This window comes from Cherax quadricarinatus, chromosome 61 (genome assembly GCF_038502225.1).
Source record: "Cherax quadricarinatus isolate ZL_2023a chromosome 61, ASM3850222v1, whole genome shotgun sequence".
NCBI classification, from domain to species: Eukaryota; Metazoa; Arthropoda; class Malacostraca; order Decapoda; family Parastacidae; genus Cherax; species Cherax quadricarinatus.
Genome location: NC_091352.1, coordinates 1,381,501 through 1,453,589, shown reverse-complemented (window position 1 = coordinate 1,453,589; position 72,089 = coordinate 1,381,501). Strand labels below are relative to the sequence as shown.

At 39.0% G+C, this 72,089-nt stretch overlaps 3 protein-coding genes across 9 annotated transcripts; 2 read left to right on the top strand and 1 right to left on the bottom strand.

Annotated features, from left to right (window-relative positions):
* Window positions 1-2,393: 2,393 nt before the first annotated feature.
* LOC128699473 (uncharacterized) lies at window positions 2,394-7,163 on the top strand (the record flags this gene model as incomplete). Its single annotated transcript, XM_053792237.2, is given in 6 exon segments — window positions 2,394-2,588; window positions 3,945-4,008; window positions 4,591-4,656; window positions 5,114-5,182; window positions 5,743-5,893; window positions 6,247-7,163. Coding segments are annotated over 6 exon segments (593 nt in total), but the record flags the coding sequence as incomplete, so codon positions are not given.
* Window positions 7,164-9,231: 2,068 nt separating this feature from the next.
* Coq5 (ubiquinone biosynthesis protein COQ3, mitochondrial) lies at window positions 9,232-17,916 on the bottom strand. 2 transcript variants are annotated; one of them, XM_070098110.1, is made up of 6 exons: window positions 17,595-17,916; window positions 16,502-16,651; window positions 15,720-15,886; window positions 12,872-13,051; window positions 11,290-11,378; window positions 9,232-9,475 (listed from the first exon to the last, which is right to left on the bottom strand). In XM_070098110.1, the coding sequence occupies exons 1-6, from the start codon at window positions 17,767-17,769 to the stop codon at window positions 9,457-9,459; spliced, it is 780 nt and encodes a 259-aa protein (XP_069954211.1). In that variant the 5' UTR covers window positions 17,770-17,916; the 3' UTR covers window positions 9,232-9,456. The 2 variants fall into 2 exon arrangements, with proteins under 2 accessions (XP_069954211.1, XP_069954210.1); XM_070098109.1 differs by lacking the exon at window positions 9,232-9,475 and having other exon boundaries at window positions 10,872-11,378.
* Window positions 17,917-29,311: 11,395 nt separating this feature from the next.
* Window positions 29,312-66,599, top strand: LOC128699474 (beta-glucuronidase). 6 transcript variants are annotated; one of them, XM_070098105.1, is made up of 14 exons: window positions 29,312-29,451; window positions 31,788-32,009; window positions 34,668-34,756; window positions 35,496-35,589; window positions 35,816-35,991; window positions 36,739-36,881; window positions 37,688-37,905; window positions 40,337-40,480; window positions 42,105-42,277; window positions 42,556-42,699; window positions 54,609-54,693; window positions 56,674-56,850; window positions 58,618-58,756; window positions 64,263-66,599. In XM_070098105.1, the coding sequence occupies exons 1-14, from the start codon at window positions 29,395-29,397 to the stop codon at window positions 64,427-64,429; spliced, it is 2,028 nt and encodes a 675-aa protein (XP_069954206.1). In that variant the 5' UTR covers window positions 29,312-29,394; the 3' UTR covers window positions 64,430-66,599. The 6 variants fall into 6 exon arrangements, with proteins under 6 accessions (XP_069954206.1, XP_069954204.1, XP_069954205.1 ...); XM_070098103.1 differs by lacking the exon at window positions 54,609-54,693 and adding an exon at window positions 52,072-52,156; XM_070098104.1 differs by lacking the exon at window positions 54,609-54,693 and adding an exon at window positions 48,311-48,395.
* The last annotated feature ends 5,490 nt before the right edge of the window (window positions 66,600-72,089 follow it).

The following is a 72,089-nucleotide window of genomic DNA, read 5'->3' as shown; positions in this document are numbered from 1 at the left end:
ACATGACAAGTACATAACAAGTACATAACAAGTACATAACATGACAAGTACATAACAAGTACATAACATGACAAGTAAATAACAAGTACATAGCATGACAAGTACATTACAAGTACATAACATGGCAAGTACATTACAAGTACATAACATGACAAGTACATTACAAGTACATAACATAACAAGTACATAACAAGTACATAACATGACAAGTACATTACAAGTACATAACATAACATGACAAGTACATTACAAGTACATAACATGACAAGTACATTACAAGTACATTACAAGTACATAACATGACAAGTACATAACATGACAAGTACATTACAAGTACATAACATGACAAGTACATAACATGACAAGTACATAACAAGTACATAACATGACAATTACATAACATGACAAGTACATTACAAGTGCATAACATGACAAGTACATAACATGACAAGTACATAACATGACAAGTACATTACAAGTACATAACATGACAAGTACATTACAAGTACATAACATGACAAGTACATAACATGACAAGTACATAACAAGTACATAACATTACAAGTGCATAACATGACAAGTACATTACAAGTACATAACATGACAAGTACATAACATGACAAGTACATAACATGACAAGTATATAACATGACAAGTACATTACAAGTGTATAATATGACAAGTACATAACATGACAAGTACATAACATGACAAGTACATAACAAGTACATAACATTACAAGTGCATAACATGACAAGTACATTACAAGTACATAACATGACAAGTACATAACATGACAAGTACATAACAAGTACATAACATTACAAGTGCATAACATGACAAGTACATTACAAGTACATAACATGACAAGTACATAACATGACAAGTACATAACATGACAAGTATATAACATGACAAGTACATTACAAGTGTATAACATGACAAGTACATAACATAACAAGTACATAACATTACAAGTGCATAACATGACAAGTACATTACAAGTACATAACATGACAAGTACATAACATGACAAGCACATAACATGACAAGTATATAACATGACAAGTACATTACAAGTACATAACATGACAAGTACATTACAAGTACATAACATGACAAGTACATAACAAGTACATAACATGACAAGTACATAACATGACAAGTACATTACAAGTACATAACATGACAAGTACATTACAAGTACATAACATGACAAGTACATTACAAGTACATAACATGACAAGTACATTACAAGTACATAACATGACAAGTACATAACATGACAAGTACATTACAAGTACATAACTTGACAAGTACATAACATGACAAGTACATTACAAGTACATAACATGACAAGTACATAACATGACAAGTACATAGCAAGTACATAACATAACAAGTACATAACATGACAAGTACATAACATGACAAGTACATTACAAGTACATAACATGACAAGTACATAACAAGTACATAACATGACAAGTACATAACATGACAAGTACATAACATGACAAGTACATAACATGACAAGTACATAACAAGTACATAACATGACAAGTACATTACAAGTACATAACATGACAAGTACATAACATGACAAGTACATTACAAGTACATAACATGACAAGTACATAACAAGTACATAACATGACAAGTACATAACAAGTACATAACATGACAAGTACATTACAAGTACATAACATGACAAGTACATAACAAGTACATAACATGACAAGTACATTACAAGTACATAACATGACAAGTACATAACAAGTACATAACATGACAAGTACATTACAAGTACATAACATGACAAGTACATAACAAGTACATAACATTACAAGTACATAACATGACAAGTACATAACAAGTACATAACATGACAAGTACATTACAAGTACATAACATTACAAGTACATAACATGACAAGTACATTACAAGTACATAACATGACAAGTACATAACATGACAAGTGCATAACATGACAAGTACATAACATGACAAGTACATTACAAGTGCATAACATGACAAGTACATAACATGACAAGTACATTACAAAAACATAACATGACAAGTACATAACATGACAAGTACATAACATGACAAGTACATAACATGACAAGTACATAACAAGTACATAACATGACAAGTACATGACAAGTACATAACATGACAACTACATAACAAGTACATAACATGACAAGTACATTACAAGTACATAACATGACAAGTACATAACATGACAAGTACATAACATGACAAGTACATAACATAACAAGTACATAACATGACAACTACATAACAAGTACATAACGTGACAAGTATATAACAAGTACATAACATGACAAGTACAAAACATGTACATAACATGAATATCATCTCGGCAGGAATGCGTGTGGCTGTGCTGGTGGTGATGATGGTAGTTGTGGTAGCACCAGACAACCCACCAGACAACCCACCAGACAACCCACCAGACAACCCACCAGACAACCCACCAGACAACCCACCAGACAACCCACCAGACAACCCACCAGACAACCCACCAGACAACCATACAACCCAACTACACAACAACTTAAATGGTAAGACAAGCAGTTATTATTATTATTATTATTATTATTATTATCGTTATTATTGGTTATTATAATTCTTATATTCATTGAGAAACGCTAAACCCACAGCACCTGGCAAAAGGAATGTAATCAGTTTTGATCCCAGGCAGGAGAGAAGTGCTCTACTGCCATGGATCAGAAGCTCTTGAAGGTTCACTCAAGGTTCAACCTTGAGGCTGGCTAAGTAGGGCTCTTGATCCCAAGAATTAGAACCCACTGTCTCCATTTCCTCAGATCAAGACTGCCTCTCCAAGCTGCTCTATGACTCCCCTTGCGAGTTTAGCGGTCCCTCATAAACCAAATCACATTAAATTTAACAATTGTCTCTCTGAGATCAATTAATTTTTTTTACTGTACCCCAGCTGTATACTCCGCCACTGTATCTTCCATGTATATTCTCAAGCAGGGATATACAGTAGGACCCCTGTATCTTCCATGTATATTCTCAAGCAGGGATATACAGTAGGACCCCTGTATCCACTGTATCTTCCACGTATATTCTCAAGCAGGGATATACAGTAGGACCCCTGTATCCACTGTATCTTCCATGTATATTCTCAAGCAGGGATATACAGTAGAACCCCTGTATCCACTGTATCTTCCACGTATATTCTCAAGCAGGGATATACAGTAGAACCCTTGTATCCAATGACTCGGTATCCACGGTTTCAGTTATCCACATTTTACCATGGCCCAAAAATACCTCTTAATTTTGCATAATAATGACCCTGAAGTGCAAAAATAGAGACGCTGACAGACCTTCCAAACCTGAAAAAAAAGCTGTGGAATGCTTCCCATCAGTGAAAATTGATAATTCTCCATTTATTGTGCATAATTTATCAATTAAACTTCATAATAGGTATGTATAGGTCTTGTATACAGGGTTTGTTACTATCCAAGGATTCAGTATCCACGGCAGGTCCTTGGAAGGTATCCCCTGAGGATACAGGGGTGTATACCTCTCAGTGTATATACACTGAGAGAGCTTGTCTTAGTCTCTATTTTAGGAATTAAAGTATTTTTGACTGGTGTTGAACATGTTACATGCAGCTTTAATGATTATCATGTAGCAGATAGATTTGAAACCCCCCATTAACCAAGTACTGTAAAAACATTTGAACATTAATTTAAGAACGGTAATAATAATAAGATATTACAAGGACCACAATGAACTAAGTCACTTGGTCTGGCCTTTTTTTTTAGGTGGGGGTTATCCTGGTGGGTAATTTATGCACATGTCACTATGTATAATAATTGTAAATCACCTAAATTTGTGTAACTGTACTTATGTGTACCCGTACCTAAATAAACTTAATTATTCTGCAGGAGGTAGCATCAGGTCATTCCTCGCCCACCTCCTCCGCACCCTGGAGGACAACATTCTTCAGAGGTAAATTATCTTCCTCCACATTATAAACTGGAGGTTAAGACCAGCAGTTACTTTAAAGAATAGCCTTATTAGTACATGTACTATTACATTGACAAGAAAGTGCCAAATCCAAATGGGTCATAAATCAGCAAAGAATAAGATCCTTGCTTTGGAAATGTAATAAGGTGGGTTTAATGTAAATTTAAGTTGGTTAATATAGCACTGATGGGAAGATGGGGACTTCAAATAACTTGAACAAATCTATAACTTAATAATACATTAAACTTAACCCAAAAGAATTAAGAATTTAATAAAAGTGATTCCTAAATAAAACAAAATAAAGATAGGACACTCTGTCCTGATATATTATATATATAAGAGGGGAAAAATAAAACCTATTAAGGCAATATTACACCTGGGGAATGATTCTTCAGGCTTGACTGACACTTTTCTTGGCCTAACATAAATTAACTTCACTGACCCTCAGAACTTGTATTCTGTACTAATTACTAAAATTTATATGTACTGCATTACTGCCACCTTGACTATAATCTGCCGGATGATAGCAACTAACATGTGAATTTCTGGTGTTGCTTAATACAGGGAACGGAACTTCGACGTTGTAAAACTTTTGCGTCTTCTGGGCTCCTCGGAGGAACACATTCTTAGGTGAGCTGTCTACCAGAGGAGTGTTGCAGTGTGAGCAAGGTAACGTTTATGAAGGGATTCAGGGAAACCTGTTAGCCAGACTTGAGTCCTGGAGGTGAGAAATATAGTGTCTGTACTCTGAAGGCTAGGTGAGGATGGTGAAGTTCTGACGGCCATCTGAACTGTGATGTCAGCACATTTTTGGCAAGAGGTATTGAATGAATGATGGTGACTGAGTTTCTTCTTTTTTCATGTCATCCTACCTCAGTGGGAGACAGCTGGTGTGTTAAAAAAATAATTATGAAGAATTACCAAGCTGTTTTACTTTAGAGTGATTTTGGCTTTACAGCCGTAGCCCGGAACCTAACCTGCTGCATAAGCGAGACCCGCCTGTATACACAAGATATTTAACTAACTGCAAGAGCCTTCACATACAACAGGAATGGTTTTGTAAAAATAATTGAATTTCTTGATGCAGGGATTTTGAGCAGTTGAAGACGAGTGTACAAGACGTGGCCGGAGGACTCACTGAGGAAGAGAAGTTAAGGTGAGAGATACTACATTCATGAGGGGATGGGGTGCTAAACCCTAGGGGGTCATACAACACCTAGGGAAATGGGAGGCAATCTGGATTGATCCAAGGAAAGGATCAAACCAGCTTCACAGAACCTCCCTTGAAGGGGATACAGTGCCTGAGGAATGGGAACTAGAGTTTGATCCAAGAAAACAGTTGAAGAGCTCCTCAGATGGAAGCCTAAGGAAGTTTCCCTAGGCTTCCATCTCAGGAAACTGTTAATATATTCTCTCTCTCTCTTCCATTCAGTAATCAATAAATTTCTTGATATTTTCTACATTTTTATACCTGTAGTATTAAAATCAAGGGAAAGCACCACACCCATAGGGGTCATGCAGCACCTGAATTCTTATAAGCTATCATTAAACTTTCATGTATTTTGCTATCACCATATTTATTTATTTTGCTATCATCATATTTATTCAATTTCCTTACATTAATTTATATATTACTTTTGTTACCTCATCTTTTAGCATACTGGAAATCTGACTTAGTGTACCAGATAACAGCTTATGTACATTTTATTCCACCAGGTTTGAGAATGCATTCATGGAAATTTTGCGTATGACACATGATGGTAACGTTCACCTGGACACATACCTGAGGGACTTGCACATTATGAAGACACTTGTCTACCCACACCTTGGTGAAACATACCAGCAGTGTCTCGACTACCTCGAGAAGGTTGGCACCTTTTAAGTATATCCATAGGAAGTGTGATGCCTTTAGAGCCATACAGTACATGAAGAATGGGAGGTGATCAGAGCTGATCCAGTTACTTGGATTAAGAGAGCTTCAGAGGACAGCTCCGAAAGTTTTATACAGGAGGGGGATAGGGGATGGCAGTCTGGTTGGAAGAGAGGTCTAGGGGACTTGTCTTGAAGCAGTGCTGATGGAATTTTGCAGACCTCAGTGACCCTTAGTGCTACCCCTGGCTTTCCATCAGCATCAAGGCATCCCATTTTATGAGAAAGAATAGTACACTCTAGCCTCGATGTTTCAAAACACTGATATCTAATTTCTCTTTTTGTTTTCAGGTAATTACAATGATTATGAAGCCTTGGCTGTGGTTCAAGAGATGGTAGACACCTCAACGTCCTTTAAAACATGGCATAATGGCATAACAGACTGTCACTAACTGTATATACATATACTTTCGTCAGCAGTATCCTGTCTTTCTAACACCTGTATAGAAAATTATTAAGACTATGAGACTGAGAATTTAATGATTATTTTGCCGTATGTCTATATCAATATACAGTGATACCCCGAGTTTCGGCCATAATTCGCTCCAGAAGACTGTTCGGGTGCCATTACCAAACGAATTTGTTCCCATTAGGAATAATGTAAATTAGATTAGTCCATTTCAGACCCCCAAAAATACACTTATAAAAGCACTTACAATAATACACTTACATAATTGTTCGAGTTGGGAGCTGTACGAAACTCGGGGTACCACTGTATGTGTATGTATGTATTCTAATTATCATGCATACACTAAACTTGTATGGGTCATACATCATTATTATTATTACATTCATGGAGCAGCACTAAGCCCACAATGCCTGAACGATCAATTGAGGGCATTCTGCCTTGATTCAAGAAATTGGAGCATGTGTTCCATTCCTTAGATCAAGAGCCTCTTACCATACAGTAATGCAAGGTGGGGGTGTTCCAAGTTAGGGGATAGTGGAAGCAAAGGTTGACCAGAGTCCAAACTTAAAGTCAAAGTTAATGCAGTAGATAAGTTACCATCAAGAATTCAAAGAGCCAGTCTATGTTAAAGGTGTGAGTTACATCGAAGAGAAATAAATCTCAAATCTCTCAAACCATGGCATGGACGGGGGGATATTTTGAATCCATGGCAAGTGTGTCCTAAAACTACAAAAAATTAACATATTAATGAGTTGTACTGTCATTAAGGCATCCACATTAAAGGAATTATAAACAAAAATACATCAGCCAAAGCCTCTGTAGTTCACTATCTTGATATTTTCAAAATATTCCTAAAATTCAATCATTTTTACTAAACATATATCATTAATTTTCCTTATGCTAAAATAAGCTTTTGGTAAAATGAAAGGGGGTAAAGCAGCTGGTACTGATGGGATCATGACAGAAATGTTAAAAGCAGGGGGGGGATATAGTGTTGGAGTGGTTGGTACTTTTGTTCAATAAATGTATGAAAGAGGGGAAGGTGCCTAGGGATTGGCGGAGAGCATGTATAGTCCCTTTATATAAAGGGAAAGGGGACAAAAGAGACTGTAAAAAATTATAGAGGAATAAGCTTACTGAGTATACCAGGAAAAGTGTACGGTAGGGTTATAATTGAAAGAATTAGAGGTAAGACAGAATGTAGGATTGCGGATGAGCAAGGAGGTTTCAGAGTGGGTAGGGGATGTGTAGATCAAGTGTTTACATTGAAGCATATATGTGAACAGTATTTAGATAAAGGTAGGGAAGTTTTTATTGCATTTATGGATTTAGAAAAGGCATATGATAGAGTGGATAGAGGAGCAATGTGGCAGATGTTGCAAGTATATGGAATAGGTGGTAAGTTATTAAATGCTGTAAAGAGTTTTTATGAAGATAGTGAGGCTCAGGTTAGGGTGTGTAGAAGAGAGGGAGACTATTTCCCGGTAAAAGTAGGTCTTAGACAGGGATGTGTAATGTCACCATGGTTGTTTAATATATTTATAGATGGGGTTGTTAAGGAAGTAAATGCTAGGGTGTTTGGGAGAGGGGTGGGATTAAATTATGGGGAATCAAATTCAAAATGGGAATTGACACAGTTACTTTTTGCTGATGATACTGTGCTTATGGGAGATTCTAAAGAAAAATTGCAAAGGTTAGTGGATGAGTTTGGGAATGTGTGTAAAGGTAGAAAGTTGAAAGTGAACATAGAAAAGAGTAAGGTGATGAGGGTGTCAAATAATTTAGATAAAGAAAAATTGGATATCAAATTGGGGAGGAGGAGTATGGAAGAAGTGAATGTTTTCAGATACTTGGGAGTTGACGTGTCGGCGGATGGATTTATGAAGGATGAGGTTAATCATAGAATTGATGAGGGAAAAAAGGTGAGTGGTGCGTTGAGGTATATGTGGAGTCAAAAAACGTTATCTATGGAGGCAAAGAAGGGAATGTATGAAAGTATAGTAGTACCAACACTCTTATATGGGTGTGAAGCTTGGGTGGTAAATGCAGCAGCGAGGAGACGGTTGGAGGCAGTGGAGATGTCCTGTTTAAGGGCAATGTGTGGTGTAAATATTATGCAGAAAATTCGGAGTGTGGAAATTAGGAGAAGGTGTGGAGTTAATAAAAGTATTAGTCAGAGGGCAGAAGAGGGGTTGTTGAGGTGGTTTGGTCATTTAGAGAGAATGGATCAAAGTAGAATGACATGGAAAGCATATAAATCTATAGGGGAAGGAAGGCGGGGGAGGGGTCGTCCTCGAAAGGGTTGGAGAGAGGGGGTAAAGGAGGTTTTGTGGGTAAGGGGCTTGGACTTCCAGCAAGCGTGCGTGAGCGTGTTAGATAGGAGTGAATGGAGACGAATGGTACTTGGGACCTGACGATCTGTTGGAGTGTGAGCAGGGTAATATTTAGTGAAGGGATTCAGGGAAACCGGTTATTTTCATATAGTCGGACTTGAGTCCTGGAAATGGGAAGTACAATGCCTGCACTTTAAAGGAGGGGTTTGGGATATTGGCAGTTTGGAGGGATATGTTGTGTATCTTTATATGTGTATGCTTCTAGACTGTTGTATTCTGAGCACCTCTGCAAAAACAGTGATAATGTGCGAGTGTGGTGAAAGTGTTGAATGATGATGAAAGTATTTTCTTTTTGGGGATTTTCTTTCTTTTTTGGGTCACCCTGCCTCGGTGGGAGACGGCCGACTTGTTGAAAAAAAAAAAAAAAAAAAAATTATACATATCATAAGTGTGCCATTATTTTATTACAACTTTCAATATATTATTATCCCTGGAAATAATAGGAGACAATCGAATAAATAAAAGTACATACAATCACTATTTTAATTAATTTACTTTACAATCATTTATACACAAGATATCAAAACCACCAATTGATATTTAAAAAATTCTCAACATATTTGCATCATGCAATAAAAAATTAGATAACATAATTAAATGCTGAAAACATGAATTATCATATCTTGAAGCCACTGTGAATGGCACTAACACCGAATGTGAGGTTCTGGTACGAAGTGTGTCGGAAGCCCACGTCTTCAATCATTTCTTTGAAGCTTTCCTGAAAGACAGAAATTAATAATAAAATTCACAACTGCCTCACAGTCTGGAAACTTTAAAGAACATTTCAGTTTATCCTGAATCATTATCAAGTCATGAGCTGATAAAAATCCAAAAAAGACCAAACTGTCGTCTTCTGTTTCTTTTGAAACTTACGAGTTATTTGAGAATATACGAGTAATGAAATTGCTACATTGTACACAATTTTAAGTTAAAACATTTTTTCATGACTCTTGAACTTCAAGGCCTTACTTTTTTTTTTTTTTTTTTTTAACAAGTCGGCCATCTCCCACCGAGGCAGGGTGACCCAAAAATGAAAGAAAATCCCCAAAAAGAAAATACTTTCATCATTATTCAACACTTTCACCACACTCACACATTATCACTGTTTTTGCAGAGGTGCTCAGAATACAACAGTTTAGAAGCATATACATATAAAGATACACAACATATCTCTCCCAACTGCCAATATCCCAAACCCCTCCTTTAAAGTGCAGGCATTGTACTTCCCAAGGCTTTACACAAGACTATAAACAAAATAACTAAAAATTACTTGATCAGGAAAGCTGGTCCAAGTGGCATTAAAAGAAGAAGGGAAGTAACCCCGGAAAAGGACTTGATACCTCAAGTCCTAATGAAGGGGATTCCCCTTCTAAACATTAACAACTTCCACACTCTCCCCTCCTCCCATCCCATCAATTGTCACCAGATCTTCAATAAAGGTAAGTGTCAGTTTGTGTGTATTAAAATTAATATTTCATACCAAACCATACCCCCGGCCGGGATTGAACCCGCGGTCATAGAGTCTCAAAACTCCAGCCCGTCGCGACGGGCTGGAGTTTTGAGACTCTATGACCGCGGGTTCAATCCCGGCCGGGGGTATGGTTTGTTTGCAATCGTGTCATTACGATTTCTTGAGTAATATTTCATGTGGTAAAAAATTTTTTTTTTTCATACTTTGGGGTGTCTTGCACAGATTAATTTGATTTCCATTATTTCTTATGGGGAAAATTAATTCAGTTAACGATAATTTCAGCTAACAATGAGCTTTCAGGAACGGATTAATATCGTTAGCTGAGGGTCCACTGTATTCTCTCTCTTAATTTATAAACAAAGAACCACATCTCACTTTTTACCAGGACACCAGAAGCATTCCTCCATATATGCATTACTCTCAAGTAAGTTCTAATGTACTCTGACCTTTAGTCCATTTTTATAGTCATCTATTTACAAGCAATGTACTATCTTGTGCTGTCTCCTCAGTCACCTCTAAGTCATTCAATACATTCACATTTCCAATGTTTTTCTTCCCCACACCAGCAAGAACTGGTGTTTATTACGTCTTCAGATTACAGAGTGAGCAGTGCTTACAATTACATTATTGCCTCCCCCATCCACTACTTTGATCTGAATGGAACATAACAGGTGCACCATACTTAACAGTAGTTATTTTAATTTCCCCTTGTTTTTGTGATGAAATAACAATTAACAGAGATGGACAATCAGGCTCAATATGTCCCCTGCAGCCACCTCTCATGGACGAGCGCTGACACTGTTAGATCTTATCAGGAAGTTCTGGGATTCAATTCCCACAAGTAAAAGGAACAGAGATACTATACATACATTTTTCTATCCCTCCTGCATACTGTTTGAAGCAAATAGTAAAGTGGTACTGGGCTAAGGATTTTCTCAATTTCAAATACTGAAGAAATTCTTAGTGTGAAAAAATCACTCGAGGAACTGGCAGATCATGATCCTGAGCAATTAGCTGTGGATACTAATTATGTTAAGACTTATTTATTGAGGCCAACATACCATCTCACAGCTGGGTTTGCAACATGACTGAATTCCAAACACATAAAGCGTCCTCCAGGCTTGAGCACCCTATATGCTTCTACCAAGGCCTGAAATATATGACATTCTTGATAATATATATGTCAACTGAACATTTCATGAAGGGAAAAAAATTCTGCTTTCTTCAATATATTACCAGAATGACACATAAAAAATTAGTAACACACCAAATGTCTCCTGAAATAGGGTGACCATAAAAAGAAGAAATACTTTCAAAAATCACTCCATCACTCTTGCCAGAAGCATGCCAATACAGCCTCTCCTCACTTAGCGAAGTACTCGTTTACTGACGACTCGATCTTACAATGGGCTCTCTGACAAGCATGCATACCTAAATAATGTATAATAGAGCAGGCATGCGTGAGCGTGTTTGATAGGAGTGAATGGAGACAAATGGTTTTTAATACTTGACGTGCTGTTGGAGTGTGAGCAGGGTAACATTTATGAAGGGGTTCAGGTAAACCGGCAGGCCGGACTTGAGTCCTGGAGATGGGAAGTACAGTGCCTGCACTCTGAAGGAGGGGTGTTAATGTTGCAGTTTAAAAACTGTAGTGTAAAGCACCCTTCTGGCAAGACAGTGATGGAGTGAATGATGGTGAAAGTTTTTCTTTTTCGGGCCACCCTGCCTTGGTGGGAATCGGCCAGTGTGTTAATAAAAAATAATAATAAATAGAGCCGATTTCCTCTATTATGTTTATTACAATATACAGTACACTACTGCATAAACATTTAAAAATATACTAGAAATGTTATAAATAGTGCAAAGGTGACATTAAAACAATATCAAAGATGGTTGACACAAACTCACTACCATTATAGCATGCTCCTCACTTAGTGACGAATTCATTTACTGACGTGATCTTAGGAACAGAACTCTGTCATTCAGTGAGGAGAGGCTGTACTCCAGTTTAGATGCCTTTCCAAGCTGCAAATATCCCTAAGACAGCATTCCTTGGATCAAGAGCCCTTCACTGGAAGTGATGTAGAAGGAAACAAGTGGGCAAAAGAGACAGAGGTTATAATGTCCTTAAGTGTCTCAGAAATCAAGAGCTGTGTGTTAACATGAAGGAAACAGGAGATTGCTACATGTTTCTGAGAGGGAACCAGGACACCTTGAGGAATGTGGTTATACTTTCCAATGTCTTCACCTCCAAGAAATCATGGACTGCATTTTGAATGGTATGATGAAGTGTGAAAAGCAGCAGAGGAAGATGTGGCAGAGAGACACAGCAGCAGCAATGAGAAACAAGAAGAAAAACTGTTTACAAAGTTCGGTAGGCTTTCAACATACAACAATTGGAGGTGGAGGCTAGATGCTCACAACTATATTGGGTAATGACTGAGGATGACATGCAAACCATCACCTTCACCATGGTATTGAGGCAGAGTTCTAAGGATGAGTACATGAAGATATGGAGGATGACAAAGCAGGCATGTTTAATAATGCAAAATATGGCAACAGCTAAAAACAAATGATTGCTGTTAAATGTAATTATAAATGTTTAAAACTCACTGATAGTAACATTACTGAGGAAACATTTACCTTCTCAACATCGACAACATTCCTGATGCCAAAAGCAATAGTGTAGCAGTCAAACTCGTCATCAGAAAATGGAAGCCTCTGGGCATCTCCGCAGACCCACTGTATACCTTTGTAACCCAACTCCTTGGCTCGTTTCTGGCCTACATCCAGCATACTCTGACTTATATCACATATGGTAACCTGAAATATACACATAATCTCAGCAGCTTTGCATAAGCAGTTTGGAAATTAATAAAAAAATATTCATAGAGCATGCAGAGTGCAAAGACCATGTTTATTTCAAAAAGGCTAGGTGAATACAATGCAAAAAAGAAATTAATAAAAAGCCAATTATTAACACTTCAATCAGTGATACTGAATTGTTGTGACTTCCTGCATGTAGCTGACTGAAAGCTGTCTCACTATTAATAATGCTGGGATAAATGACCAGTCCTGCTGAAAATTTCTTAATCATGAGAAGTTACAGCAATCAGAGATATATTTGGAAATTTAAATAGTGTATTCCATATCAATGGTTTTCTGCCATAAAAAAAGGAATTACATTATTAAGTGTTTAACATAATATGTCAGCCTTATTGCAATTCGTTATAAATGAAATGGAACACATTCAAAGTTACAGCATGAAACTGCTGTGATAATACTCATAAATTAAGACTACAATTTTTTTCATTTTTTTTTTTAACAAGTCGGCCGTCTCCCACCGAGGCAGGCTGACCCAAAAAGAAAGAAAATCCCTAAAAAGAAAATACTTTCATCATCATTCAACACTTTCACCTCACTCACACATAATCACTGTTTTTGCAGAGGTGCTCAGAAGCATATACGTATAAAGAGACACAATATATCCCTCCAAACTGCTAATATCCCAAAACCCCTCCTTTAGAGTGCAGGTATTGTACTTCCCATTTCCAGGACTCAAGTCCGGCTATATAAAAATAACCAGTTTCCCTGAATCCCTTCACTAAATATTACCCTGCTCACACTCCAACAGATCGTCAGGTTCCAAATACCATTCGTCTCCATTCACTCCTATCGAACACGCTCGTGCACACCTGCTTGGAAGTCCAAGCCCCTCGCCCACAAAACCTCCCTTACCCCTTCCTTCCAGCCTTTTCGAGGACGACCCATACCCCGCCTTCCTTCCCCTACAGATTTAAATGCTCTCCATGTCATTCTACTTTGATCCATTCTCTCTAACTGACCAAATCACCTCAACAACCCCTCTTCAGCCCTCTGACTAATACTTTTATTAACTCCACACCTTCTCCTGATTTCCACACTCCGAATTTTCTGCATAATATTTACACCACACATTGCCCTTAGACAGGACATCTCCACTGCCTTCAACCGCCTCCTCGCTGCTGCATTCACAACCCAAGCTTCACACCCATATAAGAGTGTTGGTACTACTATACTTTCATACATTCCCTTCTTTGCCTCCATAAATAACGTTTTTTGTCTCCACATATACCTCCACGCACCACTCGCCTTTTTTCCCTCATCAATTCTATGATTAACCTCATCCTTCATAAATCCATCCGCCGACACGTCACAAAACTCTCTTAGAGTCAGTTGAGTTTCTGAGGTCACTACAAAGCACCTTTCAAACAGAGCTTTTGTGTACAATTTTTTTGAAGTTTGCAATAACCTGCTGGTCCATGGGCTGCAGGAGAGGAGTGGTATTAGGAGGCAAAAACTTCACCTTAATGAAGCTCATGTCCCCATAAAGTCACTCTGCCACGTCTGTAGGATGACCAGGGGCATTGTCTAACACCAGGAGGCACTTAAGTTCTAATTTCTTTTCAGTTAGGTAATCTTTGACATTGGGGGCAAATGCATGGTGTAACCAGTTATAGAAAAAGTCCCTAGTGACCCATGCCTTACTGTTTGCCCTCCACAGCACACACAAATTATCCTTGAGGACATTCTTTTGCCTGAACACTCTGGGAGTTTCAGAGTGATACACTAATAAAGGCTTAACTTTGCAATCACCACTAGCATTGGCACACATCAACAAAGTAAGCCTGTCTTTCATAGGCTTATGTCCTGGGAGACTCCCAAGTATCTGAAAACATTCACTTCTTCCATACTCCTCCTCCTCCCCAATTTGGTATCCAATTTTTCTTTATCTAAATCATTTGATACTCTCATCATCTTACTCTTTTCTATGTTCACTTTCAACTTTCTACCTTTACACACAGTCCCAAATTCGTCTGCTAACCTTTGCAATTTTTCTTTAGAATCTCCCATAAGCACAGTATCATCAGCAAAAAGCAACTGTGTCAATTCCCATTTTGTATTTAATTCCCCATAATTTAATCCCACCCCTCTGCCGAACACCCTAGCATTTACTTCTTTTACATCCCCATCTATAAATACAGTGGACCCCCGCCTTACAATATAATTTCATTCCAGAAGTATGTTCAGGTGCTGTTACCGAACGAATTTGTTCCCATAAGGAATACTGTAAATTAGATTAGTCCGTTTCAGACCCCCAAAAATACACGTACAAAAGCACTTGCATAAATACACTTACATAACTGGTCGCATTGGAAGGTGATCATAAGGCAGGGGTCCACTGTATATTAAACAACCATGGTGACATTACACATCCCTGTCTAAGACCTACTTTTACCGGGAAGTAGTCTCCCTCTCTTCTACACACCCTAACCTGAGCCTCACTATCCTCATAAAAACTCTTTACAGTATTTAGTAACCAACCACCTATTCCATATACTACTTGCAACATCTGCCATATTGCTCCCCTATCTGCAAAATCTGTTATAAATTCCCATGGTTTGCCTTAGACTGAATGATTTGATAAATTACAAAAGTATTACAAACCAACCTCATATGGAGGATGGTTACCATAGGAATCCTTATCTTCTTCAAACGGAACTTCAGTGTCACCTCCTCCACTTTCTGTTCTGAAGGTACCTGAAGATCTGTCCAATAATGGGCCTGCCTGTTTCTGGCTGTGAAGTATATGTTGAATGTAGCGGAAAGCAATATCACCTGCAGGAAAAGTGAAGGTCAATATAGAGCGTATACAAAAATGCTCGTTTTCCTTAAAAGCAGGTAAATAGTGTGTGTATCTGGATGTATGTAGATATGCATATGGCTAAGAATACAATGTGTGTGTTTATGTACGTACATATGAATGTGAAGGCATACATGCCAGTGCATACAAGCACGTCCACTTGAATGTGTGTGTGTGCGTGCACTCAAATAAAGAAGTCAGTAATACAGTGGAACCTCAAATATCGAACTTTCTTCGGTCCAGAAGGCTGTTCAAGTGCCTTTACCGAATGAATTTATTCCCATCAGGAATAATGTAAATTATATTAGTCCATTTCAGACCCTCAAAAATACACTTATAAAAGCACTTACAAAAATACACTTACATAATTGGTCGTGTTGGGAGCAGTTCAATTTTTGAGGTTCCACTGTATAATGAATAATACAGTATTATACTATATTTAGTATTATATGCACCAAGGGAAAAATTAGTACATAATAATGAATCTATTTATCCTCATGATGAAATCATTTATCCTCATAAAGTAATACAGTATTTACAAAAAAGTAAAAAAAAAAAAAGTAAAGAGAGAATCAATTAACAAACTTAACCAGTTCCTCCAGCAACATCCAGCAGTTTAGTATTGGGCTGAGGATGTATGCAGGATATAAAGTAATCCTTCCACAGACGGTGAATACCTCCGGACATCAAGTCATTCATCAAGTCATAATTGCTGGCCACGTTCTCGAACACTCCGTGAACTGTTAAAACAATATTTTTTCACAGTAAGATAGATGTCTTCCAATTATTAAAAGAGTTTACAATACTACCTTACAATAAGGGGGTAAAGGTGGTTTTGTGGGCGAGGGGCATAGACTTTCAGCAAGCATGTGTGAGCGTGCTAGATAGGAGTGAATGGAGATGAATGGTTTTTGGGACCTGATGAGCTGTTGGAGTGTGAGAAGGGTAATATTTTGGGAAGGATTCAGGGAAACTGGTTAGCCGGACTTGAGTCCTGGAAATGGGAGGTACAATGCCTGCACTTTAAAGGAGGGGTTTAGGATATAGGCAGTCTGGAGGGACTTCTAAACTGTTGTATCTGAGCGCCTCTGCAAAGACACTGATTATGTACGAGTGACAGTGAAAGTGTTGAATGATGAAGTTTTATTTTCTTTTTGGGTTTTACTTTCTTTTTGGGTCACCTGCCTCGGGAAACAGCCGACGTGTTCAAAAAAAAAATCAAGTACTTACAGAATAAAAAATCAATAGCATGGATGGAAAGATTAAAAAAAAAAAAAAAGCAAATTTAAGATGGGAACCTTATAAAATCTCCTGTACAACTGCACTACTGTTCACGTAGCTACCTCACTTTCTGTACATTTAAAAAAAAATCTCCTATTTAGTAGCCTATGTCTAGTTCTTAAGTAGTCTTCAAGCATAAGGATTAGTCTGCCTGAAATGCACATACATGCCAGTGACTTTCTTTGATGCTTAACAATATTTTATGACATGTAAACGACATTCTGTATATCTGCAGGAAAGAAATAAAACTGTATTATATGGTCCAAGATGGACTAAAATATCCTCGTAATGTTCGTCTCCTCATTACGTAAGTTTATTAGCATACATAGTAACATATGTGTAAATTAACTACGAAAAACCCAAAATAGTCCAAGTGATGTATTTCCATTGTGGTCCAGTTACCTTTCTCAGCTTTCTGGTGTTCTGATACATCCTCAAAACCAAAATGTGTCTGTTTCTCTGCTGAATATTCTTCCTTGGCATACCCTGATGTTGTAGATTTATACCTGGGAATCAGTGAAACAATTCTTGAAGCCAATTTAAGAGAGTTCTGGTGAACCCAGGCCATGACCACCATCACTCAGCTGTCACAATATAAACATTGTCTCCGAAACTTACTGGCTTTGACCTCGTCTTTGTCTCGAGAGTTTTAATGCAGCAGAACAAGTAAGAAAAAAGACCATTACTTCATTATTTAATAGTATGTTAAATGGATTGATAAGCGAATTGAAAATGTAAATGATAGTTTGAGTTAAATATACATTTCTATCAAAATTAGTGTAACATCACATTAGAACAAAATTTGGTTGCTAGGCAACAGCATCCTTGTCAGACGCTCAAGCAATCTGCAGGATAAGAACATAAGAACGAGAGAACACTGTGGTAGGCCTACTGGCCTATGCTAGGCAGGTTCAATTCACACCCACTCATGTACCCATCTTATCTTATCTTATCCAACCTATATTTACAGCTACCCAGAGTTCCTGCCTCAATAACACTACTTTGGTGTTTGTTCCACTCATTTACAACTCTATTGCCAAAGCAGTAGTTCTTCTATATATATGTATTATGTCTGTATAAGATATGCTCTCAATAAAATATAAAAAAAAGTTCTTCTATTGCGAACACTTAAGCACTGATGTCTTGACTTCAAATTTCTGCTAACCAGAACTCATAAATATTCAGTCACCTCAACAAAAATCTACATTATTTAGCTTGTAATTGACAAAGCTATTTTCTTTCCAGAGAATTAGAAGCTTACACTTGTGTATATTAATATTCATCTGCCACACCTGTGACAACATCAACCTATTGGTGTCTCATCTTATACCTACCGTTCCTGCTCACCTAGTAGTAAGTAGGTACCCGGGTGTTAGTAGACTGGTGTGGGTCGCATCCTGGGGGACGAGATTGATGACCACAATAGAACAGGGACACCAGCTGTAAGGAAACACGCCAATTGTTTCCACCTGTGCCGGGAACTGAACCACGGCCACTCACTGTGTGAGGCGAGACTGCTGTCTACCAGGCCACATCTCTTAGGCTGTAAATTATCTGAGGTAGGATATCAGCCCTTAACCTAGAAATTCAACAGCTGCACCCAGCTGTTCACCACCTGGCTGCACTCTCTGACCCAGCTTAACTCTAGTGACTTGTAGAAGTTCAGTGGTTAGACAGTTCTGCTCACAAGCAACGAACCCGAGTTCAATCTCCGGGCGAGTTTAGCCTCATGACCAATGTTCATTACAACTGTTAGTCATGTTCACCTACCAATATATTGGTAAGTTAGTTCAACCTGACTGTCGTGGGTAGCATCCTGGTGGAGAGGGTCAAAATAAACCTATTGCATCACCTTCAAGTCTCCTGACTAATTAATATAATGAAAGTTGTGTAATAATAATAATAATAATAATAATAATAATAATAATAATAATGATCCATTTAAGACTTTCCACTTATTTTTACGACCCTCATAGCAAAGTCTCTTCTAATAGAGCCGGGCTCTAGCTCTGGTGCCTCCGTGGCCAGGATGCCTGCCTATGTGCACTTCATGGACGCCCCGTAGTATCGTTCACGTCGTGGTAATATCTCCCCTGATTCTTCTCCCCCGTGGTTATGCTAGATGCAGTTCCTTGACAGTCACCTGCCAGGTTATTTATGCCTATGTATCTACCTGGTACATGCGTGGGAACAAGCCTGGGTATATTGTTGATATGTTTGTGAGAACACAGCTGACACTCTTATCTTCAACTCCCAGGGTTGATATGAAGTTTGACTTTCATTAAAGGCAATCAGTGCCACTGAGCATTTTATGTAAATTAGAGAAGGACCCTGGCTCAATCTTGGGCGAGGAGAGACGTTGGCACAAGTCTCCTAACACCAGAGGGGACCAGGAGCTGTGAATCGACCCTTGCAACCTCAAGCAGTGACCCCAGTATCACACAAGCCCCAGCTCCTAGTACTTAAGTGCACGCGAAACATATACTGCCTCATCCTGCAAGACTTAGAGGTCCAGGAGCTGTAACTCAACCCTCTCAGGGAAGGATAGGAACTCCATTACCAATATAAAAAAATATCTTAGGAAAAGTTTAATTTCTATAATATGGATCAAAGCAAAGTCTAAATGTATATAGACTGACACACCTCTCAGTGTATATACACTGACACACCTCTCAGTGTATATACACTGACACACCTCTCAGTGTATATACACAGACACACCTCTCAGTGTATATAGACTGACACACCTCTCAGTGTATATACACTGACACACCTCTCAGTGTATATACACTGACACACCTCTCAGTGTATATACACACACCTCTCAGTGTATATACACAGACACACCTCTCAGTGTATATACACAGACACACCTCTCAGTGTATATACACTGACACACCTCTCAGTGTATATACACAGACACACCTCTCAGTGTATATACACAGACACACCTCTCAGTGTATATACACAGACACACCTCTCAGTGTATATACACAGACACACCTCTCAGTGTATATACACAGACACACCTCTCAGTGTATATACACAGACACGCCTCTCAGTGTATATACACAGACACACCTCTCAGTGTATATACACAGACACACCTCTCAGTGTATATACACTGACACACCTCTCAGTGTATATACACAGACATCTCTCAGTGTATATACACAGACACACCTCTCAGTGTATATCTCTCACTGTATATACACATACTCACGTCTCAGTGTATATACAGTTATACACCTCTCAGTGTATATACACAGACACATCTCTCAGTGTATATACACAGACACATCTCTCAGTGTATATACACAGACACACCTCTTAGTGTATATATACATACAAACCTCTCAGTGTATATACACAGACACATCTATCAGTGTATATACACAGACGCACCTCTTGGTGTATATATACAGACACACCTCTCAGTGTATACACACACACACATCTCTCAGTGTATATACACAGACACATCTCTCAGTGTATATACACAGACATCTCTCTCAGTGTATATACACAGACATCTCTCCCAGTATATATACACAGACATCTCTCTCAGTGTATATACACAGACATCTCAGTGTATATACACAGACATCTCTCTCAGTGTATATACACAGACATCTCAGTGTATATACACAGACATCTCTCTCAGTGTATATACACAGACATCTCTCCCAGTATATATACACAGACATCTCTCTCAGTGTATATACACAGACATCTCAGTGTATATACACAGACATCTCAGTGTATATACACAGACATCTCTCTCAGTGTATATACACAGACACGCCTCTCAGTGTATATACACAGACACACCTCTCAGTGTATATACACAGACACACCTCTCAGTGTATATACACAGACACACCTCTCAGTGTATATACACTGACACACCTCTCAGTGTATATACACTGACACACCTCTCAGTGTATATACACAGACACACCTCTCAGTGTATATACACTGACACACCTCTCAGTGTATATACACTGACACACCTCTCAGTGTATATACACAGACACACCTCTCAGTGTATATACACTGACACACCTCTCAGTGTATATACACAGATCATTAATAATATTATACAACAAAATTATTCTTGCTGCTCCCATCTTATTCTAGCAATAATAATAATAATAATAATAATAATAATAATAATAATAATAATAATAATAATAATAATAATAATAATAATAATAATAGTAATAATAATAATAATAATAATAATAATAATAATAATAATAATAATAATAATAATAATAATAATAATAATAATAATAACAAGCCTTTATTTTGTCCCCAGGATGCGACCCACACCAGTCCACTAACACCCAGGTACCTATTTTACTGCTAGGTGAACATGGACAGCAGGTGTCTTAAGGAAACACGTCCCAATGTTTCCAGCCGTACCGGGGATCGAACCTCGAACCTCAGTGTGTGAGCTGAGTGCGCTACCAACCGAGTAAGAGACATTCATAAGCCAGCAGGTACCCTTCCCTCCTTGAAGGAGGGTTACCTGTTAGCAGGTACCAGTCAGAAGGTGCCAGCCAGCTGGCACTAGCCAGCAGGTACGAGCCAGCAGGTACGAGCCAGCAGGTACCAGCCAGCAGGCACCAGCCAGCAGGTACCAGCCAGCAGGCACCAACCAGCAGGCACCAACCAGCAGGTACCAGCCAGCAGGTACCAGCCAGCAGGTACGAGCCAGCAGGCACCAGCCAGAAGGCACCAGCCAGCAGGCACCAGCCAGCAACCAGCACCAGCCAGCACCAGCCAGCAGGTTCCAACCAGCAGGTACCAACCAGCAGGTACCAGCCAGCAGGTACCAGCCAGCAGGCACCAGCCAGCAGGTACGAGCCAGCAGGTACGAGCCAGCAGGTACCAGCCAGCAGGCACCAGCCAGCAGGTTCCAACCAGAAGGCACCAACCAGAAGGCACCAACCAGAAGGCACCAACCAGCAGGTACCAGCCAGCAGGCACCAGCCAGCAGGTACCAGCCAGCAGGCACCAGCCAGCAGGTACCAGCCAGCAGGTACGAGCCAGCAGGTACCAGCCAGCAGGCACCAGCCAGCAGGTACCAGCCAGCAGGCACCAGCCAGCAGGTACCAGCCAGCAGGCACCAGCCAGCAGGCACCAGCCAGCAGGTACCAACCAGCAGGTACCAGCCAGCAGGCACCAGCCAGCAGGTACCAACCAGCAGGTACCAACCAGCAGGTACGAGCCAGCAGGTACGAGCCAGCATGTACCAGCCACCAGGTTCCAACCAGCAAGCACCAACCAGCAGGTACCAACCAGAAGGCACCAACCAGAAGGCACCAACCAGCAGGCACCAGCCAGCAGGTACCAGCCAGCAGGTACCAGCCAGCAGGTACCAGCCAGCAGGTTCCAACCAGAAGGCACCAACCAGAAGGCACCAACCAGAAGGCACCAACCAGCAGGTACCAACCAGCAGGCACCAACCAGCAAGCACCAACCAGCAGGTACCAACCAGCAAGCACCAACCAGCAGGTACCAACCAGCAGGCACCAACCAGCAAGCACCAACCAGCAGGTACCAACCAGAAGGCACCAACCAGCAGGTACCAACCAGCAGGCACCAGCCAGCAGGTACCAACCAGCAGGTACCAACCAGCAGGTACGAGCCAGCAGGTACGAGCCAGCATGTACCAGCCACCAGGTTCCAACCAGCAAGCACCAACCAGCAGGTACCAACTAGAAGGCACCAACCAGCAGGTACCAACCAGCAGGTACCAGCCAGCAGGTTCCAACCAGCAAGCACCAACCAGCAGGTACCACCCAGCAGGTACCAGCAGGTACGAGCCAGCAGGTACAGCCAGCATGTACCAGCCACCAGGTTCCAACCAGCAAGCACCAACCAGCAGGTACCAACCAGAAGGAACCAACCAGCAGGTACCAACCAGCAGGAACCAACCAGCAGGTACCAACCAGCAGGTACCAACCAGCAGGTACGAGCCAGCAGGTACGAGCCAGCATGTACCAGCCACCAGGTTCCAACCAGCAAGCACCAACCAGCAGGTACCAACTAGAAGGCACCAACCAGCAGGTACCAACCAGCAGGTACCAGCCAGCAGGTTCCAACCAGCAAGCACCAACCAGCAGGTACCAACCAGCAGGTACCAACCAGCAGGTACGAGCCAGCAGGTACGAGCCAGCATGTACCAGCCACCAGGTTCCAACCAGCAAGCACCAACCAGCAGGTACCAACCAGAAGGCACCAACCAGCAGGTACCAACCAGCAGGCACCAGCCAGCAGGTACCAACCAGCAGGTACCAACCACAGGTACAGCCAGCAGGTACGAGCCAGCATGTACCAGCCACCAGGTTCCAACCAGCAAGCACCAACCAGCAGGTACCAACTAGAAGGCACCAACCAGCAGGTACCAACCAGCAGGTACCAGCCAGCAGGTTCCAACCAGCAAGCACCAACCAGCAGGTACGAACCAGCAGGTACCAACCAGCAGGTACGAGCCAGAAGGTACGAGCCAGCATGTACCAGCCACCAGGTTCCAACCAGCAAGCACCAACCAGCAGGTACCAACCAGAAGGCACCAACCAGCAGGTACCAACCAGCAGGCACCAGCCAGCAGGTACCAACCAGCAGGTACCAACCAGCAGGTACGAGCCAGCAGGTACGAGCCAGCATGTACCAGCCACCAGGTTCCAACCAGCAAGCACCAACCAGCAGGTACCAACTAGAAGGCACCAACCAGCAGGTACCAACCAGCAGGTACCAACCAGCAGGTACCAACCAGAAGGCACCAACCAGCAGGTACCAACCAGCAGGCACCAGCCAGCAGGTACCAACCAGCAGGTACCAACCAGCAGGTACGAGCCAGCAGGTACGAGCCAGCATGTACCAGCCACCAGGTTCCAACCAGCAAGCACCAACCAGCAGGTACCAACTAGAAGGCACCAACCAGCAGGTACCAACCAGCAGGTACCAGCCAGCAGGTTCCAACCAGCAAGCACCAACCAGCAGGTACCAACCAGCAGGTACCAGCCAGCAGGTTCCAACCAGCAAGCACCAACCAGCAGGTACCAACCAGAAGGCACCAACCAGCAGGTACCAACCAGCAGGTACCAGCCAGCAGGTACCAGTCACTGACGTACAGAAAAATACATGAATGCTATCTCACACACGATACAATGATAGTGTATCAGTAACACATATCCACTTGCATTATCTGAGCCGCCAAAGGTAGTAACCACAGCTATACTCCCTTTGTGTATGCATATACACTCCCTGTGTATACACATACACCCTCTATGTATACAATATACTTAGTTAATTATATAATTTCCATCATTCCCATCCCGTGGGTAGTGATAGACTGGTGGTAAAATATATAGCTTGTAAAGAGTAATTTATTATTAATATTATTTAAAAACCAGTGTTAATCCCCTCAGGGTTGTTATGCTCTGTTACTTATGCTTTCTTGTAGTTTCTCCCACTAAATCCTGCCATCGGTACTTGTATTTTAGCTTCAGGTTACCCTTCGACTGCTGGGTGTAACTCTGCCCCTCAGAGTATAATGACTGTACCGGCCACTTCCAGGACTCGAGTCCGGCTAACCGGTTTTAATAAGTGGTGAAAGTTACAGTGGTCACACTCCAACAGCAAGTTCACACTGACTCGTACCTAGTATGCTTATACCAGCCTGCTGGATGCTCAAGCCACTAAAACCCAAGTGTCTTCTATACCCTTCCTCCAGTAACATATGCAACGAAGAGGCGGGGCCAGGAGCTGTGACTCGACCCCTGCAACCACAAACAGCACTCATTTATAACAGATTTAATATATATTACAAGGGTTACAATGGAAATAAATTAATTGTACGTTATCAGTATTTATTCTAGATAATTTACACATTTTGTGAGTAAGAGAAGTGTAACTATACAAAGACTGTGTAACAATGATTCTCTAAATACATTTTTTGGTTAAATAAGTCACTTTTGACTTATTTGGGTTATGTTGTCGCTCACAGGATGTTTACCTGGAGTTTACCTGGGGTTTACCTGGAGTTTATCTGGAGTTTACCTGGAGTTTACCTGGAGTTTACCTGGGGTTTACCTGGAGTTTACCTGGAGTTTACCAGGAGTTTCACCTGAGTTTACCTGGAGTTTACCTGGAGTTTAACTGGAGCCATCAGTTTTACCTGGAGTTTACCTAAATACCTGAGTTTAATTGGAGTTTACCTGAGTTTACTAGTTTACCTGGAGTTTACCTGGAGTTTACCTGAGCTTACCTAGTTTACCTGAGTTTACCTGGAGTTTAACTGGAGTTTACCTAGTTTTACCTTGAGTTTACCTGGAGTTTACCTGAGTTTACCTGAGCTTAACTGAGCTTCACCTAGTTTACCTGGAGTTTACCAACACCTGGGGTTTACCTGAGTTTACCTGGAGTTTGACCTGAGTTTACCTAGTTTACCTGAGTTTACCTGGAGTTTACCCGAGCTTACCTAGTTTACCTGGAGTTTAATTGGAGTTTACCTATTTACCTTGGAGTTTAACTGAGTTTACCTAGTTTACCTGGGAGTTTACCTGAGCTACCTAGTTTACCTGGAGTTTACCTGGAGTTTACCTAGTTTACCTGGAGTTTACCTGGAGTTTACCTGGAGTTTACCTGGAGTTTACCTAGTTTACCTGGAGTTTACCTGGAGTTTACCTGGAGTTTACCTAGTTTACCTGGAGTTTACCTGGAGTTTACCTAGTTTACCTGGACTTTACCTGGAGTTTACCTAGTTTACCTGGAGTTTACCTGGAGTTTACCTGGAGTTTACCTGGAGTTTACCTGTAGTTTACCTGGAGTTTACCTGGAGTTTACCAAGTTTACCTGGAGTTTACCTGGAGTTTACCTAGAGTTTACGTGGAGTTTACCTGTAGCTCCGGGGGTCAACGCCCCCCACGGCCCGGTCTGTGACCAGGCCTCATGGTGGAAAGGGTCTGATCAATCAGGCTGTTTTGGATGCATAATGAAGTTATTAAACTGAGTGGGTCATCCTGGTAGGTAATTTACACTGTTTAACAATTGTAGTTATGTTTACGTGTGGCTAAATATACTTACTAGAAATATTGACATGTTGTTTAGTAAGAGTTGAGGTGGTGTAGGAAGGTAATGAGGGAGGGAGAAGGAGGGAGGGAGAGAGAGAGGGAAGGAGAGAAGGAGGGAAGGAGAGAGGGAGGGAAGGGAGAGAGGAGGGAAGGAGAGAGGAGGAGGGGGAAAAGAGAAGGAAGGAGGAAGGAGAGAGAGAGAGGAGAGAGAGAGAGAGAGAGAGAGAGAGAGAGTGAGAGAGAGAGAGAGAGAGAGAGAGAGAGAGTGAGAGAGAAAGAGAGAGAGAGAGAGAGAGAGAGAGAGAGAGAGAGAGAGAGAGAGAGAGAGAGAGAGAGAGAGAGAGAGAGAGAGAAAGAGAGAGAGAGAGAGAGAGAGAGAGAGAGAGAGAGAGAGAGAGAGAGAGAGAGAGAGAGAGAGAGAGAGAGAGGAAGGAGAGAGAGAGAGAGAGAGAGAGAGAGAGAGAGAGAGAGAGAGAGAGAGAGAGAGAGAGAGAGACATCCCACCACCTATAGCAGGAACTTGCACATGCAAGCCTGTAGGCATGTGGGTGACGTTCAAAAGTGAGCCATTGCTAAATGGGAGGTGGACACTAAAAGAAAGTTAGCATCAGGTAGGGTAGGCTCCAAAACCTGGCAGGTCCCTGGTCAAGACAGGCCAAGTTATCTGCCCATGAACTTATTCCACTCCCAATCGACAGGATGGGGACCACCTCTACTAGTAGTCAAGAGAAGGCGGACCTCTTTGCTGAACATTTTGTTACTCAGTAAATGCAAGTTCCCTGATCCAGCAAGGGACCCTCCTTGACTAGCTGCAAGAACTGTGTCAAAACTGTCAGTGGTGACACAAGGCAGGAGGAGGTGCATTTCTCAAATCACTTGACCAAGAAAAGGCTGTGGGCCCAGACAGTTGAGCCTCAAGATTATTGAGAAGATGTGCAGACCAGCTAGCAGCACTCTAACTGCATCTTTCAGCACTGCCTAGTACAGTGTAAATGACCCTCCTATGGAAAGAGGCAAAATGTAGTCCTGTTCACAAAAGAAGAGCAGAGCAGAAATCAGCAACTACAGACCATGTCACTCCTGTCAATCACTGGTAAGATCCTTGAGACAATAATCTCAAGACAAATGACAGAGTTTTTTGACTACCACTCACTACTTTGTGATCGTCAATATGGCTTCAGGAAAGGTTACTCTGCTGCTGATCTGTTGTTAAACCTCTCCACTAAGTGGCACCAGTCACTGGATGAATCCAAAGTCAGCTGTGTGGTAGCACTGGACATTGCTGGCGCTTTCGACCGGGTGTGGCACCAGGGGCCTCTTAGCAAAACTTCAAGCACTGGGAATTGCAGGCTCTACGTTATGTCTCCTCAGTGATTACCTTCATGGTAGATCTCTAAGTGTAGTTCTTAATGGAACGGAATCAGCAAGACATCCTATTGGGGCAAGTGTTCCACAAGGAAGCGTGCTGGGTCCACTGTTATGGAATGTCTACTTCAACGACCTTCTTCATCTCATCCCAGAATCACATGCATATGCAGACGACTGTACACTGACATTCACTTATCCAAGAGAAGAAATGCCAGCTGCTCTAAGCTACATCAATCACCAGCTGAGAGCTATGTCAGCTTGGGGAAATAGATGGCAAGTAACATTTGCACCTGAGAAAACGCAAATGATGATCGTCTCTAGGCACCATGATGGTAATGCAGGTGCAGTAGTAAGGATGAATGGGAGGGTGTTGGCACCTGGAGAAGTTGATATCCTTGGGGTGAAATTTGACTCTAAACTGACCATGAAGAACCATGTAAATTTTACAAACAAGGCAGCCAGGAAGCTTACAGCACTTCGCCGTATCTCGCATCTGCTTGACAGCAGGAGTTGCAAGATTTTGTACGAGGCACAAGTACGCTCACACCTTGAGTATGCTCCACTTTCTTGGTTTGCCTGCCCCCCCCCCTTCTCATCTGCGACTGCTTGACAGAGTAGAGAACAGAGAAAGACGTCTCATCTCTTGCCTGGACCAATCCTGGATAGATCTGTCATTTCAGCTGAGTCTTCAACCAGGAGGTATGTGGGTGGCCTTACTGTTATGTACAAGGCCAATATTGTCAAAGTACCACACTTGGATCCACTTCGAGGACAGCGTGAAACAAACTTCTATACCACAAGACGGGCAGAAAGCCCGTCTTGTGCCCTTCTCCAGAACATCACTCCATCTGAGATCATACATACCCAGGATGACTCGAGTATGGAACACATTCGTACAGCATAATGATGTCAACGAGATAAAGTCAGTTGATCAGATGAAAATGCTGGCCCACAGATGGCTCCAACTTCACCCTGTTCCCTACTTGTATGTCTCATAACAATAAAAATGCTTTCAAATGAGCTGATGTAGGTAACAGCTCTTAGTTTGCCAATAAAGCTAGGGATCCTTAACCTGTAAATAGATTGTCAATAAAGCTAGGGATCCTTAACCTGTAAATAGCTTGTCAATAAAGCTAGGGATCCTTAACCTGTAAATAGCTTGTCAATAAAGCTAGGGATCCTTAACCTGTAAATAGCTTGTCAATAAAGCTAGGGATCCTTAACCTGTAAATAGCTTGTCAATAAAGCTAGGGATCCTTAACCTGTAAATAGCTTGTCAATAAAGCTAGGGATCCTTAACCTGTAAATAGCTTGTCAATAAAGCTAGGGATCCTTAACCTGTAAATAGCTTGTCAATAAAGCTAGGGATCCTTAACCTGTAAATAGCTTGTCAATAAAGCTAGGGATCCTTAACCTGTAAATAGCTTGTCAATAAAGCTAGGGATCCTTAACCTGTAAATAGCTTGTCAATAAAGCTAGGGATCCTTAACCTGTAAATAGCTTGTCAATAAAGCTAGGGATCCTTAACCTGTAAATAGCTTGTCAATAAAGCTAGGGATCCTTAACCTGTAAATAGCTTGTCAATAAAGCTAGGGATCCTTAACCTGTAAATAGCTTGTCAATAAAGCTAGGGATCCTTAACCTTGTCAAACCGTGTGTAAAGAGAGAGAGAGAGAGAGAGAGAGAGAGAGAGAGAGAGAGAGAGAGAGAGAGAGAGAGAGAGAGTATAAAACAGTGTTACCACAGTTATGGACACACTAGACTCACCACCAACACCAACAACACTGTTGCTCTCCTTCTCTCAGGTATTTATTACTCTTCTATATATTTCACAGTTAATATTAAATAATCACAGTAGTAGGTTAGTGCAGCACCTTAATAACTTGACCCCAAGTTCAACTTAAACTTAAATAAGTTTATTATGACCCACCAACATTAGGAAACAATTGTCATCACATATAAGTAAATAAGTTTATCTAGATACATATACACATAAGTACAATTATCATACGTAATAATATATATGCAAATTACCCCAGGATAACCCAAAAAAAATTACTAATTTCCACTGGTGGTTTAATCTGGTTATTCCATAACCTGTGCCCCAGGCACTGTGACCCCTGTGTGTTTAGCGCTCCCTGTGAATAATAAATAATTGTACTTATGTCTACCTGTACTTCAATAAATTTACTGAGTAGAGGGCAGCTCCAGTTTCTTGGATTAAGAGCCCATTACACTGAAGATAGACACTTTTGACTTGTTTTAGGGTTATCCTGGGTAATTTACATATATATTATTGGGTAGGATAATTGTACTTACATCTTCCTGTATCTAAATAAACTTATATGGAAGAAAACTATTCATATCCCGACGAAAAAAGTCATTTTGACCTTTTTTTTGGGTTATTTTGGTGGGATAATTATCTTGTAAGATAATTCTACATATGTCTACTTGTGTCTAAATAAACTTAATTATTTTGGATGGCCAAAAAGATGGTAATGTGTACATATGCTGCTGTGTATGATAATTTATGTAAATGTTTTTATGTGTACCTAGATAAACTTAATCTTTATTATGGGTGGAATGTGTGGCGTGAGAGCCAATCATCTGCTAGTATTGTGACCTGCCTGGCCAATCACGGCAGCCCTAACAAACACGTATGGAATGTAAATAAAGATGTGTGGAATGTAAATAAAGATGTGTGGAATGTAAATAAAGATGTGTGGAATGTAAATAAAGATGTGTGGAATGTATATAAAGATGTGTGGAATGTAAATAAAGGTGTGTGGAATGTAAATAAAGACGTGTGGAATGTAAATAAAGATGTGTGGAATGTAAATAAAGGTGTGTGGAATGTAAATAAAGATGTGTGGAATGTATATAAAGATGTGTGGAATGTAAATAAAGGTGTGTGGAATGTAAATAAAGATGTGTGGAATGTAAATAAAGATGTGTGGAATGTAAATAAAGATGTGTGGAATGTATATAAAGATGTGTGGAATGTAAATAAAGGTGTGTGGAATGTAAATAAAGATGTGTGGAATGTATATAAAGATGTGTGGAATGTAAATAAAGATGTGTGGAATGTAAATAAAGATGTGTGGAATGTAAATAAATACATGTGGAATGTAAATAAAGATGTGTGGAATGTAAATAAAGATGTGTGGAATATAAATCAAGACATGTGGAATGTAAATAAAAATGTATGGAATATCTTTCATACAAAGACGTATGGAATGTTAACGTAGATGCATGAAATGCAAATAAAGACATATGGAATTTAAACAGACATGTGGAATGTAAATAAGGACATATGGAGTGTACACAGAGATGTGTGGAATGTAAAAAGAGAATCTGCCAGAATTTCCTACTCTATTTCTGCAACACACAAAGCTTCTTATGTGTCATTTGCAACACAGAAGACCTAGAGCTTTCATTCATCTCCCCCTGTGGTTATTTTACATGTTTTATTGCTCATTTGCAATTTTGTCAACATATTACTATACAGTGCTCGTCACGGCATTATGCCGGGTGAGTGCCCCAGCATAATGCCGTGATGAAAAATCAAAGGCCTACCATACAGGGGAGACTTTTTTCATCAGTGCATTCTGCTGGGTAGCAGCCATTAGCATGATGTCACGGCCTGCCACCACACTTCACCTATAGCTTCGGGTGTTAAAGACTTCCTTTTACCCATAATCAAACATGTATAGCCCCAAAACCAAAGGGAACGCTGGACAAAAGATGGGGCGGATGAGAGACGACAGTGCAACACTTCCTCTCACCACGGTAGCCATGTGAGCAATGAGAAGTCACTGTGAAGTGTGGCAGCAGACTGAGACGTCATGGTTACAGCATGATGCCGTAACAAGCACTGTATATCATAATTGCACTTATGTAAACCTGTACCTAAAAAACTTACTTGTCCTCTGAATGGGAAATAACCATCACTTTTATTTTTTTTACCCATTAGTGGATCAGTACTATGTGTAAATTCACTTATTATTTTTCTTGTATGTAATGTACATTAATTATATCAAACTGCATGGAAAGAATGCATGAGTTAAGCATTGTCCATCACCTGAAAATGATATTAGAAAGCAAATTTTCTTGACAAAATAATTTGTTTTGTGTGTTTCAGATTGTCATTGCAATGGAGACTTGGACTGTTTTAAGTATATGTTTGGTGTCCTTGGTGGGGGGAGCCTACACTAAGGACAACACCTGGGGAGGCCTCTACCCACGTGAATCTGTGAGTCGGGAAGTTCGTTCCCTTGATGGATTGTGGAACTTCCGCCTCTCCCCGCTGCAGGACCCAGATAAAGGCTTTAGAGAGGAATGGTATTCCCAACCCCTTAGCAAGGTCTGTCTATATCCAGTTATGTTTGAGGTTTATGCTGTGTAATTTCATTCCTGACTTATAATCATACAATGTGATTAATGTATTAATTCATGACACAGTTCATCTTGCTTACCTTCCACAATTCATCTTACTTTCCTTGCATGGTTCATCCCATTCACCTTACAAAATTCATCTCAGTCACCTCACACAGTTCACCTTGTTCAGCATACAGTTGACTCCCGCTTAACGATCATCTCCCAATGCGACCAATTATGTAAGTGCGTTTGTACGTGTATGTTTGGGGGTCTGAAATGGACTAATCTACTTCACAATATTCCTTATGGAAACAAATTCGGTCAGTATTGGCACCTGAACATACTTCTGGAATGAAAAAATATCGTTAACCGGGGGTCCACTGTACTTTGCATGTCACCCCTCCACAGGCACTACTCAGACACTTCCATCCCATCCTGGAATCTCACACCTCCACACTTTTTTTTAAAGAACATAAAATTATGTAGCAGACTTTGTATACCATTTATGATTTGATGATTTATGATTAGTAAATAAGTCATTCATCTGTATAAATGTATTCTCAGTAAATTTCATGCCCAATTGATGCCTCACTGATAGGAAGTGAAAAATTCTCCCTGTTAGTATTTCCAGAATCTTAAATGTTGAGGAAGTTGATCCATTATTCAGATTTGTATTGAGCATAATTGCAGAAGTCATTATAGATTTTTTGCATTTGTCATATGAGCCATGATTTTTTTTCTCTCATTTATTGTGGATAGTTTTATCACAACTGGAGCTAAATTAATGATTTCTTTCATTGGCAATTACTGGAAGTCTGACTGATCAGTAGCCAGGCCTTGACTAGGAGGTGGGGATCTGGCCTTCACCAATCATTACACTGAATGACCCACACTGGTTTAACACTTTATGAAATACAATCAATCAGTCTTGTTTCTTTTATGACTTATACCAACCTAGGCCATGTGACATGGCGTGATGATACTGGATCTTGGTTTAGGTTTATATATACCGGTTTTCTATTTACAAATAACTCTCATTAGAGAGTGGAAACTCTACATGAGAATTCAGTTCATCCTAGAGCGTTATCAAGTGACTTATAATGTTTCAGGATGGACTGAAATGTCATGTTGTTTACTCTGGAAAGTCTGGGTTATTTGTGAATTGCTCCAGCCACAGTATTGTGACTTTTATTCTTAGATATTTTCTTTTATTTTACTGTATTTATTTATTTTTTATTTATTTATTTATTAATTTGAACATGATACAGAGAAATACAAAGGAATATAGTTATTACAGTGCAACATGCCAAAGCCCCTTGTATGCAGAGCATTATGAGCAGGCTTAAAATTAACTTAAGATTAACTAAGCAATGATATATTCAGTGGTAAAAATATTATTGTAAACAGATAACAATTTAGCACAAATGAGTATTACAAAGACAGGTCATATGGTCATTTACTGTGTTGCTGAGCATTCAGTAGAATGAAGTATTCTGTTAGGTAATGTAATTAAAAAATAACAAAGTTTGATTGGGTCACAGGTTAGACATTTATGAGATACAATAATGAGAAACATTTATGAGATACAATTTATGAGATACAGTTATTCAGTATTTATTTAGTTGTGGGTGAGTAAGTGATTTTTGAGAAGAGACTTGAATTTATAAACAGACAGTGTTTCTTTTATATTCACAGGTAATGAATTCCAGATTTTAGGGCCTTTTATGTGCATTGAGTTTTTGCATAGCGTGAGATGGACACGAGGAACATCAAAGAGTGATCTGTGCCTTGTGTTATGGTCGTGTGTTCTGTTGAGGTTGGTAAGAAGATGTTTGAGGGGAGGGTTTATGTCAGAGTTAAGTGTTCTATGTATGTAGTAGGTGCAGTAATAAGTATGGATGTTTTGTATGGTGAGGGGTCTGTTGGTAATCCCCCTTATGTGTGCTGGGAGGCAGTTGAACAGTCTCGGGCCCCTGAGACTTATTGTATGGTCTCTTAACGTGCTAGTGACACCCCTGCTTTTCATTGGGGGGATGGTGCATCGTCTGGTGCATCGCTTTAGAGTTTTGAATATTGGTGGAGTGTGCTGCCTGTTGTGGGAATTTGTTATCATTCTGACTACAGCTTTTTGTTGAGTAATTAATGGTCTGAGATGGTTTATTGTTGTTGAGCCCCATGCACAAATTCCGTATTATTGTGTAGTTATCAAGATACAGCAGGTCCCGGTCTTTTGAATTCCCAAGGTTACACACATTTGGCCAGTACGTAGAGAACACTTGGGAATCAATTAGCATTTTACACCTACCAAGCTGCAGTGTGATTATGTCAAACATAATCAACCTTTGTATTATTGGCTTCCTGTACTAACAACTTGCTTGTAAACAGAGGATTTATAAAAAAAACGGAAAGAGAAGTCAGACATACTGTACAACAAAGCCAGCAAGACTAAGAAAATCGAAGATGTTTGTATTGCAGCAAGATTAGTAACAGATAGTAATGGATAGGTCATTATAGTTGTATTTCATAATCTTGTGTTTTTACACGCACAAACGCACTTACATAAATACACTTACATAATTGGTCGCATTCGGAGGTAATCGTTATGCGGGGGTCCACTGTATTATGATTATCTTGTGTATTACAGACAGGTTCAGTGATATCCATGGCCGTCCCCAGCAGCTACAACGATGTGACTCAGGACAAGGCACTTCGCGACCATATTGGCTGGGCATGGTAAGCTGATGTAATTTGCTCATCATAGTAATATTTTTGTTTTGTCAAGTATTTAGTGAATCAAGATAAAAGTACATGTAAAGGCATTAATAGGAAAATTAAAATAAATGTACTGTACTATTATCAAAAATTATTTTTGTGAAGTATGGTTGTTTTCAAAATGTAAATAAATTGGTTCATTATTTTTCAAATTATCTTGGTTAATTAAACATTTTCTTGAAGATACCTGCAAAGTGTAATCTTTTAAAAAAATATTCTTGCTATGGCCCTCATTATGTAGGGTAAAACACTGTAGACATGAAGAATGTTACTACAGTTTTTTGTTTACAAGTGCATAGGTTTATTTTCTTTTCCTTTACTGCAGTTTTAGTACTATGCTTTTCCTGCTCAGATACAGTGGTACCCTGAGTTTTGAACTTTCTTTTTTCCAGAAGGCTGTTCGAGTGCCGTTACCAAACTAACTTTTTCCCATAAGGAATAATGTAAATTAGATTAGTCCATTTCAGACCCCCAAAAATACACTTACTTAAGCACTTATAATAATACACTTGCATAATTGGTCGAGTTGGGAGCAGTTCAAAACTCGGGATACCACTGTAATGTGTTTTATTGTAATTGGTTATGACTTTACCTTGTGCATTATATACAGCATCTTTTTGACAATCTTCCATTTTTAAACATTAATATATATTAAAAATATGCCTGATGACACACAATACAATTTTCTCTCTTGTTTTAGGTATGATCGTACATTCTTTGTTCCTACAAGATGGCAGACAGACAAACTAAGAGTAGTGTTACGTCTTGGGTCTGCTCACTATAATTCAATTGTTGTGAGTATACTACCACCATAGAAAATTATGTTGCCTGATCAGATGAATGAGAGTGGCCTGAATTTCTCAGTCTGATAAATAAGTGGTCAGATAAGTGGGTGTAGGAAGGCATTATGTTCTTATTACCATCAGTAAAGTTCAGTTTGTCTTCTCACTTAAAGTTAATTAAACCAAAAAAATATTAATGTTTACATATAAAACACTAATAGCCTGCATTATTTTTCAGTACCTCAATGGTCTCTCTCTGACCTCGCATGAGGGAGGTCACCTTCCAATTATGGCAGAGATAACCTCAGGTTTGGTGTATGGGAGAGAGAATCTTATCACAGTGGCTATCAACAACACACTCACACCTGAAACGATACCCCAGGGTAGTATTACTTACCATGATAACCCTACAAGGTAAGAGCTCTAAAGTTAAAAACCCAAGCACTGTATAGAAAATGCCATTGTGTGTATATATAGCTTGAGAATGCAAAATGCGGACTGTGGCACATTTAACTGTCGTATCCGCATGCCTCTGGCAAGACAGTGATAGTGTGAATGATGGTTAAAGTGTTTCTTTTTCGGGTCACCCTGCCTTGGTGGGAGATGGCCAGCGTGTTAAAGAAATTGTTTCTGTTCAGTGGATGATTTGAAATGTAATGTTTGTGCTGCAAAGACAGCAAGGGAATGAGTGATGGTGAATGTTTTTTTCTCTGCATTAATCTGCCTTGGTGGGATAAAGTCAGTTTGAAAAATTATAATTTTTGCAGGTTTATTATACTGCATTTTGCTTATTACCTGTGATTACTATAACCAAGCAGCTTATTACCTGTGTGAAGGAAGGCTTGGCAGCTTATTACCTGTGATGAAGGAAGGCTACTATGCTTATTACCTTGATGAAGGAAGGCTACTGTAACAAAGCACTTAACCTGTTTTTTAATTCTTGTCATAATTTGTGAACATCAGAAATATTTACATTGTTTGCTCCTGTGGTGAAGGAAGGCTACTATAACCAAGCAGCTTATTAGCTGTGCATATCTCAGCTTCAGGAATAAAATGTAGTCAAGTGTGTATGCACAGAGAAGCTTTGCCATGTTTTTATAATTTACTTTAAAATTAAGATTGCACAGTGAGATAAGTCTTGAATAATTCTCTGTTCCTCAGATATCCACCAGGCTACTTTACACAGTCGTACAACTTTGACTTCACAAACTATGCTGGTCTGCACCGTACTGTCTCCATTTACACAACGCCTGTGACGTACATTGATGACATCTTGGTGACCACCGACATTAATGGATCTGATGGTGAAGACATTGCCAAGAGCATGATGAATTTGTTAAATTATCACATTTTTTAACTTGCAGAGTTGTCATATAGAAGAAAATATGTTCCTTGTGTGTTGTAAAAGTATTGTACCGTAAGGGCTCTGTCACTAATAAATAGAATTTCTTTCATAGTTCAAAATTCAGTACAAGTAATTTTATTTCATATTAGGAGCGTCAAAAGCCTCATTGCACGTAAGATCATTTTACTTTCAAAGAGGAGTACCTTAATGATAGTGTAGGGCTTTTGTTACTAAGGATTTGGAGCTTTCATCCTCTTCCTTGGATCAAACCTGATTACTTCCTGTTCTCTGGGTGCTTTCCAAAGAATCTAGCAATAAACTCACGAAATCGTAGACACGATTGCAAACAAACCATACCCCGGGTGGGGTTAGAACCCGCGATCAGAGAGTCATAAAACTCCAGACCGACGCGCTAACCACTGGACCAGCTGGCGACAATAAGATTCACCAACTAAATATATTTATGCACCATAGGAATGTTAGCATAGTACCACTGTGACTAGAAATGAATTTCATTGTAGCCAGCTGGCCCAGTGGCTAACGCGTCGGTCTGAAGTTTTGTGATTTTCTGATCACGGGTTCTAACCCCGCCCGTGGTATGGTTTAATCTAGCAGTAATGATAATATAAGTAAATACAGTCAACTTAGTAGTGTACTTGTTCTTCCATTGTAGCATAGAGATCAAATATATTAACTAAAGACTAAGTTGTAAACAGTAGATTTTCAGCATTTGTAATTAATGTATATTTATTTCCTATATCTTAGGCATCATTAGCTACAATATTACAACTGCTACAAGCCAGATGGGACCCAAGAAGAAGAAGCAGTCTGATAGTGTTGGTTGTTCCATTAAGCTACTCAATAATGATGGTGACCACGTTACAAGTGCCATGGGTTGTCAAGGTTCTATTATGGTTGTGAATGCTAGTTTCTGGTGGCCCTACCTCATGTCTGACAACCCAGGATATTTGTACACTCTAGAGGTGAACCATTTATATTTTTATTGGTAATGTTTTAAGTGTTAATGCTGCTTATTACATGGCTGCAAAGGGTCAGCTATCTAGTTCACTGTCTTAGTGGCTTACCTGATTTTGGACAGTTTTGTCATTCTTGAACTTTTCCTACTACCATTATCTCCATCTTCTTATTCTCCATCTTCACCTTAATTACAGTATATATCCTTTTTCTATTCCATTCATTTATTTTCTTGTGCAGGGTGGCCCGAAAAAGAAAAACTTTAACCACCATTCACTCCATCACTGTCTTGCCAGAAGGGTGCTTTACACTACAGTTTTTAAACTGCAACATTAACACCCCTCCTTCAGAGTGCAGGCACTGTACTTCCCATCTCCAGGACTCAAGTCCGGCCTGCCGGTTTCCCTGAACCCCTTCATAAATGTTACTTTGCTCACACTCCAACAGCACCTCAAGTATTAAAAACCATTCGTCTCCATTCACTCCTATCAAACACGCTCACGCACGCCTGCTGGAAGTCCAAGCCCCTCGCACACAAAACCTCCTTTACCCCCTCCCTCCAACCTTTCCTAGGCTGACCCCTACCCTGCCTTCCTTCCACTACAGACTGATACACTCTTGAAGTCATTCTGTTTCGCTCCATTCTCTCTACATGTCCGAACCACCTCAACAACCCTTCCTCAGCCCTCTGGACAACAGTTTTGGTAATCCCGCACCTCCTCCTAACTTCCAAACTACGAATTCTCTGCATTATATTCACACCACACATTGCCCTCAGACATGACATCTCCACTGCCTCCAGCCTTCTCCTCGCTGCAACATTCATCACCCATGCTTCACACCCATATAAGAGTGTTGGTAAAACTATACTCTCATACATTCCCCTCTTTGCCTCCAAGGACAAAGTTCTTTGTCTCCACAGACTCCTAAGTGCACCACTCACCCTTTTCCCCTCATCAATTCTATGATTCACCTCATCCTTCATAGACCCATCCGCTTACACATCCACTCCCAAATATCTGAATACATTCACCTCCTCCATACTCTTTCCCTCCAATCTGATATCCAATCTCTCATCACCTAATATTTTTGTTATCTTCATAACCTTACTTTTTCCTGTATTCACTTTTAATTTTCTTCTTTTGCACACCCTACCAAATTCATCCACCAATCTCTGCAACTTCTTTTCAGAATCTCCCAAGAGCACAGTGTCATCAGCAAAGAGCAACTGTGACAACTCCCACTTTATGTGTGATTCTTTATCTTTTAACTCCACGCCTCTTGTCAAGACCCTCGCATTTACTTCTCTTACAACCCCATCTATAAATATATTAAACAACCACCGTGACATCACACATCCTTGTCTAAGGCCTACTTTTACTGGGAAATAATTTCCCTCTTTCCTATGTACTCTAACTTGAGCCTCACTATCCTCTTAAAAACTCTTCACTGCTTTCAGTAACCTACCTCCTACACCATACACCTGCAACATCTGCCACATTGCCCCCCCTATCCACCCTGTCATACGCCTTTTCCAAATCCATAAATGCCACAAAGACCTCTTTAGCCTTATCTAAATACTGTTCACTTATATGTTTCACTGTAAACACCTGGTCCACACACCCCCTACCTTTCCTAAAGCCTCCTTGTTCATCTGCTATCCTATTCTCAGTCTTACTTTTAATTCTTTCAATAACTACCATACACTTTACCAGGTATACTCAACAGACTTATCCCCCCTATAATTTTTGCACTCTCTTTTGTCCCCTTTGCCTTTATACAAAGGAACTATGCATGCTCTCTGCCAATCCCTAGGTACCTTACCCTCTTCCATACATTTATTAAATAATTGCACCAACCACTCCAAAACTATATCCCCACCTGCTTTTAAAATTTCTATCTTTATCCCATCAATCCCAGCTGCCTTACCCCCTTTCATTTTACCTACTGCCTCACGAACTTCCCCCACACTCACAACTGGCTCTTCCTCACTCCTACAAGATGTTATTCCTCCTTGCCCTATACACAAAATCACAGCTTCCCTATCTTCATCACCATTTAACAATTCCTCAATTTATCCTCCTCATATATGTGAGTTTATACATTCCAGTCTCTAATAACGTGAGAATTGTATTCCATGTTTAAAGTTTCTTTAATACCATTATTAGCTTTAAACTTTTATCATAGTTACCAGTGTCGCATGCTGTAAGGAAGCAGTGTGTTTTTCTGGAGCTTTAAATTGTGCATTGTAGTGAGAGGCTGCAGTAATCTCACCAGTACTGATGATCTCATCATGAGGGGGTGAGGGTGGATACCCATTGATCCACCAGTGATGAACAAGTATTGTTGGAAAAGAGGGTCTTTGGTATACTGTTCCATCATTAGAAACACAGCAACAAACTTGGTAATAATTTGTTTATAGAAAATTCTTTGTCACAGGTGGCAGTATCAGATGATGCTGGAAATATTGATCAGTACCCCCAAAAAATAGGCATTCGTACTGTTAGCTGGAACTCAACTTCTCTTATGATTAACAACGAACCGGTGTACCTTCGAGGCTGTGGCAAACATGAAGATTCTGATGTAAGTCTTTGGATAAGCATTTGTAAACTTCTTTTCTAATATTGTATTAAACTTTTTAAATAGATGTCACCATTGATATTTGTTTTCAGATTAGGCTTTTGATGGGCTTGTGATTAGGTAGTTACATGATGGTTCTTGGAGAGTAGTAACCAGAGTAAGCAATGAATTCTGATGAGATATTCTAAGATGCCAAGGAGACCCCCAAGTTCATACCATTAGGCCTGAGAATGCAAGTCACTGCTTGTATTGCTGTACATAATTTCATTTAAGCAGTAATTGGTAGATAATAGTATATAGCAGTGGGACTGCAGCTTTGGTTGTAGACGGAAATCTTATTGGGCATGTAAGTGCAGGTCCTGTATTAGTATTTGTCTACAAAATTTAATATGTAATAGGTTTTTCAGTTTTGTAATGTATATACATCAAACAAGGGAGAAGGTGGCGATTCTTGTGCAGTAGAAAACAGTGTATACATGCAACGTAAGTGGCAGTTTTTTATAAAACCACAATAATGGCATCCCAATTTATGATAACTTGTTTTTAACACGGTGATTGTCTCCCACCAAGGTAGGGTAACTCCCTCAAAAAAAAGTCTCCACTCAGATTTAAAATTTTACACACATCTGCTGGATGCTGAAGCCCCATCTCCAACCTATCCTGGGATAACTCCTAGATTTATAATTTCTTCTTGTTATCCTGTTTATCATCCTTTCTAGATGGCCAAAGCACCTCATCAGTGCCCTTCTTCTTCCTCTGAATTACACTTTTTTGTTGCCTCCACATTGTTTTTTAATCTCAGCACTCATGATTCTTTGCATAATATGCATGCCACATATTTCTCTCAATTATGAAATCTTCACTAACTCTAACATCTTTGCTGCAAAGTTTGAATCTCATGCCTTTTACCCAGGTAAACATGGTAATTCTTACCTTGTATAAGTGTCATTATCTTCAGTCAGATATCTCTTCCTAGAACCTTAGCATGCACTTCTTTTACAACTAACTATTTAAAAAGCCATGATGACATTACACATTCCTGTCTAAGGCCTACATTTGCTGGTTCCCTTTCCTACAAACCCTGACCTGTGTCTCACTCTATATAAATACTATTTATTGTTTTCATTAACCTACTACCTATTCCATATATCTTCAAAATATGCCACATTGCTTCCCTATCCACCCTTTTGTATGCTGTTTCTCAGCATATAATTCCTAACCCATATCTGAGTATTATTCAATTGTGTAGTTCAGTGCAAAGATTGTGTCTCCACATCTCTTACTTTTCTTAAACCCTTCTTGTTCCTTTGAAATCATACTTTCTGTTTATCCCTAATTCTTCAATAATAATTGAACCATACATTTAATTGATATACTCAATAGGCTTTTTCCCTTATAATTCTTGCACTCTCTCTTGTCCCCTTTTCCTTGTAAAGGGAACTATACATGCTTTCTGCCAGTCTTCGAGTACCTTCTCATCTTTCATGCATATATTGAACAAATGCATCAGCTACTCCGAAACTGTATCCCCACCTGTTTTTAGCATCACCATCTTAATTCCGTCTGACCCAGCTGCTTTATCCACTCATTCTATCCACTGCCTCATACACTCTCCCCCTCATTGCAGATCCGAGGAAAGGGGTTAGACTACCCTCTCATAGTAAAGGACTTCAGTTTATTGAAGTGGCTGGGAGCAAACAGCTTTCGTACTTCTCACTACCCCTATGCTGAGGAGATCATGGATATGGCTGATCAGGAAGGAATTATGATTGTTGATGAATGTCCAGCTGTTGGTCTCAGGTACTAATTGCTATTGTTTCCAGCATTTTTCTTGACTTCCATGGATTTATAACTGTAATGTATTGTGTGTTTGTCCATAAGTGTGATAATTTCCATGCTTCTCAATAGTGAATATTAGTAGGTAAACAAAATTAATGCACATTCACTAAAGAGATAAAATGTAAGTCCCAGTTCGTTAAAATATTCTGTTAGTTGGTCTTAATAATTCGTAATTAAGAAGGATTTGATATCATTCTTGCTATTCATTCTGTTGACACAGTAATAATTTTTCTACTCAGTGGTTTTGATGAGCCATTAATGAATAAACACATATCTGTGATGCAAGAGCTAGTACGTCGAGACAAGAATCGACCCAGTGTCATCATGTGGAGTGTCGGTAATGAGCCGCAGTCAAACCAAGAAGCTGCCAAGGACTATTTCAGGTTGGCAAATTCTTTTATTATAACTAAATTTTCTAATTTCTTATGTGTAGTAGGCAGAACTGCAGGGTTTCTTAAAGAAAGAGATATATTTTTTAATGACATTTTTGCTTTTTTTTTTTTACATTGAATGATGGTAGATTCATCATTAGTACTATTGGTATAAAATTGGGACAAGTAAAACAAATGGTTTTTCTTCCCTTATACACACATTTGTTTTTTCTAATCCCTTTTTGGAAAGGAAGGGGAGGAGGGGCCTTAACCCCTTTAGCATTGGATCCCCTGATCTGAAAATTGCTCTCATGGTTGAGGAATTTTCCCACCCCCCAAAAATTATTTTTTCTTATGAAATGGTAGAGAATCTTTTTCCAAAAGTAATGAAACCTAAAGTACAAAATTTGATGGAAAACTTACAGAATTAAGCTTTCTCTGTGATATTTACGCATTGGCGATTTAGCCCCAGCAGAAATAAGTCACTTTGTCTGACTTTTTTGCATTATCCTTGGTTCTCTACAAGAGTTACAGAGACTAGTGTTTCCCTACTAGACCACATCTGGACCAACACCATATCCCCATTAAAATTAGGCATATTCACAGATAATACCACAGATCACTACCGTACCTTCCTCATCACAAACCTTGGCAAATTACCCCAAGACGCTACTAAAGTCACTTTCAGACTTCACAATGAGGCAGCCATTAATAACTTCACAGCAGCAGCGACAAACATTGACTGGCACACTGAGCTAGAAATCTATACAGATATTGACGAATGTATTAATAATTTTCTAAAAAAGACCCAATACCTTTATAACAAGCACTGCCCCCAAAAAACTAATTAGATGACAGCTAAGATATCACAAAATAGCGAAATTGAATTAACAAAACCAGATGAACCCCAACTCCCACCAACTGAAACAGCGAACAGACTCAATAATTTCTTCTCCACTATAGGAAAAAACCTTGGCAATAAAATCCCAAGCTCAGATACCCCACCCAATGACTACCTCACTGGCAACTACCCGAACACACTGTTCCTAACTCCGACTAACCCTACTGAAGTCTCCCTTATAATCAACACACTAAAAAACAAGACAGGAGATTTAAATACCTTACCACCCTTTATATACAAAAAAACACCACAAGTACTATCACCAATCATTGCAACACTCTTTAACAAATCCATAGAATCTTCTACCTTCCCTACAGTTCTCAAAATAGCAAGGGTCACCCCGATCCATAAAGGAGGAGACCAAACAGACTTGAATAACTATAGGCCAATATCCAACATTTTTTTTTTTGTTTTTTTCAACAAGTCGGTCGTCTCCCACCGAGGCAGGGTGACCCAAAAAAGAAAGAAAATCCCCAAGAAGAAAATACTTTCATCATCATTCAACACTTTCACCACACTCACACATTATCACTGCTTTTGCAGAGGTGCTCAGAAACAACAGTTTAGAAGCATATACGTATAAAGATACACAACATATCCCTCCAAACTGCCAATATCCCAAACCCCTCCTTTAAAGTGCAGGCATTGTACTTCCCATTTCCAGGACTCAAGTCCGACTATATGAAAATATTCATACACCCTCTCTCTAAAATCTTCGAAAAATTAATTCATAAGCGAATCTATTCCTACCTCATCTCCCACAACATACTCAACCCCTGTCAATTTGGGTTCAGGCCTAATAAAAATACTAATGATGCTATTATACACATGCTAGAACACATATACACTGCAATAGAGAAAAAAGAAGTCCCACTGGGGATCTTCATAGACTTATGTAAAGCTTTTGATACAGTTGACCATGACTTGCTCCATATAAAATTGTTGCACTACGGTATAAGAGGGCACTCCCTCAACTACTTAAAGTCTTACCTCAGTAACAGAAGCCAATATGTGTACACAAACGGGGCAAACTCTTCAGCACAGCCAATTACAGTTGGTGTCCCACAGGGAAGTGTCCTAGGCCCTCTTCTCTTTCTCATATACATAAATGACCTACCAAATGCACCGCAACTACTCAAACCCACACTATTTGCAGATGACACTACATACGTCTTCTCTCACCCGAGCCCAGTCACGGTAGCCAATACTGTAAATACCGAATTACAGAAAATATCTACCTGGATGAGTACTAACAAACTTACTCTAAACATTGACAAAACCTACTTCATTCAATTTGGTAACAGAGCTACAGACGTCCCTCTTAACGTAAAGATAAACGGATCACCTATCACAAAACTCAGAGGGAAAATTCTTAGGAATCCACCTTGATAATAGACTCAAATTTCAAACACATATACAACAAATTTCCAAAAAAATTTCCAAGACCGTAGGCATACTATCGAAGATACGGTACTATGTTCCACAGTCAGCCCTCCTGGCCCTATATCACTCACTTATTTACCTCTATCTCACCTATGGAATTTGTGCATGGGGCTCAACAGCAATAAACCATCTCAGACCATTAATTACCCAACAAAAGGCTGCAGTCAGAATGATAACAAATTCCCACTACAGGCAGCACACTCCACCAATATTCAAAACTCTAAACCTACTCACCATTCAAAACATCCGTACTTATTACTGCACCTACTACATTCATAGAACACTTATTTTTTTTTATTAACACACTGGCCGATTCCCACCAAGGCAGGGTGGCCCGAAAAAGAAAAACTTTCACCATCATTCACTCCATCACTGTCTTGCCAGAAGGGTGCTTTACACTAGTTTTTAAACTGCAACATTAACACCCTTCCTTCAGAGTGCAGGCACTGTACTTCCCATCTCCAGGACTCAAGTCCGGCCTGCCGGTTTCCCTGAATCCCTTCATAAATGTTACTTTGCTCACACTCCAACAGCATGTCAAGTATTAAAAACCATTTGTCTCCATTCACTCCTATCAAACACGCTCACGCATGCCTGCTGGAAGTCCAAGCCCCTCGCACACAAAACCTCCTTTACCCCCTCCCTCCAACCTTTCCTAGGCCGACCCCTACCCCGCCTTCCTTCCACTACAGACTGATACACTCTTGAAGTCATTCTGTTTCGCTCCATTCTCTCTACATGTCCGAACCACCTCAACAACCCTTCCTCAGCCCTCTGGACAACAGTTTTGGTAATCCTGCACCTCCTCCTAACTTCCAAACTACAAATTCTCTGCATTATATTCACACCACACATTGCCCTCAGACATGACATCTCCACTGCCTCCAGCCTTCTCCTTGCTGCAACATTCATCACCCATGCTTCACACCCATATAAGAGCATTGGTAAAACTATACTCTCATACATTCTCCTCTTCTGATATAAACCCTCCCCTCAAACATCTTACCAACCTCAACAGAACACACGACCATAACTCAAGGCACAGATCACCCTTTGATGTTCCTCGAGTCCATCTCACGCTATGCAAAAACTCAATGCACATAAAAGGCCCTAAAATCTGGAATTCATTACCTGTGAATATAAAAGAAACACTGTTCTTTAGGATGTGAATATTCATTCTTTTACTGAATTTCTTACATTTAATAGGTAAATTATTTATTACCATGAATCTTAAATATTCACAGAGAAAATAATTACAAAGATCTTTTGATCTTCCTGTAAACTTTAACATAAGAAATACAGTTAACCCTCGAACAACACGGGTTTGAACTGCACTGGTCCACTTGTATGCTAGTTTTTTTCAATAAATGTACTGGAAAATTTTTTGGACAGAAAACGTTAGGTATGTCATGAATACATAAAGTGTATGTAGATACTAGTCTATTTTATCATTTACTACAATAAGATGTACACAAATCTGTTATTAAAAGTTAAAATTTATCAAAACTTAGACAAACAATTACAGATCGTACATGTTCCACTCACAGGCGAGAGATGTAAACAAATGTAAAGATGCTGTAATATAATAATATAATAATTTATTATCATAACTAAGCACTAAATCCACAAAGGCCAATAATATAATAATTATATAATATAATAATAATAATAATAATAATAATAATAATAATAATAATAATTACTACTGTCCTGCAAGTGAGTGTAAAACGAAAGCCTGTAATTCTTTTACATGATGGTAGGATTGCTGGTGTCCTTTTTTTGTCTTGTAAACATGCAAGATTTCAGGTACGTCTTGCTACTTCTTCTTACACTTAGGTCACACTACACATACATGTACAAGCATATATATATGTACACACCCCTCTGGGTTTTCTTCTATTTTCTTACTAGTTCTTGTTCTTGTTTATTTCCTGTTCTCTCCATGGGGAAGTGGAACAGAATTCTTCCTCCGTAAGCCATGCGTGTTGTAAGAGGCGACTAAAATGCCGGGAGCAAGGGGCTAGTAACCCCTTCTCCTGTATATATTACTAAATGTAAAAGGAGAAGCTTTTGTTTTTCCTTTTGGGCCACCCTGCCTTGGTGGGATACGGCCGGTGTGTTGAAAGAAAGAATAATAATAATAATATTAATACAGTCGACCCCCGGTTAACGAACTTTTTTCATTCCAGTAGTATGTTCAGGTGCCAGTAAATACTAATATACTTACATTTGGTACAGATTGTACATGTACTAATATATTTTTCCATTCACAGTCGAGAGAATGTAAGCATATGTAAAGATGCAATATTAAATCATAAATAAATATGAATTTCTTTTTTACATTATTTTTTTCATTTTTGATGTCTAGTGTTAGTAATATGTATAATGTCTTACCTGGAGTTTACCTGGAGAGAGTTCCGGGGGTCAACGCCCCCGCGGCCCGGTCTGTGACCAAGCCTCCTGGTGGATCAGAGCCTGATCAACCAGGCTGTCAGACAAAGGATGTAAACTTATGGTATCATTAAATACAGTACAGTACTGTAAATGTATTTTCTCTTCCTCATGATTTTCTTAGTTACATTTTCTTTTCTCTAGCTTAATTTATTGTAAGAATGCAGTATATAATTTGTAGATGAATGGTTCAGAGAACCGACATGTTGATAAATTAGACACATGTGCAACTCTTGGGTATCTTTATTGAGGAAACGTTTCGCCACACAGTGGCTTCATCAGTCCATACGTAGGAGAAACTTGAAGAACAGGAGGAGAATGATGGACTGAACACATCGACTCAAGGTTGAGGGACTGATTACCTCATTCTCCTCCTGTTCTTCAAGTTTCTCCTACGTATGGACTGATGAAGCCACTGTGTGGCGAAACGTTTCCTCAATAAAGATACCCAAGAGTTGCACATGTGTCTAATTTATCAACAGTATATAATACATATAACATACAGAATATATGTTAATCGACTGTTTATATTATTGGTAAGGCTTTTGGTCAACAGTACACTATTAGTAGTTAAGTTTTTGAGGAGTCAAAAATTATAAGCAGATTTTCAACTGCATGGGAACTCAGTGTCTCTAACCCCCACATTGTTCAAGGGTCAACTGTACTGTATGAAGATGGTATTCTCCATCATTAGATAAGAGATTGATGCATTACTATAGTTTATCAATAGTTTTCCAGTTCCCAGATGAGAAAAGATTTCTTGTGATCCTCATGAACTAAGCTAGTTGTAAGGAGTGTATACCACTAAATCTTAACAAATATTTGCAGTAATGTGGTTAATTCCACCAAGGAGTTTGACCAGACACGTCCAGTAACCTGTGTTGTTAATGCTGACAAGAGCACCGACCAGGCTGTATGTACAGTGTTAAGCTCACTGTAAAGGGGGAGTGATCATTTTTATTTTGGTTGGTGGTGGATTATTATGCGCTTCATGCTAATTGACAGTGTTAATTGACAATTGTTACAATTATTCATTCATGTTTTAATAAGGCTGTCACTGTGCCTTGCCAAAAATTTTTGATTGGTGGAGGGTTTGTGTGCTTCATATTTGTTAACGCTGACACGTTTCTTAATTTTTTTATGGTTTTAACGGTGCTCGTACCTTGTTTGATGTTATTCTGGGAGGAAAAAGAATAAGATAATACACTATATCAGTGTAAGGAATTTATTGTACAACATTGGCTGTACATTGTACCAGTATTTTCCCAGTGGGGACAAAGCTGTTCTGTAGGAACTGGAAGAAATAAAGGGCAAAATCACTACATTTACTTTACAGGTAAATGTCAGAGGGCGGTATTTATATAACTCCTGATATTATTTATAAATCTGTATAATAAACAATCTTGTCACTTCAGATATTTACATTGAAATTGAGGATATATACAAAATTAATGCTGGATAACATTGTACGTGTATAGTATTTGATGAGCAGCATGATGGGGTGGGCAGTATAATAGACGGTAGTAGTTACTTAGTATGAGGTTTTCAAAGTCACAAATACTGCATACATTTTCTTGCCATTGCAGCTATTTACTATTACTGTGCCTGACCTTTTGAGCAATTCTAGTTGATGGTGCTTTATGTATGAAGATATGTATGCTATTAAGATTGTTCTGTCTGTTTTTAAAGTGGTGTTCAAATCTTATAAACAGTAATACTCTGCCTTTAAATTTGTAGGGGTTAGGTTCCTTGATGTTCCTGCAAATCCAGAGTCCATGGATGTAATACATTTTTTCATGTTTGGGCTCATTCTGTTTCAGAGTTCATCTCTCTTTAAATATTGCTCTAATCTCATTAATATTGACATTAATAATATAAGAGATTTAGGCAGGGAAATCCTGTAAACATGTTGGTTCTCAGTATAGGGGTTGTGCTCCAAAATTAGTGTTGCAGGAGACCCTTCAATGGATGATTAAAGTTTCGGAATTTGGAAGGACCTGAATTTCAAGCTATTTCTGTGTGCTATATAATTTTTTATTCAAATTTCGTAGTGTAGTATTTAACAGACATAAAGCATTAACAAGACTTTTGCCACAGCATAAGATAAAGCTCTTTATTTTCCATAGTTAACATTACCAGGGCTCTGTGGCCTTCACTCTGAATATGAAAACTAATTTGCTGCTCTAACTCCATTTTCTTGCATTTTAGATAAGGCACTTAGAGGACAGTCATCTAGTCCTTTAACCCTTTGAGGGTCGACAGGCCCTCTCCGAGACTCGTTCTCAGGGTCGGCCAAATTTAAAAAAAAAGAAAACTAATTTTTTCTTAGGAAAAGATAGAGAATCTTTTCCCGATCATAATGACACCAAAATTATGAAATTTGATGGAAAACTTGTGGAATTATGCTCTCGTGAAGTTAGCGGTCTCGGCGATGTTTACGCATCTGCAATTTTGCCCAATTTGAGCCCCATTTTCGGCCAATTCCACTGTACCAGTCGACAAAAGACATAAATATTTCGCTAGAACTCCATTTTTTTCTATCGAATGAGTGCAAGAAACCACCCATTTACCAATTTCAACTATCCAGTACAGTGGTCAGAATTTAGCAATTTTGCCAATTTCACACAAATTTCAAAAGATGCCAATTTCCGAATAGGGTTCAGAATAAACAAGAAAGACATTCCTGGCACTAAAATGACATTTCCTCTGTTCATTAGTCACGTCTCAAAGCCCCTCTTACATTCTTTTGCTTTCCACTTTGAATTTTTATTCTCACAAAAAATAGAAGATTTACTGTTATGCAGACTACTGCATTAGTGTAAAAAATGGTATAAATAATATTGGCGCACTTGCAAAAGAATATTAGACTCACCAGTTGACGTGTATTGGACGCTTGGCATGATTTGTTTACTTTTGAACTTTGGTAAAAATTGAACATTTCTGCTAGTTTGAGCTCAATTTCAAGGTACTTTTCATTGTAAAACCAGTCAAAATCATCTCAATTTCTATAATATGTCTTCCATTCTATAAAATGAGACCAAGAAAACTAGAATACAACAATAAATGCCATACGAAAATACAATGCAAAGTTGCTGTTTTATTCCAAAAAAGCAGTCAGTTTTTTTTTCTCATTATGCACTGTGTGCGGCAGGATTTTTTTTATACTGTGCACACTGACCACATAGACCCATTCTTTCATATGTAGGCCTACCAGCTTTCTCCCACTAGATTTGAGGGCGCTAGAATTTAGGCGTACTAGTACGTCAAAAACCCTGGGTCGTAAGCCGTACTAGTACGGCCGAAACCCTCAAAGGTTAACATTAATTTAATGCAAAGGTGTATGAGCGTGTTAGATAGGAGTATATGGAGACGAATGGTTTTTGGGACTTGACGAGCTGTTGGAGTGTGAACAGGGTAATATTTAATGAAGGGATTCAGGGAAACTGGTTATTATAGATTTAGCCGGACTTGAGTCCTGGAAATGGGAAGTACAATGCCTGCACTTTAAAGGAAGGGTCTGGGATATTGATAGTTTGGAGGGACTTCTAAACTGTCGTATCTGAGCACCTCTGCAAAGACAGTGATTATGTATGAGTGAGGTGAAAGTGTTGAATGATGATGAAAGTATTTTCTTTTTGGGAATTTTCTTTCTTTTTGGGTCGCCCTGCCTCAGTGGGAGGCGGCCGACTTGTTAAAAAAAAAAAAATAAATATGTTTTTGATCCTTTGTGCTCATTCATACTCCATGGGTGAAGTTTATTCCCTGAACCAGAGTGATAAATTAATACTCGATGGGTGAATTTTATTCCATGCTCCAGAATAATAAAGCAAAATAATTACATAGTCTCTCACATTGTTTGTTCATTGTACAATATTTACCAAGGATTCCCATGTACAGTGGACCCCCGCATAACGATCACCTCCGAATGCGACCAATTATGTAAGTGTATTTATGTAAGTGCGTTTGTACGTGTATGTTTGGGGGTCTGAAATGGACTAATCTACTTCACAATATTCCTTATGGGAATAAATTCGGTCAGTACTGGCACCTGAACATACTTATGGAGTGAAAAAATATCGTTAACCGGGGGTCCACTGTATTTCATGAATGCTGTGTTACAAATATTAGTGGCATAAAATTTGAAATCTGTTAGCTATAACTAATTTAAATGTTGCTAGGTTGAACGGGAAAGACTTCACATGTGGAGATTGAGTAGTACATAATAACAGTGTGAAATTAAGGTCTGTAGGACTTTGGCTCTTGATTAAAAGTGCTACAGGTATACTCTTACAGTGAAGCATACAAAATACACTTTTTTTTTTCAACACATTGGGCTCCCCCACTGAGGCAGGGTGACCCAAAAAAGAAGAAATCTATAAAGTTTATCTATTATCTATAAAGTTTATCTTCTTTTTACATTTAGTACATAATGCCAAAATATACTTATGGTAAGAAAATATTTGCTTCTTGCTGCAGTTTATAAAGAAAAGGCAACTACATTTCAAGGATGCATTTGTACATTTCACTGAAGCAGTACTGTAGTAGTGTGGCATTGAGTTTGACTTCTGCAGAGTGACCTTTTTTTACAGCAATGTGGTAAATGCAACCAAAGCTGATGATCCATCTCGCCCAGTCACTTGTGTGCTGTCTTATGACAAAAGTTCGGAACATGCTGTATGTATGCTGAATTATTGTATATATTTGTGCTTGTTCTTATATAATATTTTATTGAAATGTCTGCCTAAAATGATTTTTTCTGTGACTGTGTGTGATTATTTACATAAGACATAGTAGAAACCTTTCTGTTGCATATTACTTAAAGATAAGCTCCAGGGGAATGAGACAATAGAGGAAGTAAGTGAATTAAGTTACAGATTTGTGAAGTGTCTGGTGTTGTGGTTTTTTCCTGTTGTTGGTAATCTCTTGCAATGGCTGCTTCGAATTTCCACGAAGATTATCAGCTGCTCGTCCAGTCACGAGATAAAATATGGACTGTACAATGAATTGGAAATAGAAGCTAGATGGCTTTTTAAGCCATCCTGGATTGAATGGTTCAGGGGATTGTCTTCTTCCAAAATTAGCTCTTCCTTTTTGAGCCTTTATAGATGTAGTCTTGTTAAATTGGCTCTTATACAGGTTGATATGTAGGACACATATGCAACAGTTAGGTACGTATCTTTATTCAAAACTTTTCATCTACACAGTAGGCTTGTTCAGTCGAGTACAGGAGAGCTTAGCGGAAGCAGTAGAGATGTGAAGATGATGTAATCAGTCCATCACCCTTGAGAGTGTAGTTTTGAGGCAGTCAGTCCCTCAACCTAGAGAAGAGTTTTGCTTCATAGTCTGGAACAGTGTGAAGCTTAAGCAGCAGTACAGAGACTTATATACTCTTGGAAGGTGTCTTACTTATCAACTTGTTGGTATTTTATACCATTTTCATATTCAGTGTCAGACACGGCAACACAATGGTGTCATGGTACAGTAAACACCTTTGAAAACTTTTCAAGTGAGAGGGGACAGATTTGAGAGGGACGTTCCCTCTCAGTTATTACCTTCTTTCTTCTAGTGAACTGTATCTCACCTTCAGACAGTATATAAGTCTCCGTACTGCTGCTTAAACTTCACACTGTTCCAGATTATGAAATAAAACTCTTCTCCAGGCTTAGGGATTGACCACCTCAAAACCATGTCTTCAAGGCTGATGGACTGATTACATCATCTTCACATCTCTACTGCTTCTGTACTTGACTGAAGAAGCCTACTGTGTAGGTGAAATGTTTCGAATAAAGATACTTAACTGTTGTACATGTGTCTTACTTATTAACTTGTCAGTATTTTATACTATTTCATAAGCACAGATTTTATTTTAGAGCTTTCCTTTAATGGCCATATATGATCAGTCTCTCTGCCCTTTAATGGAGACTCAGTTTATATGGTATTTTTATTGAAAATGTTTTATTTTGTCTACTTGGACTATCTCCAGTGATCCTTTTGCTCATCCTCACCACTTTTATCTAACCACTTCTACCTTTTTCTCCATGGGGAAGTGGAACAGAATTCTCCCTCCGTAAGCCATGCGTGTCGTAACAGGCAACTAAAATGCCGGGAGCAAGGGGCTAGTAACCCTTTCTCCTGTATATACTACTAAATGTAAAAGGAGAAACTTTCATTTTTCCTTTTGGGCCGCCCTACCTTGGTGGGATAAGGCCGGTGTGTTGAAAGAAAGAAAGATTTTACTTTTTTCACTCAACTGACAGCCTCACCCTTCCAAGCAGCACTTAATAACCCACACAGGTTCACTTTCCAGATTCACCTCCCTCAACTCACATGGATTTAGTGCTTTCCATGAATCCAGTAGTATAATAATATTTATAATAATACTATTACTATTAATACTGTTAGTACTACTATTAATAATAATAATAATAATAATAATCTATAATTGATCTGCAGGTCAGTTGTAAATGCCACCCACATAGCCGACCTGTCTCGACCAGTCACATGTGTACTAAATCAAAATCTTCTTGACTTTGCTGTAGGTTATTAAAAACAACTTGTCAGTGGACTTAGTTTATTAGAGCTTCTGCCTTGTATAGTGACTGAACAACACAAACTTGTATGAGGTTGTACAGTGACTGTTTAGGCAGCACTTGCTTATTAAAGACTATCTAAAACAGCACTAGCTTGTGTCAACACTGTTCACACATCACTAACTTGTGTTTTGCTGCACAAAGACTGTTGAAACAGCATATTTATTTACTGTTGTACTGAAAACATTCCATTCTCATTTTATAAATCAGCACTTAGTGCTTGAGAAAAATATTTTGGTCAAAATTTACAAGAAAATGAGAAACACTATCACAGAGCATAAGACTGACAGAGAAGTGATAGGAGGAGGGAAGAAGAGGACATTTTGTTATGCTTCTGCTCTGATATTCTTTATTAAGTCATAGATATTTTTATGTTGTGCTTTACATTAGCAAAGACAGAGGGTGAACAAGGAGTCGAATTTGTTCAGTTTTTTACTTGTTGAGATAAATAAGATCTGTACATGGTCTCGTGGTAGTTTTGCCCCTCTCTTACGTCCTTCTTATCTTGTATTTACTGCAGTTCTCTTGTTCCTCAGTAAAGTGGTATCTGCTACCAAAGCTGAAGATTCCTCTCGACCTGTAACATGTGCACTTAATCGACCAAAGGACAAAGAACATGCTGTATGTGTATTAAATGTTTGTCTGTGGTGGTTTGACTTGCATGTAGTAACTGCATCATGCATGCCATGTCAGCATTTTCCCCCGCTTTAATTTTTTAACATTTAATGCATGTATGTATAAATGTATTTTTATGATGTGATTTATGTTTCTTCTGAAATATATTATTCTGAATGTTTGAAAATGTTCTTTGTGTGCACATTATACTTACCTTAATTTTAAAGGTGTAAAGTACTTAAATATATGTAATGTTGCTTAGATTACTATGTAGTACAGTGGACCCCCGCTTTACGATCACCTCCCAACGCGACCAATTATGTAAGTGTTTTATGTAAGTGCATTTGTACGTTTATGTTTGGGGGTCTGAAATGGACTAATCTAATTCACAATATTCCTTATGGGAACAAATTCGGTCAGTACTGGCACCTGAACATACTTCTGGAATGAAAAAATATCGTAAACCGGGGGTCCACTGTATATTAACTTAATGTGTATAATTCATTAAATATGTTTTCATCATACTGCAAAGTTGTAGCACCAAGGAGGGACTGGGAAATGCTTTAAAACTCCAATTAATCTCCATCAGCCAGCCTCCCAAAGCCCCTCCCAAATAAAAATAATAATAATAATAATAATAGTACATACAGCGGTACCTCGGGATAGGAACTTAATTCATTTTAGAAGGCTGTTCGAATGCTGATACCGAACAAATTTATTCCCATAAGGAACAATGTAAATTAGATTAATCTGTTTCAGACCCCCAAAAATACACTTACAAAAGCACTTACATAAATACACTTACATAATTGTTCGAGTTTTGAGCTGTTCGTATCCCAAGGTACCACTGTAATGACTCACGAAATCGTAATGACACAATTGCAAACAAACCATACCATGGGCAGGATTGAACCCGCGGTCTGGAGTTTTGAGACTCTCTGACCGGGGGTTCAATCCCGCCCGTGGTATGGTTTACCACTGTAATAATAATATTAATAATAATACAACTGGAAGACAAGTCTCCAGCCTCCCACCAACCACATTACTACTCCTAAGATCCTCCTTTGTAGAAATTTATGTTCCATCAATGGTACTTCACTTTCCAGTCTTAAAGATTTATTTATTAGCATTATTCCAATAAATATGAATTTCTTACAGTAGTTTTATATCTTATAATGTTTGTAAACTTAGAAAACAATGTCTTGACTATCTGCATATATAATTTTTTCACACTAAATGATCAATATTACATTTTCTTTTTAGCTTTTGTAAGAAAGTGTTATATTAAATTATTCACTTTATCTTCATTAGCTAAGATTCACTTGCAAGTCCAGGACTGGTTTTAAACCAGTACAGTATACAGTGGACCCCCGGTTAACGATATTTTTTCATTCCAGAAGTATGTTCAGGTGCCAGTACTGACCGAATTTGTTCCCATAAGGAATATTGTGAAGAAGATTAGTCCATTTCAGACCCCCAAACATACACGTACAAACGCGCTTACATAATACACTTACATAATTGGTCGCATTGGGAGGTGATCGTTAAGCGGGGGTCCACTGTATTTGGAATGTGCAGGTCAAGTTTGATGTTAAGAACACTGCATCATTTGTTAAATTATCATTGGACAAAGATCATTTCTGGCAGTCTCTCTCTCATTATTTCCCACCAAGGCAGAGTTTTCCAAAGAAAATAAAACACATTACCAATCACTCATTTCCTATGTATTTCCAGTATAGTTGTTTATATCAACCCTTTTCATCATTTCATTCTGATCTGTTAGTACAAGCCTATTTATACAAGGGCTTTCTTGTTTTAATATTAAGTTTACATTAATGATTCAATTTAAAGTGACTTTTTGTAATTTGTATTCTCTGAGTTAACATTTTCAAAGGGCACTATAATTTTACCTACGTACTTTATTTCATTTTACTTATAACCCTAATTTCCTCACTGAGCAGCTGTTAATATTATTTGACTGTTCAGGCAAGCAGTCTTGATGTGATCCTGGTGAACCGCTACTACTCATGGTACAGCGACACTGGCCACTTGGAAGTCATCAAGCCACAGACCATCACAGAGTTTACAGAGTGGCACAAACTCCATAATAAACCAGTCATGATCTCAGAGTATGGAGCCGGTTCCATTGCAGGTTTTCATATGGTTAGTCAGCTCATTTTTACATTCTCTTATTTTGATCTTCTGTGTATTGAAGTCTTGAGGATGTATTTCACAAACTTCTCCCATTTTTACTGCCACATACTATTCTCTTTGACTTTATTAACCTCTTTTATTAAATTTTATATTTATTTACTCAGTATGCAAAAAGATTACAGTAAACAGGTATTATCACAATATGCAAAACAACCACTGTGAAAAAATAGTGAACTTCCAAGCACTTTCAGGATTTTTCATGTTATCAAGGATGTGTATATCTGTTATCAGGAAAAATTCCATATCACTAATTTGGTATGTCTTTGTAAATGTTTGAGCATAGTATTACAGAGTGGTGTCAGCACTAAGTTATGCAGAGAATGTGAAGCTTGGAGGTTAGGTTTGGGGGTCACCAAAAATTTAATTCAGAGGACTGAGGAGGGGATTGTTGAGGTGGTTTGAATGGTTAGAGAGGAGGGAGCAAATTATGATGATTAGATGGGTATAAAAACCTGGAGCAGAGGGGTAAATGTCATCCCAGGAAAGATTGAAGAGAAGGGAAGGTAAAGGAGGTTTTTGAGGGGCTTTAGTATCCAGCAGTCTTGTGTGAGCACATTAGATTGGATTGAGTGGAAGCAAGTGGTTATGATGGCTTGACATACTGTTGGAGTGCGAGCAAGGTATATAACATTTATGGAGGTATTCAGGAAAATAGGTTAGCTGAACTTGAGCCCTAGAGGTGGAAAGTACAGAGCCTGTAGTCTAAAGGAGGGAGGAGGATGTTGAGGTTCAGAGGGTCATCTGAACTGTGACATTAGCATGCTTCTGGCTAGACAGCAACTGAATGAGTGATGATTGATGTGTTTCTTTATTTTGGGTCACTGCATCAGTGGGAGACAGCCCCACTAAGGTAGGGTGACCCAAAACAATGGAAACCCATTCACCATAATTCATTTAATAGCTGTCTTGCAAAAGTCTCTGACTTCACAATTCATATGATCCTCAGCTGCAAGATTACACCCCTCCTTCAGGTTGCAGACACTGTACTTCCCACCTCCAGGACTAATTCAGCCAACTAGTTTTCCTGAATCCCTTCATAAATATTAATTACTTCACATTGCTCACATTCAAACAGATAATCAAACTATAAAAACTACTCTTCTCCACTCACTCTGATCTGATATAAGTGGACCCCTGGTTTATGATATTATTTCATTCCAGAAGTATGTTCAGGTGTCAGTACTGACCGAATTTGTTCCCATAAGGAATATTGTGAATTAGACAGTCCATTTCAGACCCCCAAACATACACATACAAACTCACTTACATAAATACACTTACATAATTGGTCGCATTGGGAGCTGATTGTAAACCGGGGGTCCACTGTACTCACACAAGCTTGCTGGATGCTTAAGCCCCTAGCACTCAAAACCTCCTTTATCCTCTCCCTCCAACCTTTCCTAGGACAACCCCTAATCTCCCTTCCCTCTACCCCTGATTTATACTCTCAGTTGGTCATCCTAAACTGTTGTCTTAAACAATGCATATCATTGCTTGATTTCTTGGTGAGGCTGACAAAAAGGCTCAATCTGAGGAATTAAAGCAATCCTCTCATTCCCTTCCTTGGATCAAACCTGTTTACTTCTCTTTCCCAGGCACAGTTTAACCTTTACAGATTTAATACTTTCCATGAGTATATAATATGTTTGATTTCTCTGGCATTTCAACAGCAGATCTGTATATTGAATTTTACAGTGATTATTTTTCCCACTTAAGGATCCAGAATTCACATGGACTGAAGAGTATCAGGCTGAGCTGATGATTCAGAACTTTGAAGCTTTTGATGAGCTTCGCAACCAAGGCTTCTTCTTCGGGGAGATGATCTGGAACTTCGCTGACTTTGCTACTCCACAGGGTAAGTGAAACAGCTATATCTGTCACTGCTGGTGTGGCAGTAGCTCAACATACATGATGCACATGTATGTTCTGGTGTAAGGTTGGTGACCTGTGTAAAAAAACGAAATGTTTTTTCTTCAACCCGTAAACGGTCCAAACGTATATATACGTTTTTTCAACATTTGAAAGTATGTAAAAAAAGTAGATCTTCTTTTTGTTTTTTTACATTTGAAAATGTGTAAAAAAAACTTTGATCTTCTTTTTTTTTATGTTACATTTGAAAATATGTAAAAAAAACGTAGATCTACTTTTGTAGCACTACACAAGTGAACTTAGATCTGCTTGGACCATTTACGGGTTAAAATTTAAAGAATAATATTTTGAAACCAGAAGCAAGATGTATAGTCAACTAATATATATACACACAGTATATAGATATTTTAATTAAAAATATTATCTTTGTTTGATTTTTATGTTAATAAAGAATGAAAAGGAGAATACACAAATAACCCGCACATAAAGAGTGAAGCTTACGACGATGTTTCGGTCCGACTTGGACCATTTACAAAGTCACTTTGTAAATGGTCCAATTTGGACCGAAACGTCGTCGTAAGCTTCTCTCTTTTATGTGTGGGTTATTTATGTATCGTTCCAGTCACGGTATTGTGCCTTTTTTTGTTATGAAAAGGAGAAATGTGTCTTTAAAGATAATTTTTTTGTACTATAAGCAGATCATTAAAGCAACTGTAGAGTGATATTGTTTTACAAAAAGCTATTGAAGGTCTGTTTTTCGACACCATAGGTAACACACGTGTGGCGGGGAACAAGAAGGGAATATTCACTCGTAATCGCCAACCCAAACTGGCAGCTCACCTGCTCCGTTATCGTTACAATAAACTTGCCGATGTCCCATCTGAAGATAAAAAAGAATATATATTTAGGATGTTTAATATATAAATATGCTATTAACAACATTGGACCATCTATTTTCCACATTTCTGGGTTAAGTTTTAAATTAGGGTTGAGTTCTTACAACTTAGCAGGACCTAAATTTAAATATTAGCATCTGACAGGTGCATTTTTCTCTATAGCAAATTAAGTTTGCAGTTTACGCCATGTTTTACATTTTAAAACTAGTATTCAAAATCCCTGAGTAACGTCATGAACCTAACTGTAATAACTTTAATGTAACCAAAAGCCATTTCTAGTTTCCCCGTTGAGTTGAAAGTTAGTGTAAAAAGTCTTGACAGGATAATGCAGAAATAATGGTGCTTAAATAACAAGTACAGACACGTTGATAAATTAGACACATGTGCAACTCTTGGGTATCTTTATTGAGGAAACGTTTCGCCACACAGTGGCTTCATCAGTCCATACGTATGGACTGATGAAGCCACTGTGTGGCGAAACGTTTCCTCAATAAAGATACCCAAGAGTTGCACATGTGTCTAATTTATCAACATGTCGGGTTCTCTGAACCATTCATCTACAAGTACAGACACGTTCATGACAACAGACGATAAGTTTATAGCAAAATATGATCAAAGTTGCTGAACCAGTTTTTATTGCAACATTGTACTGTGTGTAGAGCTGTATCAAGTCACAACTTGATACAGCTCTACACACAGTAAAGTGTTGTCCCAGTACAAACTTGTTCACCAACTTGTCTGTCTTCATATTTGCCAACAATATGCCATTTCATTCAGAAATTTGCATAGCAACATATTTTCCTGAATGGCAAATACTTAATTTTCCTGCTGTAATTTTAGCAACACATATTTTGTATTACCATAATGTAAGGCAGCAAGTCTCAAAATTCTATTTGTATTTCATCAACTCTCAGCAAAATACACTTTCATCAGTTTATATGACCTTTAGTTCAATAGACTCTGTTTATCCATTTTATTTAGCCTATCAGGCTCTGTTTTTCCATGTTATTTAGCTCGACATTTTTTTTTTTTGCTCTGTTTTTCCATGTTATTTAGCTCGACAGGTTTTTTTTTCGCTCTGTTTTTCCATGTTATTTAGCTCGACAGTTTTTTTTTTCGCTCTGTTTTTCCATCTTATTTAAAACTTGGCTATAAATCATACACATACTATAATTCTGTCTAATGTTTTTGAGGAGAACTGTAATATAAATTCTCTGGAGAATGTATTTGCCTGTTAATGGCACATCATTCTAAAATAAGAGTAACAAGAGATATCAGCTCTCCCAAGGAAAAATAGTCCAGTAAAAATTAAGGTTATAAAATTCTTTTATATTTTTGGGTCATAGTTTCATTTTAATGGCTGCTTCTGTTTCTTAAGGATTTTTGTTAATATTGACATCAGTGAAACAAATGTGAGAAATGCATCTTTAGTCTAGAAGAATATTTGATTTAGTAAGTAAGTAAGTTTAGTCAGGTATACACAAATACAGTTACAGAGAATTATGATACATAGCAGCATATGTGTAGAGAACCTGGGATAACCCAAAAAAGTCAGACAGAGTGACTTATTTCCTAATATATGGTATTTTGAAAAGCTAAGTGCATTTTCTATTGAGCAGTTGTATTATATTACATACATACCTGGAGTATACCAGGAGAGGGTTTTGGGGATCTACGCCCCCACGGCCCAGTCTGTGACCAGGCGTCATGGTGGATCACGGCTGTTACTGGTGGCCACACATAACGAACCACAGCCTGGCTTGTCATGTACTGACTTTAGGTGCCTATCCAGCCCTCATTTTGTACATTACTAACCAGTTGTTAGGTTCTTGGACCTAAAGTAAATCAACTGAATAGAGATTAACATTTTAATGAGAAAAATGCAATGTCCACTGACCACCACTTTTCCAGACTGAAAAAAAATAGAAAATACAGTGATCCTTGTTGATAATTTTAAATCACAAATTAACACGTCAAACAAGTTGTGGCAATGCTGTAGTCATCCTTCTATCTATGTTTTTTTTTTTTTTTTTTTTTTTTTTTTACAACAAGTCGGTCGTCTCCCACCGAGGCAGGGTGACCCAAAAAAGAAAGAAAATCCCCAAAAAGAAAATACTTTCATCATCATTCAACACTTTCACCACACTCACACATTATCACTGCTTTTGCAGAGGTGCTCAGAATACAACAGTTTAGAAGCATATACGTATAAAGATACACAACATATCCCTCCAAACTGCCAATATCCCAAACCCCTCCTTTAAAGTGCAGGCATTGTACTTCCCATTTCCAGGACTCAAGTCCGACTATATGAAAATAACCGGTTTCCCTGAATCCCTTCACTAAATATTACCCTGCTCACACTCCAACAGATCGTCAGGTCCCAAGTATCATTCGTCTCCATTCACTCCTATCTAACACGCTCATGCACGCTTGCTGGAAGTCCAAGCCCCTCGCCCACAAAACCTCCTTTACCCCCTCTTTCCAACCCTTTCGAGGACGACCCCTACCCCTCTTTCCTTCCCCTATAGATTTATATGCTTTCCATGTCATTCTACTTTGATCCATTCTCTCTAAATGACCAAACCACCTCAACAACCCCTCTTCTGCCCTCTGACTAATGCTTTTATTAACTCCACACATTCTCCTAATTTCCACACTCCGAATTTTCTGCATAATATTTACACCACACATTGCCCTTAGACAGGACATCTCCACTGCCTCCAACCGTCTCCTCGCTGCTGATTCTTTCTCTAGAATGTCTCCAGTTTTTATGGGGTTGATACATGTTGAATCTACCTCAGGTATATCATAACTTGGATATTTACCCATAATAATCCGGGCTGGAAATTCATTTACCACCCATTGGCAGCTACACAGCCCCTCTTGTTGGTAATAGGGTGCTTGTCATTGGTCACTCATGGTAGTTTACAGTGTTGTACCAAAGTGATCATTCCACTCAGTGATGGATATTTGAGTGCTGTAGATGAGAGGCCAATGCAGGAAACCAACCGGCATGGCATTTCAAGTTGCTGTGCCATATAATATTGCAGTGATTTTTTTTTCGAGATAGACTTTACTGCCTTAGTATTGCTTTTATTGTATGTACTCTGAAGAAAGTGTTACAAGAAAGTTTGACAGTGGTTGTAGTAATGGAATAACACAGTCATTTTCTTTTCACTGATTTTAGATGTGATGCACCTTTACCTGTACTAACCCTGCTGCTATAATAACCCATGTTACTAATTCTCTTATTACTACTACTATTAAAAGCACTACAACTACTGGTATAAACCTTGGTAATAAATACCGACAAGTTGGTTTAGAAAGACACGTAAGCAAACACTATAACATATTTATTAGAAAACGTTTTGGTCCTGGGACCTTGATCACTTAGAAGTGATCAAGGTCTCAGGACCGAAACGTTTTCTAATAAATATGTTATAGTGTTTGCTTACGTGTCTTTCTAAACCAACTACAACTACTACCTTTTTGTTTCCCCTTCCCACTTCCTGTCCTGCTTTTTGTCTCTGTTCTCATTTTCGCTCATTTGCAACTTTACATTGCTTCAGGACACATGAGATACCACATCAGGTTTCTTCTCATAAGTGTGAGTTTTTTTGTGAATTATTCCACTTATTTTATTGATGGCTACTTAAAAGTCGTACACTTTGGGTGCAGGTGTCTTCATGAAGGTATATTGGCACAATTGTAATTAAATTATTTTTTTTGTATGTGGTATGATGGACGCTTTGAATTTTTACGTTATCTACATATTTTTATATTTCCATTATTGTTGCCGTGGTGTAAGACAATTTTTACTTTGCCTATTTTACTATTATAAAAGCAAAAGAAACCATACTGCCTTTTTCTTATTAAACCCTTCATCATAACACGGCTTCCACTTCAGTAAGATGATAAACTGAATGTTAAATGGGAGGCTGAAGGATTTGATTAATTTGTTCAGTGTTTGTCACAGTGATGTTGCGGCCCTGGAGCAACCTGTTGCTTGTTTAAAGCATTCATTGCTCATAAGATAAAAAAATCTATGGTGATTAATTAAGGTGCCTTAAAATTGGAAAAAATTGCAAGTTTACTCTTCCTTATTTATGGGTTACTGGAGATATTTTTGATCTCAGAGATTAAATAGTTTTAGATAATATATTTAAGAGATTATGTATACTTTCAAGCTAAACAAATTTTTCATTATCATGGAGTTGTGATGAGCTAACAGCAACCGTATTAGAATTACATTGATCTTATTGACAACTGGGACTTTGCAGTGCTGAAATTTTGTTTAAAAGTGTTTGACAGATTTCAATTTACTTAAATATAATATGAAATCAATTACAGTGGAACCTCAAAAATCGAACTGCTCCCAACACAACCAATTATTTAAGTGTATTTTTGTAAGTGCTTTTATAAGTGTATTTTTAAGGGTCTGAAATGGACTAATCTAATTTACATTATTCCTGATGGGAATAAATTCATTCGGTAAAGGCACTCGAACAGACTTCTAGACCGAAGAAAGTTTGATATTTGAGGTTCCACTGTATTACTGACTCGGCTGTTAACTCAATCCATCGCTCCTTACAGAGTACAACCGACCTGGTGCTTGTATGAAGGGTCTCTTCACACGAGCTCGACAACCAAAAATGGCAGGACATTTGATGAGATATCATTACTGGTCACTGGCACAAAAGCTCAATAATGCTACCATTCCTGGGGATGCAAGGAGGCTTTCGCTTTTCTATAAATTATAATGTCACTGTTCTTGTTTAATGTAAGAATGACAACAGAATCTAGTATATATTTTAATTATTTTTATTCTTTTTGATTAATTAATGTCATGATTCAGGTCAGAAAAGAGAAGATGAAGATTTTTAAGATGAATCCTTGCAGATTCATTAAGTAAAAAAATGAGTATATACGTGATAATTATATTTTTTCTAAATGAACTGCAGTAATTATGATCAATGTTAGTTTTAATGCTGTGTTAATGTTGTGATTATTATTTATTGTTATAACTGATGAAGATAGTCTACATAAGGATAGTTTATAAATGTTGTAATAGTTACAGCATCAAACTGAGTAAAACATTTCATGTTACAATGTTCACTACACACACTTCTCTCACTTCACATTTTTACTCATCTCTTTCCTTGTTCATCATCATTTTTACAATTACTAGTTCATTTTTAAGAAAATGTTAGACAGGCATTATCCTTCAGGGCATTTGTAAATACAGTGGACCCCCGGTTTATGATATTATTTCATTCCAGAAGTATGTTCAGGTGTCAGTACTGACCGAATTTGTTCCCATAAGGAATATTGTGAATTAGATTAGTCCATTTCAGACCCCCAAACATACACATACAAATGCACTTACATAAATACACTTACATAATTGGTCGCATTGGGAGCTGATCGTAAACCGGGGGTCCACTGTATTAGGATAGCCACAAGTTGCTATCTAGTCACGAACAACAGTCATTATATTCTATACAGTTATGAAGAGAGGTCTGCATGGTTGACTTAGAGTGAACCCTTGGTATAACAGACTAGTGGAGCGAAAGAGCATCTGTTGCATTAAAATTATGAAATTTATTTTCCATGATGGTAGCAAACAAATGCCTGATGCAGCAACTCGGTCCATCAAATGGGGAACCCACCAGACATCTACCACAAACGAACAAATTCCCCGTGCAGTGGACTTAGCTCTTCAGATCTAAACAATACTAGACACACTAAGAATGAACTATAATGCACTACAGTAGATTACTTGAAAACAATTAAGAGTTCAAATTATTGTATAGATGTACAGTACAGCAATTTTTTATACCTTATGAGGTGGATAGATGAGATCCAGTGTGCATTAACCTCAGGCATTAACTTAGCATATCTTTTATTCTCGGAGTTATAAAGTTCTAATAGTGAAACTAGATATGTTAAATGTGGATGGTTGAGGAGAGGTAGATGGTAGAGTCCGACTTTTGAATGGTTTAGGTGACTTAGAATGAGGAACAGGTTTAAAGAAGGGATCCAGCTTCAGTTATGTATGATAAGGTAGAAGTATCAATATGACAAATTCCCTAAAATGTGAAGTGTGGATAATAGGCCTGTGCTTCTCTCTTGTCCAATTGTCCAGTTCTGTATCTCTCGGCATGTTCTTGATTGTTCTCCAACACATCTGGATCTCTGGTATCTTCCAGCTTTTACTCCTCAATCACTACCAATACTTCATCTAAGTATTTAGACTGGTACAAGTTCTTGCAGGCTGAATAACCTTCTGATCAGGATCAGGTACATATTAACAGTGGTACACAAACATAGCCTTTATTTTACCCCTCACTACTGCTGAAATTTGTATCACTTAGGTGAACAGATGTGTTGCTAAGAAGAACCTTGACATCCTGGGGATCAAGTTTAAGGATCTCTAGCTGGTGCTTACCTACTTCAGGAACAAAATGTTTAAAAACCTGTTGCCAAATACATTCCTGTCAAACCAGCCTTTCTTACCTCTTGTAATAATTGACTGCCAACCCTTTTATGCAATCCTTTAAAACGCTTCACTGTGTTGATTTGCCTGTCACCATCAGTTTGAAATGATCAAGAAGCGATTTTTGCTGAGATTAAGATCTGATGCCCTTTCGAGTTGTTTTCCTGGTAAACCAGCATGCATTTATAAACTATGCTAAAGAATTGTTTGATCTTTTATAACTTAACACTAAGAACAAATTTTAAATACAAACCCAGAGTTTTTACATTATTGTTTAATCAATTTCAAGTTGTGAAATACTGATTAAAACTGTTATTCAGTATGTAGTTGTATATTATACATACAGTGGTATGTTTGCATGGACTTTCAGATTCTCTTTTGATTTTCCATATAAATTTTTAATATACAAATAAAAGAAAATGGTACTTCTAATATCTATGGTGTTTATTTTAACCTTATATAAGAACCTTAATAGTGAAACTGGAATACAAAGATGACCCCTGAAGATATTTTGATGACTGATTACTATTATATTTAAGGGAAGTGATAAATCTTAGGGACTGTACAGAAACTGGGAAATGAGAGACTAAAGCTGAGGACAAATCCAATTCCTCAGCTCGGGAACCTTCCTTATGAGTCTAATACTTCGGATCAACACCTTGAATGGAATATTACTAGCGAGTTTGCAACTATCTGTATACCACATTTACTAAAGTATGGGGTATACCTGGAGAGGGTTTCAGGGGTCAATGCCCCCTGGCCCGATCTATGACTGGGCCTCACAGTGGATCAAGACCTGATCAACCAGGCTGTTACTGCTGGCCACAGTGAGGGGATTAAGTGTTTATTAAAAGTTAATAAAGAGAATAGTCTTGAATTCTAAGCTATCTTCTCCCAGCTGTTAATTCTGATGGTCTCATCCCCAGGCACTAAGACCCACTGGTTCAGCATCTCTACCATCATAATAATAATCCAAACATTATAGCCTGTAGAAGTTAAGTGTTGCTCCATGACTGTAATTCCTAGGTGCTGGATAACTCTTACCTCACATCCTAGTCATCAGTCATCACACCACAATCATCACATCAGTCATCACACACAGTCATCACATCAGAGTCATCACACACACAGTCATCATATCACAGTCATCACAGAGGCAGTTGAAAGGTCTTGGGGCCCCGGGTATTTACTGTATTGTCTCTTAGTGTACTCACGGCACTCTATACTTTTAGTTGGGGGGATGTTGCATCATCTGCCCAGTCTTTTGCTTTCGTAGGGAGTGATTTATGTGTGCAGATTTGGAAGTAACCCCACTAGGATTTTCCAGGTGTAAATTTTGTATCTTTCTCACCTGCATTCCAAGGAGTACAGGTCAGAGGACTTCAACCATTTCCAGTACGAGGTACTTTATTGTGCTTATATATACAGTGAAAATTCTCTGTATATTTTCCAGATCTGCAATTTCACCTGCCTTAAAGGGGCTGTTAGTGTAGAGCAATATTCCAGCCTAGAGAAAATAAGTGACTTAGAGAATCATGATATGCATGGCATTCCTAGTTTTGAAGGTTCTCGTTATCCACAATTAATAAATATATATATATTCAGCCAATGTACCAAATATCAACAGACTCTGATATGCGAATTTAAAATTGCTTAAAATGAGTGTGAGTTTGTAATTGCGAACTATGTCAGTAAATTAGTCAGTTAGCAGGACAGCTGTCTGTTGCACTGACAGGTCAATTGTCGGCTACAGCTGTATAGCCCTTGTGGCTTAGCGCTTCTTTTTGATTATAATAATAATAATAATTGTCGGCTACACTGAGGGTCAACTGTCAGCTATACCGAGGGTCAACTGTCAGCTATACCGAGGGTCAACTGTTAGCTGCACTGACAGGTCAACTGTCAGCTGCACTGACAGGTCAACTGTCAGCTGCACTGACAGGTCAACTGTCAGGAACACCCTGTACACTATTCAACAAACAAGTTCATAACACAGGTATTATATTAAGGAAGAAGCCCGAGTGCACAAGGAGACAGAGTGCACAAGGAGACAGAGTGCACAAAGAGACAGAGTGCACAAAGAGACAGTACACAAAGAGACAGTACACAAAGAGACAGAGTGCACAAAGAGACAGAGTACACAAAGAGACAGAGTACACAAAGAGACAGAGTACACAAAGAGACAGAGTACACAAAGAGACAGAGTACACAAAGAGACAGAGTACACAAAGAGACAGAGTACACAAAGAGACAGTACACAAAGAGACAGAGTACACAAAGAGACAGAGTACACAAAGAGACAGAGTACACAAAGAGACAGTACACAAAGAGACAGAGTACACAAAGAGACAGTACACAAAGAGACAGAGTACACAAAGAGACAGAGTACACAAAGAGACAGTACACAAAGAGACAGAGTACACAAAGAGACAGAGTACACAAAGAGACAGTACACAAAGAGACAGAGTACACAAAGAGACAGTACACAAAGAGACAGAGTACACAAAGAGACAGAGTACACAAAGAGACAGAGTACACAAAGAGACAGAGTACACAAAGAGACAGAGTACACAAAGAGACAGTACACAAAGAGACAGAGTACACAAAGAGACAGTACACAAAGAGACAGAGTACACAAAGAGACAGAGTACACAAAGAGAGTGCACAAGGAGACAGAGTGCACAAGGAGGCAGAGTACACAAAGAGACAGTACACAAAGAGACAGAGTACACAAAGAGACAGAGTACACAAAGAGACAGAGTACACAAAGAGACAGAGTACACAAAGAGACAGAGTACACAAAGAGACAGAGTACACAAAGAGACAGAGTACACAAAGAGACAGAGTACACAAAGAGACAGAGTACACAAAGAGACAGAGTACACAAAGAGACAGAGTACACAAAGAGACAGTACACAAAGAGACAGAGTACACAAAGAGACAGTACACAAAGAGACAGAGTACACAAAGAGACAGAGTACACAAAGAGACAGAGTACACAAAGAGACAGTACACAAAGAGACAGTACACAAAGAGACAGAGTACACAAAGAGACAGTACAACAAAGAGACAGTACACAAAGAGACAGAGTACACAAAGAGACAGAGTACACAAAGAGACAGAGTACACAAAAGACAGTACAAGAGTACACAAAGAGACAGTACACAAAGAGACAGAGTACACAAAGAGACAGTACACAAAGAGACAGAGTACACAAAGAGACAGTACACAAAGAGACAGTACACAAAGAGACAGAGTACACAAAGAGACAGAGTACACAAAGAGACAGAGTACACAAAGAGACAGTACACAAAGAGACAGTACACAAAGAGACAGAGTACACAAAGAGACAGAGTACACAAAGAGACAGAGTACACAAAGAGACAGAGTACACAAAGAGACAGAGTACACAAAGAGACAGAGTACACAAAGAGACAGAGTACACAAAGAGACAGTACACAAAGAGACAGTACACAAAGAGACAGAGTACACAAAGAGACAGTACACAAAGAGACAGAGTACACAAAGAGACAGAGTACACAAAGAGACAGAGTACACAAAGAGACAGAGTACACAAAGAGACAGAGTACACAAAGAGACAGTACACAAAGAGACAGAGTACACAAAGAGACAGTACACAAAGAGACAGAGTACACAAAGAGACAGTACACAAAGAGACAGTACACAAAGAGACAGAGTACACAAAGAGACAGAGTACACAAAGAGACAGAGTACACAAAGAGACAGAGTACACAAAGAGACAGAGTGCACAAAGAGACAGAGTACACAAAGAGACAGAGTGCACAAAGAGACAGAGTACACAAAGAGACAGAGTGCACAAAGAGACAGAGTACACAAAGAGAGTGCACAAGGAGACAGAGTGCACAAAGAGACAGAGTACACAAAGAGAGTACACAAGGAGAGTACACAAAGAGAGTACACAAAGACAGTACACAAAGAGACAGAGTACACAAAGAGACAGAGTACACAAAGAGACAGTACACAAAGAGACAGTACACAAAGAGACAGAGTACACAAAGAGACAGAGTACACAAAGAGACAGAGTACACAAAGAGACAGTACACAAAGAGACAGTACACAAAGAGACAGTACACAAAGAGACAGAGTACACAAAGAGACAGAGTACACAAAGAGACAGAGTACACAAAGAGACAGTACACAAAGAGACAGAGTACACAAAGAGACAGAGTACACAAAGAGACAGAGTACACAAAGAGACAGTACACAAAGAGACAGAGTACACAAAGAGACAGAGTACACAAAGAGACAGAGACAGCACAAAGAGACAGAGACAGCACAAAGAGACAGAGACAGCACAAAGAGACAGTACACAAAGAGACAGAGTACACAAAGAGAGTACACAAAGAGACAGTACACAAAGAGACAGAGTACACAAAGAGACAGAGTACACAAAAGACAGTACACAAAGAGAGTACACAAAGAGACAGTACACAAAGAGACAGAGTGCACAAAGAGACAGAGTACACAAAGAGACAGAGTACACAAAGAGACAGAGTACACAAAGAGACAGAGTACACAAAGAGACAGACACAAAGAGACAGAGTACACATAGAGAGAGTACACAAAGAGACAGAGTACACAAAGAGACAGAGTACACAAAGAGACAGAGTACACAAAGAGACAGAGTACACAAAGAGACAGAGTACACAAAGAGAAGAGTACACAAAGAGAGTGCACAAGGAGACAGAGTGCACAAAGAGACAGAGTGCACAAGGAGACAGAGTGCACAAAGAGACAGAATGCACAAGGAGACAGTACACAAAGAGACAGAGTGCACAAGGAGACAGAGTACACAAAGAGAGTACACAAGGAGAGTACACAAGGAGACAGAGTGCACAAGGAGACAGAGTGCACAGAGACAGAGTGCACAAGGAGACAGAGTGCACAAAGAGACAGAGTGCACAAAGAGACAGAGTACACAAAGAGACAGAGTGCACAAAGAGACAGAGTACACAAAGAGACAGAGTGCACAAAGAGACAGAGTACACAAAGAGACAGTACACAAAAAGACAGAGTACACAAAGAGACAGTACACAAAGAGACAGAGTACACAAAGAGACAGAGTACACAAAGAGACAGTACACAAAGAGACAGAGTACACAAAGAGACAGTACACAAAGAGACAGAGTACACAAAGAGACAGAGTACACAAAGAGACAGAGTGCACAGAGACAGAGTGTGCAAGGAGACAGTACACAAAGAGACAGAGTGCACAAAGAGAGTACACAAGGAGACAGAGTGCACAAGGAGACAGTGCACAAGGAGACAGTGCACAAGGAGACAGAGTGTACAAAGAGACAGTACACAAAGAGACAGAGTGCACAAAGAGACAGAGTACACAAAGAGACAGAGTGCACAAAGAGACAGAGTACACAAAGAGACAGAGTGCACAAGGAGACAGAGTGCACAAAGAGACAGAGTACACAAAGAGACAGAGTGCACAAGGAGACAGAGTGCACAAAGAGACAGAGTACACAAAGAGACAGAGTACACAAAGAGACAGAGTACACAAAGAGACAGTACACAAAGAGACAGAGTACACAAAGAGACAGAGTACACAAAGAGACAGAGTACACAAAGAGACAGTACACAAAGAGACAGAGTACACAAAGAGACAGAGTACACAAAGAGACAGAGTACACAAAGAGACAGTACACAAAGAGACAGAGTACACAAAGAGACAGTACACAAAGAGACAGAGTACACAAAGAGACAGTACACAAAGAGACAGAGTACACAAAGAGACAGTACACAAAGAGACAGAGTACACAAAGAGACAGTACACAAAGAGACAGAGTACACAAAGAGACAGAGTACACAAAGAGACAGTACACAAAGAGACAGAGTACACAAAGAGACAGTACACAAAGAGACAGAGTACA

Excerpts from the sequence above, each read along its gene's own strand:
- Coq5 (XM_070098109.1), bottom strand. The coding sequence starts at position 17,769 with ATGGTGGTCATGGCCTGGGTTCACCAGAACTCTCTTAAATTGGCTTCA. Across the intron at positions 15,887-16,501 it reads GGATGTTGCTGGAGGAACTG|GTGATATTGCTTTCCGCTAC; the intron begins GTTAAGTTTGTT and ends CTTTTCCTGCAG. Across the intron at positions 13,052-15,719 it reads GTAACCATCCTCCATATGAG|GTTACCATATGTGATATAAG; the intron begins GTTGGTTTGTAA and ends TGTATATTTCAG.
- LOC128699474 (XM_070098105.1), top strand. The coding sequence starts at position 29,395 with ATGGACACACTAGACTCACCACCAACACCAACAACACTGTTGCTCTCC. Across the intron at positions 36,882-37,687 it reads CGACATTAATGGATCTGATG|GCATCATTAGCTACAATATT; the intron begins GTGAAGACATTG and ends CCTATATCTTAG. Across the intron at positions 54,694-56,673 it reads CAAAGGACAAAGAACATGCT|GCAAGCAGTCTTGATGTGAT; the intron begins GTATGTGTATTA and ends TTGACTGTTCAG.